This window comes from Oreochromis aureus, linkage group 17 (assembly GCF_013358895.1).
Source record: "Oreochromis aureus strain Israel breed Guangdong linkage group 17, ZZ_aureus, whole genome shotgun sequence".
In the NCBI taxonomy this organism is placed as follows: Eukaryota; Metazoa; Chordata; class Actinopteri; order Cichliformes; family Cichlidae; genus Oreochromis; species Oreochromis aureus.
Genome location: NC_052958.1, coordinates 12168283 through 12221084, shown reverse-complemented (window position 1 = coordinate 12221084; position 52802 = coordinate 12168283). Strand labels below are relative to the sequence as shown.

At 40.8% G+C, this 52802-nt stretch overlaps 2 protein-coding genes and 1 non-coding gene across 4 annotated transcripts; 1 reads left to right on the top strand and 2 right to left on the bottom strand.

The window, feature by feature from the left end:
* Positions 1-5898: 5898 nt before the first annotated feature.
* Positions 5899-8683, bottom strand: tnni1d (troponin I, skeletal, slow d). Of its 2 annotated transcripts, none has more exons than XM_031726538.2 (8): positions 8571-8683; positions 8020-8032; positions 7812-7853; positions 7395-7436; positions 7026-7157; positions 6849-6938; positions 6390-6572; positions 5899-6279 (listed from the first exon to the last, which is right to left on the bottom strand). In XM_031726538.2, the coding sequence occupies exons 3-8, from the start codon at positions 7830-7832 to the stop codon at positions 6178-6180; spliced, it is 570 nt and encodes a 189-aa protein (XP_031582398.1). In that variant the 5' UTR covers positions 7833-7853; positions 8020-8032; positions 8571-8683; the 3' UTR covers positions 5899-6177. The 2 variants fall into 2 exon arrangements, with proteins under 2 accessions (XP_031582398.1, XP_031582399.1); XM_031726539.2 differs by having other exon boundaries at positions 8020-8029; positions 8571-8633.
* A 7429-nt stretch (positions 8684-16112) lies between these two features.
* On the top strand, positions 16113-37933 carry st8sia1 (ST8 alpha-N-acetyl-neuraminide alpha-2,8-sialyltransferase 1). Its single transcript, XM_031726534.2, has 5 exons — positions 16113-16935; positions 17725-17869; positions 24961-25070; positions 28290-28382; positions 32000-37933. The coding sequence occupies exons 1-5, from the start codon at positions 16757-16759 to the stop codon at positions 32478-32480; spliced, it is 1008 nt and encodes a 335-aa protein (XP_031582394.1). The 5' UTR covers positions 16113-16756; the 3' UTR covers positions 32481-37933.
* Positions 18356-18427, bottom strand: trnag-ucc. The gene has a single exon. It is a non-coding gene; the product is annotated as a tRNA-Gly (tRNA).
* Positions 37934-52802: the final 14869 nt, after the last annotated feature.

The window sequence follows — 52802 nt, the reverse complement described above, 5'->3', positions numbered from 1 at the left end:
AGATTCAGTTTAGTCAGCAGTTTTATTTAGTCCCAGAGCTGTCAGAGGTTTCTAAAATATGGAGCAACTTATTTTAATACCCACAGAGACCTTGAGGTTTTGGACAACAATAGCTTACACAATGTTTGGTACTGTTGCAAGAAAAAAAAGACAGTTTGAGCTGCCCTTTTCCAGCATTTTTCATCCAAAAATATCTATTAATAATTTGAGACAGGCTGTTCACACGGTTGCTCCAAGGAGACCTGAGGCAATGCAGAGTCAGCCTGTGAAGTTTCTCCCTGTGTGTCACAGGGATTTGAATCCAGCAGCAAATGTCAGGTTTCCCAGAGATTTCCATTCATTTTAAAATGTCTCAAATAAAGTTGACACTTTATTACATAAAATTAAATAAAACTCAATTAAACCAATATATGTTGTCAGAATTGTCTCCTTAAGTTAAATAGTAGATACTCCAATTTTAGTTGTAGGCCTTTCGAAAGCTTCCACCTGATTAAAAGAAGAGGAATCTATATTGGCTGCACGTTGTTGACTCCTTGCCAGCTTTGGTGTCCAAAACCAATACCCATCAGCCCCTTCTCCCTCCCTATTGGCTCACAGGAGATCGATAGTGAGAAGGCAGCAAGGCCGCAGGCACGGATTGTAGATTAACCTAAACCATTACAAGTGACAGGAGGAAAAGTGAGCATGTGCTGGATGTACAATGGCTGCTTATATTTAGTGGAGATAATATGTTCTGAAGGTCTTTCGTAATAAGTCCCTGAAAACATATCGCGTTGTGTGGCACCGTAAATCTGTGCTGGGAACAGATAAGGATTTTTTTTTCTTTAAAAATGTATAAAGAAAGCAATTCCAAGAGTCCATTAAAAGGTGTATTAATTCTGCATGTCGCAGAAGAGAAAAAGTGTGCAGCTGCTTCAGATATTGACTCACTTTCCTCTGTGATTTTTTTTTTTTCTCGTTGTGCGGTGAATATATAACAGGAACGTAGACAGACCAAAGCACACCAAGGGTGTGGTGGTCGAGGCATGGCCTGCTGTGAACAACAGCTGAAGGTGATGAAACAGCCCTGAAACAGCTTTATGGAAGATGAAATAAATACATAACACACTCAGATGTGACAAAAGGCTTCTCACTCGTCTCTCTAATGTCTCCCATTTGACACCTCATGAAATATCTAAGCATTCATAAAAACATTTAAAGAAAATAATGTGGACTAACTTTAACTTTTCTTCTATATATTAAAAGGAAAGCATGTTAAACTGCCCAACTTTACAGCAGACATATACATGTTTACAGCCTGGTTCATAACTAGTTTTTTGGTCTATAGACAATTTTACTTATTCGTGAAGGGTGAATTTATGAAACACACCTGTAAACTTTACTAAGCTTTGAATTTACTGGCAGTTGCCTTCCCAAGCATAGCTCAATGATAGGCATTACCTCGGCTAACAGTGCTCTTAGTGCCTTTGGTAGCATTTTTAATCCAACTGGCTGAAATATAACATGGCTTTTCATATGGTTATTTCTAAAAACAAAACTAAATATGGTCACTTCCGAGTCAAAAAACAATGGAAATGACCATAAAGCTCAAACTGAGGCCTGCAAATCCTTAAACTAATAGACTAAAAGCTATATCTATCTTTTATACACAGTCTGTAAATTGTTCTCATCAGTGCAGTGCTTTAACCTCTTTTGTTTGTTCACAGTTAAGTACCCATACATGTTTTATTTATTTATGTGACTCTAGAATACTTAAATATATAAAGACTTTGACTCAGTGACCACAAGATGGCCAGGTCCTACATCCTTAATACTTTTTTTGACTGAGGGAAACACGGTGCATTTTGCGCATGTATGTGTGTATATTTTTATGTCCATTTACACCCTTGAATCCACAGGTTTAATTCTATATTAAAGCTACTTTTCTGTGTCATTACCTCCAAATATAGACTATCGTTTAGAAAAGAAACAGGATTTGCCTCAAGCTGCTTATTTGACACACCACCCCAGGAAGCTATGAATATATACAGCTTCTAGTTAGTGCAGCAGAAGACCAGAAGCTAAAGAAATGGGCTTTGCATAAAAGGAAAGTTGCTAGTTTGCACCCTGAAAGTAATAGGACAAAGTTGAAATGGTAATTTACCTGAATAAAAATTTATTTAAAACACTTTTTTGCTCTGCTATGAGTAAATGTTGCAACCCTACATTCAGTGACTGACTGATAACTTGGTATGCATTATGTTTACACTTTGGGGCCACTTAAGGCACAAAACACAAGGCAACCTTATGAGAAAGGCAAAATGATAACCTTGAGATAAATACAGTAAAAACAAATATAACCAAAAAAGGCGGGTGTTCCCTGATTTAAGGCTGTATTAGACAAACAATTACCTGGCGATACGTCACACTGTGAGAGAGGTTTTAAGACCTGCCTTTTAAAAGTTTCACTAACAAAATTGGCCTGGAACAAAAGGAAAGGACAGAGTTGACCTACATCTATCAATCCATCAATCCCTATCCTGTCTTAAAGACCTCATAGTATTATCACAGCCCACTTCTCTCTCAGGCTGCTGGTTTGTGATTCCTATGGTATTTAAAATTCATATATGCAGTGCAGCCTATGATTTGCTATCATTGTGCAGTCTACTTACGTAAAGCTTGATGCTGTGCCCAAGTTTATTAAATCCAAGTTGCACAGTTTGGTTTGGAAGAAGTGAAATCTCACAGCCTGTAGGCATTTCTACTCCTCCGAAGGTTTTGTGTTCCTCATAAAACTTTCCAGATCATTGTCTTTCCTCATTAGTTTAACTGTTACCCAGCTAACCATCCGGCTTCACACCAGGTGGATAGTGCACTTTATTGAGTTATTAAGTGCAACTTTATAACTCACTTCCATGCTTCCCATTTCCAAAGCATCTGCACATTTTTACAGTCTTTCAACCACAGTTCAGTGTAAGCTACCGCTGTTTTATTAAAACCTGCCTGTCTGTGACCATCCTCCCCGTTGTCTGGATTGTTTGTCTGATTCTTTCTGTCCCAGAGTTCCAGACTGTCGCCTTGCTTATTGATCACAGTGCCTTCAATTCTGCCTGCTCTCACTGACTTTTTGCATTTTGTTCTTCTTTCCTGTTATTGAGTAGTTGCAACAAGGTACTGGCTGATAATATCATTTCATGATGTTTTATCTTTAGTACAAAGTGCTTTTCCGTGGCCTGTGGGCTGAATGTGCCATACCGCTGAAAGAAACTTAGACAAGACTTCATACAAAGAACTGAGCCTGAGAGTCTCTGTCATAGGGCAGTGTGTCTAATCATCAGACCACCCTCTGTTACTGTCAACCCACCCCCGGTCCCTGCAGCAATAAATGCACCGCTTGTGCTTTATGTTGAAGATTAATGGCATCAATCATACTTCCTCATCAGGCCACACACATACACATTGCAGACACTGTAATCAGCACTGGCATTTTTTATGTTTTATTTTTTTGCAGATCAACGCTCATTTTTTCTTTTCCTTTGGGTTATTCTGTGAGTGAAATGAACTGGCAATGCTTAGAGCCACAAGAGTAATTATTTATTGTCAGGCTCTGCTACTTCCATCTTAGAACTTACGAACTGTCTTTTACTCTGTAGAAGAACATGTGAAATAGTGGGAAGTTTCTTTAAGTTAGGGTAGTTTCTTTGACGTAATCCAGAATCACAGAGATCTGAGCCATGGCCAGGACCCCAAAGACATGGAATGAGACTAGACTAGTCATGATTAGTCTAAGCTTATACCTGGTGTTTTGGAGGAAGGAAGGATCAGGGTTTACGTAGTCATCATCATGGGCTCATCCGATTAGAATGAGATTAAGCAGTCATCAGTCATTTGCAGGTTTTGTCCTTTTATTGGATAATGGGTAAAGGAAAGACACACATGGACTGCTATCTCTAAAAAGGACATACAGTATGATTTAAGTAACTCAAAATAATACATGAACTCAGGAGACTCAATCAGAAACTGCCGCCCCATGTGGGAGTGAAGAAAGAGTGAGGGGTAGGTGAGTGCAGTCCTTATATAACGAGTGACAGGTGAGTGCAATTAAGAGCAAGCACCACACCCAATCAAAGGTGAGGAAAAGAAACATGGTGCATCTGGTGAAGTGAATGTGCTGAAAGGTGAGCCTTTACAACACCTGGCACGACCCATCAGTAACACTTTGGGAAGCGGTCCCCAACCCCCGGGCCGCGGAGCGTTACCAGTCAGTGAGTCATTTGGTACGCGAGAGTTAAGGCTCGGTTTTCAGGGTTTCAGGGTTTTTATCGGTTCTTATCGTTATTTTTTTAAATTATAATTATTGTTTTTAACTTGTCATTAACTCGGTTTCCCTGGGGCTTTTCCCGTCTGTTATGAATGAATCTTCTTTTTTTGGTACCGGTACTGGTTTTATTTTGTTGTATTTATCCGCGACACCTTAAAGGCCGGTTCGTGAAAATATTGTCGGACATAAACCGGTCCGTGGCGCAAAAAAGGTTGGGGACCGCTGCTTTAGAATAAAATTAATATCATCTATAGGTGACATCAATTGTATACTGATTATATTAGTGATAATAGTACTTTTTAAACTTTCTGCATTGTATTCATTAACTGTATTAAGCCTTTAATGTGCATAATATTCACCAATGGTTTGTAAGCCTTATTAACAATAATCTGGATTTTTGAATGAGAATATGTTAAAGTAGTTTCAAGTAAATTTTCAAATCAGTTAATACTTTTCCCAGCAGTGGATTTATTAATGCAGTTGTGAGCTGCCACCAAGTGGCGCTGATAGTGAAGTGCAAGCGGCGCAAACGTGCTGACATGAGCCATGACTAATGCTTGGATGATTTCAAAAGTGCTCAGAAAGCTTTCTGACCTTTACACTTAACAGTCATCATTTTGTGGTGCTGACAGGTTGGCTGTTAGATCATATCTGGAACATTTGTGGTATATGAAAATAGGCACTATCTGTTCCTTTACATATACAGAGAATTTAAGCATGTTTGTTTTGTTTTTAAAAAAAAAAAAAATATTATAAGATTGGTTTAAAGGTAGAAACCATTATAAAAGAGCTCTTTAACAACATAAAGTGTGATTTATTTATTTTTTTATCAGCTGTCCTTTACATGCAACACTGATACGCTGCATGCAGTCCTGTCAGCTTTATTTAAAACACACACAGATGTTCCTAGTCCATAAAAGTATAAAACACACTCACCACTTCCAGAAGTCATGCCTGGAAGTGGTGAGTGTGCCTTGCTGTCATGCCTCAGATAACAATGTCTGGCTTTCAGCAACCAGACAACCCAGTCAAACAAAGAAGCAGTGCATGAATGCATGAAATGTCTAGGATGACAGTGTTAGTGGTCTGTGCTATCCAGCTAGATTTCTGCTTTCTGAAGCTTTGATTTATAGAAGATGACATCATGGCTGAATATACTCTGTCAAAGTCTAAGGTGGAACATGTGCTGGAAAGCCCTGTTAAACTTAAATTTTATTTTATTTTATTTTCAAATGATCAAATGCTACTATATGTTGCAACTTTATCTCTTTTGCAAGCACAATTATTTCCAATTTGGAAAAACTATTTTAAAAAAGGAGCCTTTTTTAAATTTTTTATTTCATTTGCTTTGAGTTTACTTTAAATACAATCTTTTGCTTTCACACAAGCTCTATTTAAAACACTGAAACAGATACACAGAATGCAAGTACCACCTGTTGTTCCCCCTCCCTTCACTTTTCATCTTTCTTTTTTAATCTATCAACAGCCAAGCTGCTTGCCGTCCTTTGACGTGCCACACATAATCCTTCTGGTGCCAATAAAATGAAACATGATAAAGTCAAGTACAGATATGGAACATCACAGATGGAAACAATATGTGTTCATTTAAATCCTCTTTAATTGTCTTAAGGTGACATAACAAAACAAAATATTCTTTGGTAACAAAAGAAAACATGGGGTTCTACACTTTTATTTTACACTTTAAGTGCCTTGAGTCGTTACACTGAATGGCTATCAAGTAAAATGCAGCACAGATGGGATTTATACTTGCTTTTACCTCAAACTAAACTCCAGCAGCTTTCAGGTCAATTTGTCTCCCGTTAGGTTTTCCACTTTATGTCTAGACAGCTTAACTTTTCCTGCTTTTAGAGGTGATCTCACTGTGCTCCGCCGCCTGTGTCGAACATCTTCTTACGGCCCTCCATACCTGACATGGCCTCCACATTCTTACGCCAGTCGCCTACTTCATTGGTAAGCACCTGAGAATGAAAAGAACCAGGAAAAAATAAATAAAAATCAGAAAAAATGTTTTGATACTGAGAAACACAAGAGATTAGGAGCTAAGATGTGAGAGTGGTGATTCTGGTACCTTGTCCTGTTTCACATCCTCTTTCTTCACAGACTTGAGGTTGGCTCTGAGGTCCATTGAACCTTTGTGTTTGGAGCCCAGGAGGGCTCTCATCATCTCGTCTGCTGACACCCTCACTTTTCGCAGAGCAGGCTTTTTGAACTTGCCCCCAAGGTCCTGTACCTTCAGCTTCAGCTCATGGATCTAAAGCATTATGACGCAAAATGTATGAAAAAAACAGAAACAGGAAAAAAAGCTCACTTTGTCTCCTTATTCTTTAGTTTGTACATAGCGTAAAAGTGCTGCAATGATATTTCAGGAATATCTTTCTGTTATATTGGCCGGCCTGTTCTGGTTTGACCTAAATATACAGTTAATAGAGAATTTAGCTCCCGATTTCAATGCAGACATTTGTTCAAATTATCGTTATTTTTCTGATACAAAGGATATGCAGAGGTCTGGAGGATAAAAGAGACTTACATCTTTGTTATGCTTGTTCACTTTGGATTCACAGTCATATCTCTCCTCATCCACAATATCAATTTTTGTATGAAGCTGCTTGCACAGTTCCTAAAAGATCAGATGTTGATAACATATTATTATTATTATATTTTCTGCTTTACAAAAGCTGGTCTTTTGTGGCTTTAGAGAGCTTACTTGTAGTTCTTTCAGGGACATTCCAGACAGTTGCAATGGAGGCAACTTTTCTCCTAAATAGCGTACTTTCTCCTCCTCCCTCTCTTGCCTCTCCTTCTCCAAATCCTCACAGGCTCTCGTGAGGAGCAGCATCTGATTGGACACAAATGGGTATCAATCGCAGGACGAGGAAATTTTAGTCTGACCGTGACAAAAATGATAATTTATGATGGTGTTCATAAACAGTATCTATTATGTTATATGGCAGTGAGTCAGGTGTGCACCAGGATCGTCATATTGTTCCTATATAAAATAGTATGAAATTAATATCAAGTTTTGTTGTCATGGGGATATATAGCAAACAAAAAAAGGTATGTAAAGGCAACTCACTTTGAGGGAGAGCTTGCGAGAAGCCGAAATCTTCGACTTCGGCTGTGGAGAAAGCCAAAGCACAATCAGCTCAGTGATTCTAAATCAAATATTGATTATTTAGGTCTGTAAGGTGATATTTACAGTGTCCAGTACAGTAAGTAAAAGGCTGACAAAGTAAACTGTATCTTTCAACTGAAATCAAACATTGCACATTGCATGGAAAGACCTGCGAGTGTCAAACTTGACTCCACTTATTGCAGTCACACGTAAAAAGATAACGCTTTATTATTAGGATGAAGTCAAGGGGAAAGCTCTCAGGGATGCAGATAACAATTCTGACAGATAACCACTGCCACATCTTTGCCATGTGTGCAAGGACAATGTGTCCCCTGTCCAAGCATGGAGGATTAACACTGTGGAATATAGCTGGCTCACCTTTTCCCCTCTGGGATTCATCGCTCTGGATCTGTCGTGCTCCTGAAACAGCAAGCAGGAACACGAGGACGATGATCTTAAAGGCTATGGCAGGTTTACATGAGTGCATTATCTATTCTTATCCTTTTAGGAGACGAGCACAACTTTCCCTTAAAAAACAGTTTCACAAATATGAACCATACAGCAGGCATAAAAGGAATTTTCTTACCTCACTTCAACTTCTTGAGCAGAAACAGACACATGAAAGAAAAGAAAGTTTGTATAAGTGACGTTTTGGTGTAATATGTCATGCCATTAAACGACACTGAAAATTGACCATGTATAACAACCAGAGAAAATTACTCCATCATGTTCATCGTCATCCCAAATATTTATTTTTTCATTCTGTATGTTTTACAGTTTAACTAATGACAGCTCAGCAGATTTGTTAAGCGAATACATCAGCTACAACATTTGTTCTGACAAAAAAAGCGAAGCCAGACAGCAGCAGTTGCACACAGATTTTTAAGATCAGCTCTTTGTTAGGTTGACAGCATTTATGTACAAGTATGTACAAATTATCGTATTGTACAGCTTTAACCAAAACAACACTGGCTAAGCACTGTCTTATTGTCTACAACATCTATTTTTTTTTATATTTTCTTTTTTAATCTTGTAAGAAATTTAAAATTACATTAGTACCTTCTTATTAGTCGCTCTGGCAATAATCTGAGAAACCTTAACTAGGTAAAACACACAAAATAGCATCTGTTCTTTTACCTGTAAATGTGCGTCTGTGGAGGTGAAGAGAGTCAAACAGCAGCTGCTGAAGACAATGGGCAGCTTTTTATGTGGGGTCGATGGCGAGTGGACAGCAGATATAACGTCTGGTCCCAAGAATGTGCTGGCAAGAGACCAAGCATTAAATATCACCTCCCCTGACACTGACAACACAAGGAAAGTGTAATAATAAATCCGTAGCATTGCCTTAATGGTATTGTCTACAGATCAGCATTTGAAATGTTATCATTTTTCCCAGTTGGAATGATTGGAAAAATACACAAGCTGATATATTAGTAACAAATATTGACATTATTGTATGTTCTCATAAAAAAGACATTGGAAAGCTTGCCAATATCTTCTATGTCGGTAAAGCCAGTAGCTATATAACCTAAGCAATTACATCAATTCATTATAGCTAAAGAGATTCTCTCAGTAATAAATATGCTGTTTATGAGAAACCTAAAGCCTTTACTGGGGCTAGCCAATGCAGACAATCATACTCTAAGAATAGATCAGGCCTCTTCGCCATTGTACTCTGCTTTTAACCGAGTTAGCAGTGTCAACACATGCGGTAAGGTTTACTGCAAGTACAGTGAAAAAACAGAGTTTAATTCATTTTTTTTCCTTTTTACAGACGGTTGCAAAGAATCTGGGGTTTTCTCATCCAGGGTCTTTACATGACTAAACGGTTTACAGAGTCCAGAGAAACCTCTGTGCGTATGACTGTATGAACTCAGGAACACTTCTAAAAGCTTTGTAGAAAGCAAAAATCACTGCAACCACAAATGGTCACTTGAGTCATCTGGATTCAATCTGGGTCCTTCGCACATCTGTCAAGACCTTGTTAATGCTGGGATATATATACAGCTTTCAAAGCAACATGCTGTTCTTTAAAATTTCCAGGAAATGGAAACAGGAAGTCGAGAAAGACAGGAAATATCTGCTGTGTGACAAGGCATGTAACAGCCATTCATTTCCTGGGGTGAAATGGGCATCTCAGTGTAGAAAAGTATGAGTTTCAAAATATTTGTGGTTTCATTTTAGGGTCATTTTTCAGTGACATTTAAAAAAATGACAAATTCTCTCTGTGAGAATCTACCAAAACAGTCAAAGAAATACCAACAGAGCACACTCTTTAAATAAACTACATTAAAAAGCTGGGCAGTTGCTCAAAGCTGAAGAAGGCGGATATACAAAGATTTCAAAACACCAACATCTACTGTCAACAATTCTTTGGCACGACTTTACAAAGACTCCAGAGTATGAGTGCTAATCTTGACCTGAGCGCTGACTCTTCTTGCAAATCACTTTACCCCTGAGCATCAAGTTTCTAATCTTTCCAGTGGCTTATACTGGAATAAAACTGATGCAAGCGCTAAGGTGTTTTTGGTAAACTGAGCATTAGCTACAAAGGGCATCTTCATATAGAGCCACATGTAACATGGAACAGTCAGTGCTCCTTTGCTCTCTTGAGGGTTTCTCATAGATTAGAAATCATTGTAAAAATTAGTGAGAATATCTGTCAGCTAAAAGATGAGTCTGTCAGACATGGTTCCTTCTGACCCCACTTGACTTCACTGTAACGCCATTATAGACAGACCACATAATGCCATTCAAGTTTAGCATCACGGATGAGTTTTGCATCCTGTGGCTTTAAGAGCAGTTCATTCAGCAGCTCTTAAGTTCAAGATAGAGTATTAAATATTCATTGCTAGAAATGTGGAAATTGCTTGCCAGTATTATTGTTCAGTTTGTTACATCTCAAACTTATTTGTCTTGGCAGTTTTTAAATTAAATGAATGTATATCTTGTGTCAGCTTTTATTTGAATCATTTTACTCCAATAATTTCCATTCAATTCATAGACAACATAACTCTAAGAGCTTGGGGGGTTTTTTTGTGCCAATAAATATTCTTATGGCATACACTACCAACTTACCTGTCATATTAGCAGTACACTGCTTTCAGCGGTGAGCAAGCTAAAGAGACAATACCTCAGTGCGTAACGAGTGTCAGTAAAAGGAGGAAGATGAGGGGGACAACAAATGTTCTGTCATATTTTTTTTTTTCCAGTGATCCTCAGCAGGTGGGAGTGCTATTTCTGATGCAACCCAACTCCCTCCTGTCTTTGCACAGACACATGGGCACCCAAAAAGAAAAACTAGGCAGGCCTTGGTATCGGGGAACTGCTTGTAATGCACTTTCTACTGGTGCTGCTTTCACAAATAGGTCAGTTACTTTTGGGCTTAAAGAAAAGAGAAAAAAAAGAAAATTAGTTTTTTGAATTTAAAGAAGATATTTAAAGTTATATTTTGTATTTGTTGTATTTGTCATATGTTCCATAGTCCACCTGAACCCATGGTTATGACATAACAAGTTAAGTTATTGTGTGTATTGTGTATCAAATGTACTACAGTTTAGGAAAAACAAAATGAAAGTCTTGAAACTCAACTTTGAGTTATTTTAATAATCATGTATTAAACCTGAGCATCAGAATGAAGGAATACCATTTAAGTGACTTTGACCGTGGCATGGTTATTGGCACCAGATGGTCTGGTCTGACTATTTCAGAAACTGCTGATTTCCCCCACATGACCGTCTCTAGGGTTTCCAGAGAGTGCTTCAAACACAGGAACATAAAAAAACAGGAAATGACCAGCAGTCCACTAGAGAAAACTGCTTTCTTAATATCAGATGTCAGAAGACAATGCTCAGACTTTTCAAGCCAAAATGACAGTAACTCAAATAACCGCTTGTTACAACTAAGGCATGCAGAAGAGCTTATCTGAAGGCACAGACACTCCAAACCTTGAAGCAGATGGGCTACAGCAATAGAAAAACCACACTGCGTCAGTTAGGAACACAAAACTGAGGGCACAGTTTACACAGTTTACATTGACCCCACCAAAACTGGTTAATAGAAGATTGGAAAAAATGTTTCCTTTTCTCTGTAACATTTAAGTCTGTGGGGTCAGAATTTGACACAAACTGCATGCCAGTATGAATCCACCCTGCCCTTGATCAATTGTTCAGACTGGAGGTGGCATGTAATCATCCAGGGACTCTGGGTGTGTTCGTATCAAATGAGCATTATTTGAATGCCCCAGCCCTCCTGAGTATTTTTGCTGACCATGCCTCCACAGTCACCAGATCTCGATCCAAAAGAACGCCTTTGGGATGTAGTGGATCAGCAGACTCACATCACGGACGTGTACAGCTCACAAATCTGCAGCAGTTGTGTGATGCTATCACATCAATGTGGAGCAAAATCTCTGGTGAATGTTTCCAGCACCTTGTTAAATCCATTCCATGAAGAAATAAGGCAGCTTTGAAGATAAAAGGGGGTTCCAACTCAGTACTAGCAAGGTGTATCTAATAAACAGTGAGTATAGCTTTGGTCTAAAGACTTTCATCTCTTTTATCAAAATATATTGTCTGCCTTTGCTCTGCATAATATACTCCAGGGATACTTAGAAGGAACAGTGTGCAACCAAAACAAAGTTAACGTTTGGAACTGAAGAGTGTCAAACTCAATGATGCATCCTAATGCTTTTGGCTGTGGCTCAGGAAATAGTGCAGGTTTTCTAGTTATCGGAAGGGCTTCAAAATGCAAATCAAAGGCTCCCTGGGCATGGTAGCTGGAAACCATGCCCAGATACTCATTGTAAACACAATTACTAGCTGTTTTAATCAGATACTTTATGTTATATTGTACTTCTACTCCACTACGTTAATAGTCAACACTTACTTTTCAGATGGGGATTATAAAATCAAAACTATTGTTAATTCACATAATGAAAATCATTTTTACTTAAAAAAAAAAACAAAAAAACTCTCATCTGAAGCTACAGCAGTACAACTTGACTTTTTCACAATGAACTAATAAGACTTTTAATTAATTGATATTTCAAAGCAGAGCTTCTACCATAGCAATATCAACATAGCAATAGAAATAGTTACATTTTTTTTATTTTGTTTTTACATTTTTCCATCCTTCCACAGTGAATGCCCTTGCACACTTTTTGGGTCTTGCACAGACGTCCATAGTCCCACCTCTTGTTTTCCTTTCTTTTCAATGTACAGAGAACCGCTCACACGTGACTTCAGCCAAGTGACCAGACATGGCATCCTTTTCCCCCCTTCCCTTATATAGCTACACTCTGATAAGAAACATTTGAGAGGCTCTTTTTTCTTTCTCGTGTATTTTTAGTATCTTTTTTAAATATATAAGTGCCTTGTCTTGAGTTCCCTTATAAGTATGTCATAACTGTCAGGGTCAAAGAGGCATCCTGAGAGAAAGCAAAGCTGGAAGCAAAGTTAAAAAGTTTAAGTTACTGAAAATCTGGTATGCCTACGCCCATAAAGCAGTTACATAGCGAAGGTTTATACAGGAGGTTATACTGCAGCTGCAAGTACAGTCCAACTCAATAGAAAAATCCTGGGCACATGGCAAAAAATGGACTTTTTTGTTGAAAAGCAATTGTCTGAAGATGGTTAAGTCTGGATTAAAATGAGATCGCAAAGTGACTTTAGTGTGATGTTGGGGTGTGCTAATCTCAAAGCTGCAGCAGCGTCTCATGTGAAATCCTATTTCGCCTGTGCATGAGATGTCCGGCAGGGGGCGACAGCGATTCACATCAGCGAAGATGCTGGCTTTTACGCCTCAGTCAATGACAAGTCAGCGGTAATACAGACGTGACTCTGAAGCAGGATCTTTAAAATAAAGACTCTCACTCAGCAAAATTGGAGAAATATATTGAAATATGCTGTAAAAGAAAAGTCAAAAGATTAAAAAAAATATACAGGAAATATTAGAAACAGTCACTTGTCACAGTGAGAAATGTAAATTACTTAGCAGAAGCCTTTCAGTGCATATTACAGTAGCATGTGGATGCTGTGCCTTTTACTTTATGAAATCAATCACCAAGATAGTGCCTAATAATCAAAAAATGTTTCAAGGCAAGTCCAAAGAAGAAAGAGAAGCGCTGATGGCTAAACTTGGTACAGCTAACTTTGGAGTCGCACGCTCCGCTGAGGTTCCAGATCCTTGCGTTAAGAAGTCTTTTTTGGATTTAGATGTGTTTATCTGCTCTTTAAGCCAGAATGTTTAACATTCAGGTTGACAGTTAACATTTTAGTGTTAAAAGGACAGTACCTTCAGCTTCACCTTCTTATATGGGATTAGAATAGCATATTTTGCATGTAAAATAGATTAAGGCCAACAGTAAAATGTGCCGTTTTACTGGTATCATAACAGATATAAGATTACACAATATGCACTAAGGCATGTGTTTTATGGTATTGCTTTATCAACACATTTGCAATGGTTTGAATTTTTTCCCTCTTTTTTATTGACATTATGTGACTGTGTTATATGGTCTGGCAGAATGCACTGCACGCCTAGAAGCATTATAATCTTATAATAGTCCATGTGCTCCTCGGTTGCATGTTTGCACATAAAAACATCAAAAGCCTTTGCTCAGCATGCTCTACAGTGCTGCATGCGTAAATTTACAGTAAATATTTAGTCAGGACTAAACCAAAGTTGACTTTTGCTTTCAGTAGCGGTTTTAGATACGGGCGACACGGGCGGTTGCCCGGGGCGGCATCGTGGTGGGGGGCGGCATCACGGGCATCGGCAAAAAAAAAAATAAAAAAATGCTCGTACTCATGCTGCCCCGACATCATGCCAGCGCATATTAGGGATGGCATAGGCACCGATCGGTTTTCTATCGCCCATTTGCTGGGAGTAAGGGCGCCCTCCGTTTGCGAGGTGCGCCTGCTGCTTGCGGCACAGGGAGGAGAGGGCGGGGCGGCGGGGGATTCTCTGGCTGGCTGGAGCAGCATCTAATAACCAACTCGCAAAATAAAACAAAATAAAAACAAACCAACAAACACGAAAACACCAGACATTATGATAAAGACTTATAATTTGCACCGATGTTTTTCTATATTTCCCTCGGGATGAATAAAGCATAATCAATCAATCAATCAATCAATACACGAAAACTGAGCGCGAGAGCCCTCGGTGCGCCTGCTCGCTGCTGAAGTCAAAGTAAACTTTATTGTCATCTCCGCTACATACAGTCCGGTATATAGAGAGACGAGACGACGAGGCTCCAGTTACAGCAGTGCAAGTAAACGAACAATAAATATTTAAGAGTAAGAAAATAAATATACACTTTAGGACTCGGGGTAAAGGGATCAATAACAATTTAAAATGTATATTTTATATTTTGTTGATTTAAAGTCTCACACAAACTTTTTAAAGTTTAAAAAAGAGAAAAGAAGAGGAGTGTAGCGACTTCCATAGTCGCTAGAGGCCGGGGATTGAGCCTGCCTATTTGCCTGACGCGCTGTCAACTTTAGGCAATAATGCGAGAGGTGGAATTGCTTGCTTGTTTATTAAAGTGCTTGAAAAGTTTACAGAGCAATGTGATCGGCTCATGATTCAAACTCTTAAAACATCACAGCTCTAATGCAACAAGGGGAAACTCGTTGGCTGCGGTCAACAAAAACTACAGCTACCCAGCCCTGCTCTCTGTCAAAATCAAACCAGTGAATGACAGACTGACAACGCCCTCTTAATGTCACCGCTAGCACCCACGTGACTCCTGTTACACATCACCATAGCAACCAAACAAACGAAAACCCAGTGATCATTAAAATTCAATATTTAATTATGGCTCCTACAAGGAGAAACGAGCAAAAGATACAGGTAAGGAGATGTGTCATTGGATAAAGGCAGGTCATGTATCCTAAAACTTTCAGAATACTTTCTTAATTATGTGGGTTACAGCTCCTCCAAGAAGAAATGGTAAAAATAGTTACAGTAACAGACTAAACTCCAAACAATATATACAATAATATAATATTAATATAATAGTAATTAGTCAGTGTCAATTGTTGATTTGTCCTGTTCTCATTGTATGACGAATTATGATGTCTGTTTAGTAGCCGTTTGCATACTATATTTCTCTGTCTTCATATGTGTGTGTGTGTGTGTGTGTGTGTGGGGGGGCGCCAGAGGAGTGTTCGCCCAGGGCGCCAAATAGGCTAGGACCGCCACTGTTTGCTTTGTATATTTGTAGATTGTAGAGAGGGAAACGTGGCACTCCAACAGATTTGAGCAAAAAGGAACTTCCAGCAAGGGGGGCAGGGGTGGGGGGACTGTTACAAAGGTTGCATTACAACGACAGAGGCCGTAAAAACATAAAAAAAATATTTTATGACTAACTTATATAACATCTGCGTTTTGGATTATCCCTAAATAAACATGACGAGCTGAAAGAGCTATTTATCCATGATTTTAGCTATATGTTGTGTTAGAGCAGACAGTTTAATAAAATAAATTAAATAAAATTCAAACCTAAATTGTGTTCAGGTCCTTCTCAGCTTGCTGGTGCAGGGGAGAAGTGGACAAGTGTGAGCCGTAAGGATCGGGTGTGCTTTTATTTTGAAAGCCGTTTTCCGTTGTCGCACGCGGTACTTTATTGGCCTTGATGCGCCTCCGAGTGCACAAGAAGCACTTTGTCTGAGGGAAAAGGGGTGAGGGAGGGGGAGGTGTCGACAGAAGAAAGACGGGGAGGTGGAGGGAAGCTGAGTCGGACTGGTTAACTTGCACCGCAGACCCCCACAGCAGGACAGCCCAGGATCTGGGAGATAACGCGCGGTGGTCGTGGTCGTGGTGGTCGTGGGGGTGGGGGTCGAGAAAGAGATCCAGGTGGAAAGGAGTGGGACATACAGAATCGGGATGCAGCAGGACGCGGGGTTTGGAGGGAACACGCGTGCCTCCTCACGAAGAACGCGCTGTAATGGAGATGGTGATGCACCAAGAGCAGAACAGCAGATTCCTGCAGAGCCACACACGATGCCCCACAGCCCCGCGACCCAGCGCCAGCCGTTGCAGGGATAGACGCTGTCGCTTCTCGCTGTTAAAACCTCGCCAAGAAAAAAACGGTTTTCCAAACCGATGCTCGAGCCAAACAACCGGATAACAGACTACCTTGCTCCTCCATACCCCCACCGCGTCTGCGGGATGAGACGGGGATTCGGCGCGGACGGAGAGACCTGCTTTGAAAAGACTGCGTTTCACACCACAGGCTTCGCTCTGCTGGTGGTTTTGAGAAAGAAATAAGAAAAAAAGGGGGGAGATATTGAGGGAAAATAAAATAAAAGGGAAAGATGTTTCTCCGATGCTACCGGGCCAAATTGTCGGCGTGGGCCGCTCTGTGCGTGCTGGTGCTTTGCTGGTTTTACGTTTTCCCCGTCTACAGACTGCCGAGCGATAAAGAAATAGTGGAGGAGGTGCTGAGGCAGGGGGAAGAATGGCAGAAGAACCAGACCGGCATCGATTTGTACAGGTTCGACTCAGAGCTGTGAATTTCCTTTAATAAGCTTCAAGCTGTGATTGGCAGTGTCGATCCCCCCAAAACCCCCACGTTGGATTTAAGTGTGTTTCAAGAGAAGATGAAATGATTAATAATAATTTTAAGGCTTATTGCTAAATGTAACTGGTTCCCAGGAAAAATGAGGCCTCTAATTTCAGTTTCAATCTCGTAATTAATACATGCTTTTAATATTTTGCTGCTTTAAGACCAACAATTATGACAAACAAAACCATAATTCTAAAGGGAGTAATTCTAGTGTATTACAGTAGTGTCTCAGACATAAAGATGACCACAGACAAAGCAAAAATAGAGCTCACAGCGTGTTAGTTACACAGTGGCAGTTTTATTTATATCTTATTCAACATTCTCAGAGGTAAAGCCGATTACAGGGTAATCAGTGAAAGTGACCCCTGAAGAGCAGGCCTGCTGTAGAATGTGATGCTCACTTGGAGCTGGGTTGTTTCTGTGGTTCTCTTTTAATGGAGCTCTTGAGACCTTTTTTATGTTAATGACTTGGGTTTGCTTGCTTCTTGGGAATTAACAGATGAGAGAAAAGGCAGTTTAAAATGAGCCTGATGTAATAATGTAATATAGTTAAAGTATCTAATTTAGTTTAGTTGTATGCACTAATCGTCATGACACAATGGTGCCTTCCTTTGGGAAGATAGCTACAGATGTATTATTACCTGTCATTGTCTAGTTATTACCAGAAAGTATTTCAAAAACAGTCACCAAAATTGATGCTTCCTCCTCTCTCCACAGGAAGCTGCTGTCAGAATGCTGCGATCCGAAGCGGATGTTTGCAGTGACCAAGGAGAACTCCCCTGTGGGCAAAGTCCTGTGGTACGATGGCGAGTTTTACTACTCGCACACCGTCAACAACAACACGTACTCTCTCTTTGTACAGGTATACTGATAAGTAACACTTTTATGTTTCTCAGAAAATACTGCTGTCTGAGTTGCTGTGACGGTCTGTTCACATAGGAGTCCTTCCTCTTGGTTTTATTGTGGGGTTTTCATTTTCCCACATCTAGAGACCCATGTTTTTAAGACCGGCAGCTGTGTCTTGATGAGAATTGATTTCTGTCCTACCCGGTGCATTACAGATGTGTTGTGGTGACTGGTTTAGTGTGAAATCTAGCTGATCCTTAATGGAGGAGGGGAGTGGGCAGGGGGGAAGATGGACATCCTCTTAAAGGCGAGAGGATTACAGGTCTACAGCTCTTAGTGTGGACAGGAGTCAATATGAAGATCAAATCAAATCACTTTTATTGTCACGTCACATGTGCAGGTACACTGGTACAGTACATGCGAGTGAAATTCTTGTGTGTGAGCTTCACAAGCAACAGAGTTGTGCAAAAATACAATAACGTAAAACAAGCAAAAAGGAGACTGCGTTGGCCGGGAATCGAACCCGGGTCAACTGCTTGGAAGGCCGCTATGCTAGCCACTATACCACCAACGCCTATGTGATAAGATTAGTGGTTTGGGGCAACTTGAAAGCTGAAAAAGATAACACAAAATATTTCTGTTTTTTAGTTATTCTTCGCTGCAATTTCCTTTTTACATTTTTTTTTCAACATTAAAAAGACTCCTACTCTGTGCGTTTATACCACTCAACTAGATAAGTCCTGTTGTGGTTTTCATTCTCCACTTAAGTCTAAGACAGTGTTGTTGCAACACTACTTAAAACTGGAAAGGGGCGTGGCTCCAAGGAACTATAGGTGTAGGTGCTGTTGCTGTGTTTACCGTATTGAGTTCTTCCTCTGAGGCTTTAGATCTGGAGTCACATATCCTGCTTGGTACATGTGGTGAATATTTTACCCTAATTTGCAGGCATGAGCTGTGCATGTTCTTTCATGAAGGACAGGGGGAGGTGAGTGTGAATAAATAAAAGAAATGAGATTATAATGTAGGGACCAACCTAAATTTGCATTTAATATATTGGTTTAAACATAGACTTACTGTCACCGAACACTTTATTAGGTACAGTTTGTTAGTACTAGCTTGAACTGCCTTAATTACTTGTGGCATATATTCAACACGGTACAGGTAACATTCATCAGAGATTTTCATCCTTATTGACATGACAGCATCACACAGTTACTGCATATTTATGTGCTGCACATCTATGACGAGATTCATCCAGTCCTCCACATGCAGAGTGCTCTGATGCATTGAGATCTGGTGACTGTGGAGGCTATTTCAGGACAGTGAACTTATTGTTATGTTCAAGAAACCAGTTTGACATTTATTGAGCTTTGTGAGAAGGTTCATCCTGCTGAAAGCGGCAATTAGAAGATGGATACACTATGGTCATAAAGGAATGGACATGGCCAGCAACAATACTTGGGTAGGGTGTGGCCTTAAATGATCCTCAGTTGATACAAAGGGGACCTAGAGTGTGCCCATAAAACGTCCCTCACACCATTACATCACCACCACCAGCCTAGAGCTGGGCGATATAAGATTTTTTCATATCACGATATGTTTTTTTCATTTCAGGCGATAACGATATATATCACGATATAAGCCAAATAACTATATTTGTAAGATTTAAATGTGCCGTTGCTCACAAGTAAAATGTGAAATAATTAGCAGCTTGTTTTAATTAAAATATTTATTTCCCATAATAAGTTCAACAGGGCAGATGTACTTAAGGAACATGAGTCCCATCTCACTGCAGGGCAACCTGCTAGCGACAAATAAAGCTGATTCTGATTCTGATTCTGACTTCAGTTTCAGATAAATAAAGGCAAATATTGCAAACTACACAAAAGGCAGCCGCTAAAGCGTTTAAGTTTCAAAATAGAACAAACAAAACACACTACTAAATTGTCAATTCCACTTAGAAACAAAATATTAATTCTAAAAATAAATCTTAGGTCGTTTTACAGAAGAACAGACAAAATTGACTAACTTTTGTCAATATCAAATAAACTGAGAACTAAAAGGAAATTCTCAATCTCTCCTTGTTGTATAGCTTAGCTTTTCAAACAGTTTTAACAGTTACTTTAGTCTGACAAAAGCCGAATGACGAATCAGCGCTTTCAGTCAGAGATTGAGCATGCACCGCTTTATTGTATTTCAGACTTGCTTTCGGCACAATTTACAGTCGCGCTACTCTGTTTTTTGTCAGACTTGAAATAGCCGAAATACCTTCACACTCACGGAACTTCTGTGGCCCTTCTGTTCGACAAGCTCTCCAGCATTGGAACCATCATCTGTTTTTTCTTCGGTAACCTTCGCTCACGCCTCGGTTGATTTTTCTCTAGTCGGCAAACTCATTTCCTTCATTACCCGTGCTGCACGGCTGCAAAAACAAATACACATGTGCGCCTTGGCGCTTGTGCTGTACGTAACAAGTCACGTGACGTGACACTGCGGCTGTGATTGGTTCGGCTCTGCGCTACTTAATTTGGATTGGCTGTTCTTTTTTTTTTTTAAGAGGACAAGAGAGATGAGGCCTATCGCAATAGTTTAATTTTTCTATCGAGAAAAAGTTATTTCACAATACATATCGTTATCGTTTTATCGCCCAGCTCTACACCAGCCTAAACTGATTTTGTTGCTACAAGCAGAATGAATTCATGCTTTCATGTTTATGCTTAATTCTGAGCCTGCCATAGTGTTGACATGTTTCACAGTCTGGTTTCAAATCTCAAAATAAAAATCACACTGATATTGAATCATGTCGGAAGTATTGTGATCGTATCATAGTGTTTCTGGGGATTCCTCTAGTACATCAGCAATTGTGAATTGCTCAAACCAGCCTTTCTGACACCAACAACCATGCCATGTTTAAAGTCACTTAAATCACCCTATTTCACCATTTAGTTTGACCAATGAGTTGCTGCCATGCGATTGTCTGATTAGATATTTGTGTTCAAAAGCAGTTGACTGTACTACATGCTGCAACAACGCGATTTCATTGCAGATAAATCACTTGCAAATGTAAAAGAAAATGTTGAGCTAAAGAGAGAGATATCATCTGCGCTTAGCAGTAAATCGCATACTTCACCTCTCCTATTTCCTGGTTAGCAGAATCTATGCGTTTTTGCTCCACATAATGCTCTAAAATCAGACTACATTGCTTTATCCAAATTAAATCTGGCACTGTGATTTCATTTGTGGAGATGAACCTGCAGCTGTTTTCACAACCAATTACAGGAAGGATTTCTTAAGCAACAGTGGCATAGAAAGACGGGATCCTGTTTCTCAAATATAGATATGCTGGTTTTCTTTTTTTTTAGATGATGGCAAAATAAATGTATGTGTTTTGGACAAATCAAGCAGTTTTCAAGACCTCACCTTTTGTTTTGGTGATCTGTCAACTATAATCCAAATCGTTGTTTTTGGGGTTTTTTTAAAAAAAATCTAATGGAACTATAGACCTTGGTTTTGAGATTTCTGAAACAGCTCTGTTTTCAATGAAGTATACTGGGAGCGTTGCTTTGTTTCTTACATTTAGAGCAGGGGTCTCAATCTCAGATGAGCTCGGGTCGTTTCATTGGAGGCCCACGGTAGTGCTCGAAGACTACAAAAAAGAAAAAACCACACAGTTCAGTCTCATAGGCCGTTGTGATGAGCTGTCCGGGATCCTGTAGATCTAGGTTCAGGATGTGTAGCTCCTGTGTCATGTCTACAAGGAATGCCAAATTCATTATCCATTTTGGATCATTGATCTTAGGAACATCCAGTCTTCCAGTTTCCATGAAACGCTTCACCATGAAACGCATCACTTCAGCTCTTAACTTAAAAAAATCTTTTTAACACGTTTCCCCTGCTGAGCCAACACACTTCATTAAAGTACAGTACATACAATCCCTTGATTTGTTCCCAAAATGCTCAGAATTGGCAGTGTTTTAAACCTCTGGATCTGGTGTAATTTACACATTTCAGGCGAACAGACATGGTATGTTTAAATGTCGAGCATTTGCTGCATGTCGATGTATAATGCAGTGCAGAACCACTGTTGGATCTCCATTTTCCTTCTCTAAGTTTCTCGGTACCAGTGCTAATGCCAGTGGTAATGCCCACCAATCTATTCCACTTCATACCAAGCCACTCAATAACAATACACAGCTGCTGAAATCTATCTTTAGCTTTGGTCTGGCCGTACAGGGGACACAAACTCAGCAACTTTTTTTCTCACCTCAAACTTGTTAACACTTTCGAGGAAAACTGCAGATCTGTTTGTTGCACATTGAGAGAGTCTGCTTACAGGCAGATTTGCATGGAGTAGTTGTTTATTAGATTTCCTGCAATGTATAATATGTATATTAAACCAGTTTTCCACTTAATGTACCTGTTAATCGACATGTGTGGCAGACAGTGCTCAGAACATTGTAAACAGTGGAGCTGAACATTATTTCCATAACAAAACAGTGTGATAAGGTAACACGGTGGTTTTTGTGATTTTAAGTGAACTGACTCTATAAAGTGACTGTTTTGCCCAACTCTAAGTGTGTTTTTATGACTAAATAATGTGATTAGGTCTTTATATTCTATGTGTCATCTTTTCATTTCCCTGCTCCTCTCTAGAGCTGTGTCCTTGTGTCTACTGCATATTGTTATGGGCACCGGTTCACTTCCTTAAACCTATATTGTGGCTAGTTATGGTTCCCAGTAAAAAGATAACTGATAGTTAGGTGGGATGTACTGTGCTCAAATTCAAACACACAAGCACTCCCTTCTTCTCAACTCCCATTGCTGTGATTGCAGGTCTGAACGCAGACAAGCAGCCACGCTGCACCAAGCTGGCAGCAGCTCCAGTATCTGGGCATGTGCCAGGGAATGTGCCAATTAGGGCTTTGACAGTTAATTGCTGGTTAGTTCAGTGACTGAAACAGAGCATATATACATACAGCCCAGTGAACTGAGCAGTAGAGTCCTATAATCTTTTTTTTTTTAACGTTTACTTAGTGATGTCTTTCCTTTTCTCTAGACCTTTGACAGTGTATGCAGCACAACTGACTGAGTGAAAAATCTTACATGCACTCTGACGATCAGCTTTATTATTATAACACCAAAAAATAGAACAGAAGTCCAACACTAACTCCTTAAACATGTTTTCTCTTTTATATAATGGTAAATTTGTGTTTTCAGTCAGTTGGATAAATCAGGTCAACTTAACAAGCTGAACTAAAAATCTGTCCACGTATTAGTAAAAGATTTGGTTTAATGTAAGTAGCAAGGTGCTGTTGCTAAATAAGTGTCTTCCTTTAAAGCTCTACAGCTGTAGCTTTTTTTTTCTGGTTTCCTTCCTGTTCTTGATTTGCTGCTAAAGGTCTAAAAGAGACTCTAAGGGCAAAGAGTATGTGTTTGCGTCTCTATGTGTGTGTGTGTGTGTGTGTGTGTGTGTGTGTGTGTGTGTGTGTGTGTGTGTGTGTGTCTCAAGCGGGTGCACTCTGAGGGGAATAATGAGAACAATTGTTTCCACTGTCTCACTTAATCCATTCCCTTGAGTTAAATGCAGTCAATGCACAAAGAGAGGACATTTCTTTTGGGTGGTGTTTTAGTGTCTTCTGCAGCAGCTTTAATGAAATCTTTAACAAGTTTTCAGCTGTGGTGATGCTAAGATAATGATTCACTGCAAGAAAATTGATTACTGGTAGTGACATTTTTGTTGTCACTTCCTTGTTGGTTGTTTATTTCAAATGGACTACAGTAAAGTGGAAAACGGAAGATTTGAAATTTGAAATTTTGGGGGGAAAGCATGGACACCATGTCCTCTAGATTAAAAAGGAGAGGGACTGTGAGGTTTATTGTCAGCGCTCACCTAAAAAGTCTGCATCTCTGTTGATATGGAGATGCTTTAGTGGAAATGGTTCCATGTAAAAGGCACCAGCAATGTTGAAAGGTATAGACAGGTTAGAGCAGTGCTCTCCATCAATTTGGAATATTGGTGATGTGATCCTTGTCTGCATGCCAAGATACTGAATCATAATTTGCTCTCTGATGCATTTATCAGAAAGTAGGAATATTTGTGTCTTCACAGTCTGTGTGTTAAAAAGCACTTAGACGTCGACAGAAGTGCTTATGTGAATGGCTGAATGAGTAATTGAGGCATGCTGTGTAAAGCAGCGGTCCCAAACCCCCAGGCCGTTTAAACCGGGCCGCAAGAGTTGAGGTTCGGGTGCGAAATTCATGGTTTATCGGTGTTTAGCGTCATTTTTTTTATTGTTTTTATCGTTAACTCAGTTTCCCTGGGTCTTTTTCCGTGTGTTATGAATAAATCTTCTTTTTTTTTGGTTTTATTTTGTTTTTGTTGTATCTATCTGCGACACCTTAAAGGCCGGTCCGTGAAAATATTGTCGGACATAAACCGGTCCGTGGGGCAAAAAAGGTTGGGGACCACCGGTGTAAGGCATTTTGAGTCCTCCAGCAGAGTAGAAAATCAGTATGTGAGAACCAGTCTATTCACCATTTACCATGCTGTACCCATCTGTTTCACGGTTCAATGTGCTGTACATATAGAGATCCTTTTCGGCATACTGTAGTTGTAACAAGTGATTATTGAGTTACTGTCGCTGTCCTATCAGCTCAAAATCTGGCAATTCTCCTTGGATCTCTGGCATCAACAAGGCATTTTCCCTAGAAAACTGCTGTGATGGCAGTGGTTGTGTGGAAAAATCTCCATAGATCAGCACTTTCTGAAATTCTCTGGCACCAACAACCATGCCAAGTTTAAAGTCCCTTAAATCATCTCCTTATCCGTATTATGTTATACATAACAAGGATATGTCATATGCCAGAAACTGTGTATGATCCATAATCTCTATTACCTCAGCCTGCCTCAACTCTTCTTATCACTTTGCTGGTTTTGTCGGTCAGCACCCGGGGGCTATAAAGGCACATTAGCATTAGGCTTGGGGTGTTACAAGGTGACTTGTGTTTTGGCCTCAGAAAAATTAACATTTGTATTTGTGCGTCATGTGTTTAGGAGATAGTGGCTGGTGTGTATGCTAACAAAGCTTAATGTTGTCTCCTGTGCAGGAAAACCCTTTGCAGCTTCCGCTGAAGAAGTGTGCGGTGGTGGGCAATGGCGGCATTCTCAGGCACAGCAAGTGTGGCAGGGATATCGACCAGGCCGACTTTGTTATGAGGTAAGAAACAAAAGCCGCTTCAGCGATGCTCCAAATTTGAATCAGTAGTGCCCCAGAGAGCAGCTAGATACCATCAGTGATTATAAGAGCTGGTGTCGATTTCAACCAAGAAGGAAGAACAGATATAGAAAAATGGGCCACAGTGAGGATGAGAAAGAAAAGAGGTTAAGCAGAAAAAAAAACCCATCTGATGGGGTATTTCAGATATTTAGCTTCTGTTATATTATACTAGGAGTAAAGACTTGAGACTGAGGAGGAGACCGGGGGAGGAAAGGTCACATTTTCATCAGTTATAAGGGCAGTAGAAGTTCAAGTTGAAGAACTAATGTACCATCAACAGTCAACAGACCTCGTGCATGCAGAAAAATGCATGACATATGTATTTCAACTAAAGGATGACCTTTGAGAGCGCCAGGAAATAGTGAATACTTCTGGATAAACACTTGATACAAGCTGGATTTGCACAAACATCTTTTAATTCATGGTCACTGACGTACTCTGGCTAGGTATGTGTCAGTCTTAACACAAAGCACAGCAGATTGTCCTACTTGGGAAAACACAACAGAGCATTTCTTTGCTTTTAGCGACAGTGAAGTGAAACTGTTTCTGTCTTGTTATGTTTAAATTAGGTTATCTGTATAATGTTGAGTGTGTATTTTTTGTCTGTGTGCTTAGTGGTTATCTTTTGAGTCACCTCCTAAATTTACTTTGACTGTTGGCCCTATTCCAGGAAGAAGGTTTAGGTAACAGCGGTATGTCTGTTAAACATGAAATAAGGGAAGCTTTGAGTTTTCTATTCCAGAAAGGGCGTTAACTTAAAGATACAGTAAGCATTTTTGTGGTTATTTAAAAGAAAAAAAAATACTCATAAATATTAATTGATCCGTGTGCAATTACATCTTCCAACAAATCATTTATGCATTTGCATAAACTTAGATTTCCGTCCATTAAAAATACATAGGAGCGTCCCCCGATTTGTGGAAGCCACCATGTTGCCCCACCATCTTGATTGCTGTGGTGATCACTGTTCCACCTAATTGCATTTTATTTCTGTCTAGAAACCGGCCACATACATAGTACATCTTATAAATTACTCTTAACTTAAAAATCACAAATAACTTTTTCAAACTATACATGACCGTTTAACATTTGCACATATCATCATCTCTTTGTCATTATGCCTCTTCCTGCTCCACCTCTGCACTTTCTTTCTTTATCATTTCCACCTCATCTTGTGCTTCCTATCCGCAAGTCCTGTCAGTTACCAGAGTAACAGACATTTTCTTCCATAAACTCCCTTTCTCTCTGACTAAATTTCTTTTCTCATTAAGTTGCTGTCACAGTGCATAATACTAGAGTGAATAAGTAGAGTCAATTAACTTAATTTACCATATTTTCCACAGTATAAGTCGTACTTAAAATCTTTAAATTTTCTCAAAAGTCAACAGTGCGCCTTATAATCTGGTGCGCCTTATGTATGAATTCTGGTTGTGCTTACTGGCCTCAAACAAATTTTATGTGGTACACGGCGCTCAAAAATCTGTCAAAAATGTTTTAGTACGACTTTGGTAAGCTACAAAGCCGCACTGCTTGATGGATTGTCGGAGCATTATGGCTACCGTAGTCAGGAGCCCCGCGGAGTAATCTGTGTCCAAAACTCCGTCTGCTTCAGGTCCCAAAGTCAAACGAACACTGCGGCATCACTGAGAGTTAAAAACTGTCTAAATTTTTTCATCTTTAATAAAATGATCAGCGTTGCTGCTTTACCAGGTGTAACAAGTTTAACATTCAGGCATCCATGAAAACAGAATTTATTAAATTTAACAGAGTTAGAAGTTAGCAGGAAGTTAGCTCGCTAGTTTCCACCTAAACATGCTATCACTTCCAACATAAATGAAGACAGAAAACTAAACAACAGTGATGTTTGTAGGGTTACTGAAGTTGGACTAGCTGGTATATGATTATGTGCTACGTGATTGTTAGCGACACAGCTATGTTAGCATAATGCTAACTTTTTTCCACTCAATAAAAATTAAAGGGAGAGTTCCCGGAAAAATGTTGATATACTTTAGCAATCATTGTTTAACTTATCTGTATAAAGCTTAGGGCAGATAACACTCTGATCAACAATCTGTCATTTGTCATCTTGGCTAATATTCACGTTGATTTAAAAAAGATAGGCTGTCACAGTTGGGATCTTGGAGGTGAATATGTGAAATAAATCGAGTTGAATTGAGTTCAAGAATCTAAAACAGAACTGAATGTGCAAGTGTTAAATTCAACCTCTAGACACCCTGTGTTCTGAACATTTCTTGGTGACAGTTGGTCACAGATTGAGATGCAGTCGTTAAATTATGTAAACGTATAGTGTCTGACATTCAAATTCTGAACGTCGGCATATTTTCTACTGAAAATAACCTAAATCAGTCTCAGATAACAAAGTGACTCTGAGAGGCTCCTTAACAGATCAGGATAGATCAGCCAACTGGATCGGATGGATCCAAAAACGTTAAGGATGACAGATTAAGACTGGTCATGATCCAGTTAATCTCCGTTCATTCCCTGCTCATTCCATCCGGATCCAATAATATTATAAATTGATAAACTGGATAACAATTTATTTGTATCCTGTAATAAACAAAAATAATAAAATCATCTCTAATAAATGAGGTTGTTAGAGCCCCAAATTTTTTGTCTGAATTTAATTAAAAAAAATTGAGTTTAGACCCACCACAAATCTGTGGTTATCTGGGTAACTGATATCACAGCTCCCTCAGTAAACTGTAAACTTTCTCTCAGCTTCAATTTTCAGCTTCCAGTCAATTAATTAGATTTAAATGTCTAATGTAAAAATTTAATTCCATCTTCATCTAGCCTAGTAAAAACTGAAGTTAGGTAATAGGTGACCACAGAAAGTATAGTATCTGTGATCATGAGCAGATCAAGCAATTTGAAATGACTTCTTTTTCCCTTCCTGTTTATTAAAAAAAATCTCATAGCCTACAGTGACCACATTGTTATTCCTCGGTCCACTGGATTAAAATGGATGCTCTGCTCTTTATTTACCTGTTGCTATGGTGAATCCCAGTATTGCAGCTCCATTAATGATAGCTTTCTTTCTCTACTCACGCATGCACTTAACTTGGGCTAAACATGTTCTGAGCTGATCAGCCTTTGTCCAACTGAAAACTCAGACTCGTGCTTGTTCTGTTCATTTAGGTGTAACCTTCCACCGATCTCAAAGGAATATGCGGAGGATGTGGGCGCGAAGACACATCTGGTTACAGCCAACCCAAGCATCATAGAGAAAAGGTAAACAAGTTGGAGACTGCACCCCTGTCACAAACACTAAGCAAATGCACATTTGTCACTTGACCAGAAATACTCAAAGTCAAAGTCAGTTGTATTGTCAAAGACCATATGTACAGTCATTGTACATATGATTGCAATTGAAATTGCAATGCTCCCATGGCCCTCAGTATACACTAAAAATATAAAAATAAATAAAGGAAAAAAATAAAATAAAATAAGTCTTATGTATAACACAATACAATACCATACAATTATTTAAACAGCAGAGGGAAGAGGTGAATGGAGGTCTGGAGATCATGTGTGTGAGAGCAGGGAGTGAATTCAGCATCATGACAGCCTGTTGGACGAAGCTGTCTTTCAGTCTGCTTGTTCTGGCCCGGAGGCTCTTCAATCTCCTTCCTGATGGCAGCAAACTGAAGAAGCTGTTGAACGGATGAGTGGAGTCACCTGTAATGCAGAGGGCTTTCCAGATGAAAGAAGGGAGGGAGGGAAGAGAACTACCCACGATCCTCTCTGCTGCTCTCACTACCCGTTGTAACTTTTTTCGGCAGGAGCCATACCACATAGTGATGCAGCTGGTGAGGATGCTCTCGATGGTGTCTCTGTAGAAGATGCTCATAATAGGGGTTGAGGCTCTTGCTCTCCTCAGTTTTCAGAGGAAGTAGAGTTGCTGTTGGGCTTTGCTGACCAGTGATGCAGTGTTTTTTGACCAGGAGAGATCTTCTGAGAGAGAGATGTCCACACCCAGGAACTTGGTGCTGCTTTACCTTCTCCACAGCAGCACCATTGATGGTTAGTGGGGTGTGCAGGGTGTGAGTTCTCCTGAAGTCTATGATGATCTCCTTAGCCTTCTCCACATTGTTGTTGTTGTTGCTGCACCACTCGGCCAGATGGTTAACTTCACTCCTGTAGTAGGTCTCATTGTTGTTGCTGATGATGATGCTACCACAGTTGTGTCGTCTGCAAACTTGATGAAAAGGTTGAAGCTGTGGGATGGTGTGCAGTCGTGAGTCAGCAGAGTGAAGAGCAGGGGGCTCAACACACATCCTTGGGGAGCCCCTGTATTCAGTGTTCTTGTGCTGAAGGTGTTGCTGCCGACCCGCATTGTCTGCTGTCTTCCTGTCAGGAAATCCAGCAGCCAGTTACACAGCGAGGTGCTGATTCCCAGCAGATCCAGTTTGTGTAGCTGGGGAATGATCGTGTTGAATGTTGAACTGAAGTCTATGAACAGCATTCTAACATATTAGTCTCTGGTGTCCAGATGTGTGAGGGCTGAGTGAAGGGCAGTTGAAATTGCATCATCGGTTGAGCAGTTTGACTGGTATGCAAACTGAAATGGAACCAGGTTGGGGGGAAGAGATGTCTTGATTTGATGCATGACTAACCTTTCAAAGCACTTCATAAAGATGGAGGTGAGTGCGACTGGACAGTAGTCATTAAAGCAGGAGGGAAAGGACTTCTTCGGTACACGAATGATGGTGGAGCCTTTGAGGCATGTGGGAACGACAGCCTGGCTTAGTGGATTGAAGACATCTGTGAGTTCCGCAGCACAGTCCCTCAGTGCTCTTCCCAGGATGTTGTCAGGGCCTGGGGCTTTGCCTGTGTTGATCCTGGCAAGGGATCTCCACACACTATCTGGGGATAGTGTGTGTTGATCCTGGCAAGGGATCTCCACACACTATCTGGGGATAGTGTCATCACCTGATTGTTAGGGGTGGGTGGAGTCTTGTGTGTGGGGGTGTAGTTCTGTGTCTCAAAGTGAGAGAAGAATTTGTTTAGCTCATCCGGTAATGTGGTGGAACCGACAGCAGTCTGCGGAGTGGGCTTGTAGTCTGTGATGGTCTGTATCCCTTGCCATAACCTCCGAGTGTCTCTGCTGTCGCTGAAGCTTTGTGAAATCCTCCTGGAGTACTGCTTTTTCGCCTCTCTGATGCCACGTGACAGGTTTGCCCTTGCTGTTCTTAGGCTCAGCTCATCCCCAGCTCTGTAGGCTGCATTTCTCACCCTCAGGAGCCTGTAGACCTCACCTGTGAGTCATGGTTTCTGATTGGCCCGGACAGTGATGGTCCTGGTCTCTATGACATAATCGATGGAATTTGAGATGTAGCCAGTGTGGGGTGGGGGAGGGCTTTGTAATTTCCTGGGTGGTGAAAACATTGTCCAAAATGTTGTTTCCTCGTGTGGGAAATTCATTGTGTTTGTGCAGTTTGGTAAGCACAGTCTTTGGGTCTGCATGATTGAAATCACCCGCTAGGACAAGAAAAGCATCTGGGTGGGCCGTCTGCTGCTCACTGACATGCTGATACAGCTCATTCAGTGCCTCAATCCTATTGTTGTTATTGGAGCAGGGAGGGATATAGACAGCAACAAACAGTATGGCTGAAAATTCCCTCGGTAGGTAGAACGGTCTGCACCTGATGATCATAAGCTCCAGCAGAGGCGAACAGTGTTAGCAAGCCACAACAGCATCACGGCACCAGGCATCGTTGATGTAAACAGAGAGTCCACTTCCACGGGTCTTACCTCCTTCGGCGAGAGCTCTGTCTGCTCGAAAGCATGTTAGCCGGTCGAGTTGAATGGCGCTGTCGGGAATGTTATAGCCAAGTTTCCACAAAGACGAAGACACAACACTCTCACTGACTTCAAGGTGGACCGAAGTAAGCATGCATGATCCAGCCTGTTGTCCAGGGAACGCGCGTTGGACAGTACGATAGTGGGAATAGCGGGTTTGTGTGGATTAGCCGCTAGCCTGCTCCGGATGCCTCTGCGCGTACCCCTCTTTTGTCTCCTCTCGCACCGCCTGAGACGTTTCCACTGTAGGCGAGATCTTGTGGCAGGGGTCGCTGATGGTAGATGCCTTCGAACCACACTGAGTTCCTCAGTGTGGTTCTGTGATTAAAAAGTTAGTGGATTTGCTTCTCTTGATTTTGAGAAGGAGCTCACGACTGTATGTGTGTTGTGAAAAACAAGAAAAAGAACAAAACAAAGACAGGAACACTGTTTTATCAGGACAGGGAGCAGCGGCTGCTTCCTGTGTCCGCTGCGTGTGTCCGCGCCGCCATCTCGGATCATCACACAGATTGTAGATGGACCCAGGCACACACAGATGGAAAAGACTAATGGATTGAGTTGTGCAATGAATGTGAAGGCATGAGATATGCAATGTTTAAACATGGGTTTTGCAAAAGACACAAATTGCAGCTGTAATATGCATAAGACAAGAACAACTCTGCCCAGAGCTATTAAATAATAAGTAGAATATTTGCTGAAGCAACACTAGGCATTGTATCAGGGTTTAAAGAAACATAAAATACATCAAAATAAATAATAACTTAAAAAAAATAGCAGTAGTAGTACAAAGCCTTTTTTTTCTTTGTCACATTGTCTGTTTACTCGTATTTAAAAGCTGAATTTCCCCTGAAATTGCTGACAAGTGGTCACAAGTGTTAGTCCAGTAGGCCATTGTATAGCAAGTTCATTTCCTTTAACAACGGGTAGAAAGAGAAAGCAACTGAAGAAAGCAATCTTTAGTTTGCAGAGAAGTCACCAGGTTAGCGATCACTCTAAAGTATACAGTTATACAGTTATCTTTTTATCACTCTTTCTCTCTTACTCAGATTTCAGAGCCTCCTGTGGTCAAGAAAAGATTTTGTGGATAGTATGAAGGTCTATGGCTCGAGCTACATCTACATGCCTGCGTTTTCCATGAGGCCTGGCACAGACCCATCACTGCGGGCATATTACACACTGGCAGATTCTTCCTCCAACCTCACCATGCTTTTTGCCAACCCTGAATTCCTACGCACAGTGGGTAAATTTTGGAAATCCCACGGTGTGCACGCCAGGCGCCTATCCACAGGGCTCTTCCTGGTGAGCTTAGCCCTAGGACTGTGTGAGGAAGTCACAACCTACGGCTTCTGGCCGTTTTCCGTCGACCTGGATCAGCGACCGGTCAGCCACCATTACTACGACAACATCCTGCCCTATAAATGGTTCCATGCTATGCCCGAGGAGTTTGTTCAGCTTTGGCATCTGCACAAAAGCGGAACGCTTCGTGTGAGGGTGGGACGTTGCGCCCCTCAGGAAGGAAGAAGTTAGAGCGCCTTGAAAAGTGAAGCGATCGCACACAGCTCGAATTTATTGGTCATGAAGAACCTTTAGTTTATGAAAGTGCCGGAAGTTTACATGAAGAAATAAATTAGTGCTCGTATTCCTGATGAAGAACCTTGGCACTCCATCTGTCTCCCTACGCATTCCTGCTGTAAACCCCCAATCCCCACCCCCACCCTGGCCCAGCTGATCCCTAATTACTATGAGAATGTCCTCCACCCATATGAACCACACTAGGGAAAAAGGAACACAGTGACACATGCAGGCACGCACTCACACAGCATAACATATTTACACATTCCTGAAACTAGCCATATCTACCTGTGTTTCTGAAATTGTGTGTGTGTGCATGGTTGAGTGTCCGTATGGAAAGCATCATCTGGGACTAATACATGTGAAAGTATGGGAGTGGATGGTTGGGGGATGGATTTTGTGCACTGACTGTGTGTAACTGACAGAAGGGGCAGCTGGAGCACATTCCCCTCTGGGACTTTGTTAATCAAGAATAAAAGAAGTGGAGGGCGGAAGGGGGGACAAAAAAAGACTGAAAGACTAGAGATAATGGTAGTACCTAGTAAGTTGAACAGAAGCTAAATTTAATAGAGGAAGGGAAAAAAGGAAACTTTGAAGTTGAGTCATTAAAAGCCGTCGGCCAAGATTTTAAATAGTCTAAAAATTTTACGTTTGAACCTGGACCTCTCTTCCACTGAAGATGACCAAATTCAGTTTCCGAGGGTTTCGAAGTCCATCATTAAAACGTCTTAGCTTCACTTGCTGTCATCTGCATTTTATCCTCGTCAAGCTACATCTTTTATTGATGAATTTAAATGTAAATTTTTTCTAAGGATGTCCGCTTTATCTAATAACGAAAACTCAATTGAGTGCTGAGGTGAATAAGATGACTCTTGATACATATTCATAGTTCAGAGTACACTGGATTAAGACAGGTGCTCTGCTGTTTATGTCCCTGTTGCCAGGATAGATCATGGTATCATTAGCTTGATCAAGGACGGCTTGTTTTTTTCCACCACTCACGTACATGTCTGACTCAGGGTGAACATGCTCCGAGTTGACTAAACTAAGTGTTATCATCCTTTCTAGAGCCAAGAACTCAGTTTCCAATCTTTTATTTAATCAGTTAGACTCAGAGTTTGATGAACCTGTCTTCTAGAACAGGACCAAGGGGAACATGGGAAAAAAATAGAAGTCACACAAACACATACACATGAGGGGGTGAAAAAAGAAGAGTGAACGTTGTGTTTATTGAAAGATTTTTCTCTGCTTTCCTTCAAACAAGCACTTGATTGGCATTCTGGGGTGCCAAATAGAGCTTTAGTTCAAAGTAAAAGCCATTAGAAATGTTGTCTTAAGTACGATATTCCCTAGAATGTTTAGCCAAGATGCATTTTAACCTGGTGTTCAAATGGTTTTCTTTGCCAAATGGGATTATTCAGGACTATGACAATTCTTTTTTTTAAGGTTCATTGTCAAGGGGAAAACATCTATAAGCAAAAATGAACATTTGCTAAGTAGACAAAATGAACACACACACATAAGTACCTCACCTTTTATTTGACTCTAATCATCAATGACTGAATCTTTGGTACATTTCAACTGCTAGCAGAACTCGTAGACCAAAAGAAGAAAAAGAAAAATGCGCAGCCAGTGCATTTCTTCAGAGGGGCTGCTTGAAGTCGTCTCTTGGTAACTGCACTATACTTGTCAAGTGCCAGCAGTGGTCTCTTTGATACATGATGTTGAATTGAGTGAGGGAGTGACAGAAAGAGATAAATCCTGTCACTAAGTTACATTTCAATCAGTGTTGTTTTCTTTTTATCATTACCTGAACTTATAAGGTAAGTTTTGTGATTTATTCATGCCATTATTGTCATTTTGCATTGTAGCACAGGAATAACTGAGCCTGTTAGAACAGTTTTTTTTTTCTTTTTGTTTGCACAAGGGAAAAGAAACCTGCTGACACACAAGCCAGCACGGCATATGTTTGTGTGGACTTGCAGCCCTTGCGGATTGAAAGTGGTGGACTTGTTTTGAAAGAGCCGTTTCTTAAAAATGCTGTAAATGCTATTTGAGAGTGATAAATGTGATCATGACATGCTGTTATTTAGCAACAAAGGATGACTACCTGGAAAGTGCATGGAGTGTACCACAATACTATATTCCTCTGAGTCAAAGTTGAACTATGTTCATAGGTTTGTGCTTTATGTTCTTGTCCACTCTGATACACTGAACAAGGTCCAGTGCCTTTATGCTCTACTAAGGCGAAAATAATAATTTCACCAAGGGATATTTCTAATGCTAATCATGATTATCTTGATTTTCTTGGCTAAACTTGGATCAGTTGGACGATATGTGGTATGTAATAATGGCTGATGATATGTAAATGTAACTTAAAATGAGTTGTACACATAGCTGGACCAAGTTATAATTTGAAAAAAAAAATATGTTCAGTCAAAATACATCTGTGGCTCTATAAGACTTTGAATTTGGCTACAATTAGCACTGGTCTAGGTAGGCGATTTATTACTTTCTTGTACTTTCTATTGGGATGTTTCATATTTGCACCTTTATTTCATGTTGTTTCCTGTCCAGTGTAGTGAATGAATGATATGTGACATAATTTGAACTTTCGGAAAGCATGACGATCTTTGAACACGTATGTGCGTTTGGTACCCAGAATTTCTATGCTGTGATGCAAGTTTTCATTTGATACTATGAGTGATTTGAGCAAGTGAAAAGACTGTAAGCAAAGCTGCACTTGTCTGTGAAAGGGAAGTGAATGCTAATATGTGTCCATTAGCGAAATTGCAGGTCTCAGTTAGCTATCCCTGTACTGAAAAACCTATTTCACTAAACTGAGGGGACTCTATCACTAAGAAATCTATGAGAAATTTAATTTAAAACAATTTTCTTGTTTTCTGTGGAGTAAATACTTATCTACAGCAAAGTGTAACTAGTAGCTTAGTATACAGCTACATATCCCTGACAAAATCACAACTTGTCCCATTTAACTACCCAAGATAAAACTAAACTGTGCAATTTCTGAAGTAGCAACAATACTAGATTTGGTCTGTTGCTTGCTGCAGAAAGTTGGGGATAAAAACAATATAGGGAGAAAAAGCATGATACTTGCATCCTAAAAAGTTTTTTTTAATGAAATAGGTTTCCAATTTTAAAATGTGGCACGATGAATTTGACAAACTCCTAATTATCAGTGTTATTAATTTTATAAAAGAATTAAGGGCTTTTGTTTTGAAAATTACACATATTAAAACATATTAGTCTACTGTTAAGATACAGCAGGCTTTTATTTTGAAAATCCAACACCCACTTGGCCTCTCTGTTAATCATTGTCAGGGTCTGATGCTGATCAGTATGTGTAAGAGGAAGACAAGAGCAACTTTACATTGTGATTGGAAACTTAATTAGAGCTAGAAGTACTTTTGGGTTTCCCATACATAAATCAACCAGTCGGATCATGTTCATCAATCAACATGTTAGCTGTCAAGTTGCTTACACTTGTGTCAGTGACACAGCACTTAAAGGTACCATGGTGATTGTATTCTGTGTAACTGAAAAAATCTGTTAAATTTTGCTTAACACTACTCACAAGGCACGGCTAGTGGTCAGAATAACAGCTAATATTAATATTTATATGTAATGTTCTTTTACTTTAACCAACCCAAAAAGTGACTTTACAGATCTGTGTTTGGGTTTTGGTTTTTGGTTTTTTACCCCTAGTATTAAAAATTTTATCGCTTCTGGGTTTCTTCAAAAATTGCAACAAATTATGAAATAATTTACTCTTAAACTATTCCTAGAAAAACTAATTGCAAGTAATTGCCTCACCACAGAGGAAGTCACTTTGGTGTGAAAATGGTGTTTCTGCAACAAACAATGTAAGGGAGATAACCATTGAGGAAAAAGTTTAAAAAAGTAATCTAATAAAAAAAATAGTGCTTTGTAACAGTTAGACCAAAGAGCCAATTAAATCACTTCACAGATCCACGCAGGTAGACTTGAAAGAACCAATTTAACTTTTTTTAACTGTTTTTACTAACCCAAGCTAAGTAGCACTAGCTGTAAATGTATCTTAGATTAGCTTAACTTACTGTAGCTCAGAAATAACAACTAAAGTAAATAAACTAAATCCACTAATAGTCAACTCACACTCAAATTTAAACTTTGGTCATCTGTGTATTAAAAAAAAAATCAAAAACAAATTAAAGAGACCATTTTTATAGCCCTAGCCTATGGGCTTTGTAGCATTTGGACAAAGGCTGCTTGCCTGTTTTTGCTAAGCTAAGGTAACTTGCTGCTGATTGTACCTTTAGGACACAAATGATATATATATTTCCTAAAATGTCAAACAAAAGACCGCATTCTCTGAGGTTTTTGAAAAAAGTGCAATTAAAATGGAGCGTCACAGCATAAATACAAAAGCAGTATTGTTAGCATATTCTTTCCTGTCTCCGTCCAGCATTTCCCATCAAGCGCCAGTATGTGTGGCTGCAGTGCACACTGTTAACACCCTTGTCATAGAAAGGTTACATGCTTTATCTGCAGTGTTTTTAAATTAGACACCTCTGTGTGACGACAAAGTGAAACCTATGATTAACTCTTAGTTCTGTAATACAGTTCCACGCCGTCATGATAATGATATCTTCTGCTAGGAAAACAGTGTTTTGTTGTCATAGTGAAGGTTTAGTACTGCAAATCAGGACTCAGAGCAGTTCCAGTCTTCACATTCGTGTGTAAGAGGAATAGTAAGGTGGGTCAACTAGCACACTAAATAAACCAGTTGTGATCTGATCAATCTAATCAACAGTTTCGCTAAGAAACTGCACAAGTTAATGACACTGTATAGGAGTTTTTGTTTTGCTATCTGCATCCTTAGTTCAAATAGGAAGACATTTTTATGCAACCTCTGAGGGTATTCAAAGCAAATCTTTAAAATTCCAAGACACTAGTCAAAGATCATTGAAATGGAAATAATCATGTGTAAATACAGTTTGCCTTCCCACACCCCTGTGTTTGGATTGAGATGTGTCCATAAAGTACAGCTTTTCTACACATTTAAATATTCAATGTTATGCAAAGCTTTTTTTGTTTTGTTTTAATTACCGTGTACATGTGTCTTATCTGCCTTGACTGAGTGAATTTGATATAAAAAGATGAAGAAAGCCAAACTTCTTGAAGGCGTTGCATTTTGCTTCACTCTGGCTTGCTCCTTGTCCGCTCATTGAAGTTATGACATGTTCCTGCCTCAGCATGGTAAAACAAATCAGGACTGCTGTTGGACTAGAACCAGTTTTATCTGCCACCTGGAATAAACTGTGAAAGATAAATAAGAGGAAAAAAAAAACAATGAATCCAACGTATCAATAAACAAGGTGAATAAAGGAATCAGATAAAAGAAGGAATATGCATTTTTTGTGTGGTTTTCTTTAAGAATATGAGTGTTGAAATGGTGCTGATGGTGTTGTTCTATAGCTGAACACTAAGAAGGGCAAATCTTTTCCTTTTTGAGTACTCAGTATGCACCTAACGTGTTTCATGTAAACTTCCCAGGCTGCTCATACTCATATCTAAGGCTTTTCATCTTACAGTTGCACAGGAATTTAGTTGCTTATATAATTTCTTTAGTTGTTATAAATATATCAGTGGCATCAGTGACACCTTCTGCTTGCTGCAGCCTACACTCTGCATGGCTTATTTTTTCAGGCCATTAATTTTTTTAAAAATGTGTCAGGAAAAGCTGCACAGCTGTCTCTCAGGCCCCTGCCCCCTGCTGGACCATTCAGCCTCATATGTGCTGTATTAATGTTCAAGGCCCTTTGTCTGATAAAAATAGAGAGGTAATATGATAACACCTATTAAGAATGATGAAGATTTATTTAGGGAGGTTAGAGGGAATGTAATCTGAAGTAATGTGGCTTTATTTTTAACAAATACTATGACAACAAAGAAAGGCATAAAACAAACAAAGAAAGGCATAAAACAAACATAAGAAAAACCATAATCATAATTTAACGCTCAAAAAGGAGTAGAAGGAAGGCAACTGCCCCCTTTCTGCTACATATATATATATAAATGTATTGTAGCGGGCCAGGGCTGTTCGGGGTTTTGTTCTGACAGTTATGTTCTGTTGCCATGGTTACAGGTGACGCTCTGTCGGCAACTGTGTGTTTCCGGGTGAGAGAGCGCCATTTTTGGGTTGTTGTTGTTGCCGCGCCGAGCGTTGGTGTTAGCTGGTGTGTGTTCTGGGGTTGAATGCTAATAAACGGCTGTGCTCCCAAGAAACCTCTGTCTCCTCCTTGTCTGAGCTCGCCACTACATATATATAAAAAAAAAAAAAAAACACCCAGCACGCCCCTGCGGGCGGTTTATCCTTCAAGCTCGGGTCCTCTACCAGAGGCCTGGGAGCTTGAGGGTCCTGCGCAGTATCTTAGCTGTTCCCAGGACTGCGCTCTTCTGGACAGAGATCTCCGATGTTGTTCCCGGGATCTGCTGGAGCCACTCGCCTAGCTTGGGAGTCACCGCACCTAGTGCTCCGATTACCACGGGGACCACCGTCAACCTTCACCCTCCACATCCTCTCGAGCTCTTCTCTGAGCCCTTGGTATTTCTCCAGCTTCTCGTGTTCCTTCTTCCTGATATTGCTGTACACTATGCCGGCCACTTGGTTATGGTGCTCCATGTATGCCTTGCCTGCTAGCATCTTGCACCCTGCTGTTATGTGCTGGATTGTCTCTGGGGCATCTTTACACAGCCTGCACCTGGGGTCTTGCCTGGTGTGATAGACCCCAGCCTCTATGGATCTTGTACTCAGAGCTTGTTCTTGTGCTGCCATGATTAGTGCCTCTGTGCTGTCTTTCAGTCCAGCTTTGTCCAGCCACTGGTAGGATTTCTGGATATCAGCCACCTCCTCTATCTGCCGGTGGTACATACCATGCAGGGGCCTGTCCTTCCATGATGGTTCCTCGCCTTCCTCCTCTTTCTTGGGTTTCTGCTGCCTGAGGTATTCACTGAGCACGCTGTCAGTTGGGGCCATCTTCGTGATGTATTCGTGGATGTTTCTTGTCTCATCCTGGACTGTGGTGCTGACACTCACCAGTCCCCGGCCCCTTCCTTCCGCTTAGCATACAGCCTCAGGGTGCTGGACTTGGGGTGAAACCCTCCATGCATGGTAAGGAGCTTTCTTGTCTTTATGTCAGTGGCTTCTATCTCCTCCTTTGGCCAGCCTATTACCCCAGCAGGGTACCTGATCACGGGCAGGGCGTAGGTGTTGATGGCCCGGATCTTGTTCTTACCGTTCAGCTGACTCCTCAGGACTTGCCTGACCCTCTGCAGGTACTTGGTGGTTGCAGCTTTCCTAGCGCCCTCTTCATGGTTCCCATTCGCTTGCGGGATCCCCAGGTACTTGTAACTGTCCTCTATGTCTGCAATGTTGCCTTCTGGTAGTTCAATCCCCTCAGTTCTGACTACCTTCCCTCTTTTTGTTACCATCCGACTACACTTCTCCAGTCCGAACGACATTCCAATGTCATTGCTGTATAGCCTGGTAGTGTGTATCAGTGAATCGATGTCTCGTTCACTCTTGGCATACAGCTTGATGTCATCCATGTACAGGAGGTGGCTGACAACCGCTCCGTTTCGTAGTCGGTATCCGTAGCCATAATGATCTCACTGAGGGGGTTCAGGCCTATGCAGAACAGCAGTGGGGACAGAGCATCTCCTTGGTAGATCCCGCACTTGATGGTGACTTGTGCTATGGGCTTGGAGTTGGCCTCTAGTGTTGTACGCCACATCCCCATTGAGTTCCTGATGAAGGCTCTTAGGGTCCTGTTGATCTTGTACAATTCTAGGCATTCCAGTATCCAGCTGTGGGGCATTGAGTCATAGGCCTTCTTGTAATCAATCCAGGCAGTGCACAGGTTGGTCAGTCTGGTCTTGCAGTCTCGGCTGACCGTTCTGTACCAGTAGCTGGTGTTTTGCGCCTCTCTAGCAGCTGGTTCATTTGTGCTGCCAGACGCTCGTGGAGTGCAGTCAGCTTCTTCAGCCAGTAGGCGTGAACCATGTCGGGCCCTGGTGCTGTCCAACTCTTCATACTGGAGACCCTTTCTTGGTCCCACTGTGATGGTTACTGGACCCTGTTCAGGGAGGTCGCTATGGTCTGCCCTCAGATCCATTGCCGTTATGGGTTGCGTCCTTCTCCCATATGCTCTTCCAGTATTGCTCCGTCTCCAGCCTTGGTGGTGCTGTTCTGTTATTGTTCCCTTTGCTGGTTCTGTGAAGAACAGCTGGTTTATTCTCCTGCCTTCTCTCTCTCTGGTGTACCTCCTCAAGCGGGTGGCCAAGAGTCAGTTTCCAAGGCCTCAGGTATGGACAGCTTGCTGTATTTCTTATGCACCTTCTTTGTCGCACCTTTCTGCAACTCCGTTAGTTGGCTAACCTCCCTCCGTGCTACTTTGATCTTGCCCTCCTTCTCCACCTTCTGAGGGTACTTCACGTAATCTTGGTAACCGGCTACGGGGGATCCAGGTTTCAAGCTTGGCCATGATCCTATCCTTCAGGTCAGTTCCTCTGGCACTCAACGATCCTTCTCTTATCGCACTTGGGGCTATGTACCCAATCTCGGGTGGGGGTGATGATATCTCCCCCCTGACCTGGCGTCCTGACTCCTCCTTGCCGTAGCATTTATGTTGTACCTCGTCAATCTCTAGCTGTGAGAGCAGTCCCTTCTTTCGAATGTTGGAACACTGAGCTACTAGTTGTTTCGTCGTCATTGTGGATGTTGGGTATCGAAGAATCCATAGGTCCCTCATCCTATTCATGTAACCCCTTCCGCCAGGGTTACTTGCGTAGTAGCATTCCAACAACGCCCTGTTTTCGTCTCTTGCCCACCGATGCCGTCTTGTTCCAGTAGCCCACTTGTCATCAGGGTGCCCTGGTTCCTCAACACCTGACGCGGACCTTGTTGATCCGGGCGACGGGCGACGTCCGAGCCGGCATGCCTTCATATTTATCTGTCTCGCTCATGTCTGCGGTAGGCTCGCTTAGCATAGGGGGTCTAGCCTTAGGACCCTTACTGGATACAGACGCCCCAGACGCCCCAGGCAGGAATCGAACTTGCGATCTTCTGCTCCAAAGGCGTGTAGTTTAACCACTACGCTATGCATCAAGTAAAAATTTAGTTATATGCAATAGTCTTCGACTAGAACAAATTTGTTTAATATAAACCTACTTTCTGCATATTCCAGCATCCATCCATCCATCCATCCATCCATCCATCCATTCGCTTCCGCTTATCCTTTTCAGGGTCGCGGGGGGCGCTGGAGCCTATCCCAGCTGTCATAGGGCGAGAGGCGGGGTACGCCCTGGACAGGTCGCCAGTCTGTCACAGGGCTAACACACAGGGACGGACAACCATTCGCACTCACATTCACTCCCACATTTACACCTAGTGGCAATTTGGATTATCCAATTAACCTATCCCCACAAGCTGCATGTCTTTGGACGGTGGGAGAAAGCCGGAGTACCCGGAGAGAACCCACGCAAACACGGGGAGAACATGCAAACTCCACACAGAAAGACCCCGGCCTGATGGTGGAATTGAACTCAGGACCTTCTTGCTGTGCGGCAACAGTGCTAACCACCGTGCCACCGTGCTGCCCATATTCCAGCATATAAAATTATTTTGTTTTATATTCCAGCATATAAAACAAAATAATTTTTGTGTTTACGCTCACTCTTTCAAATAGATGCAATGAAAACACAGCAAAAGATATAGATTTGCCCGGTGCCACAGCGGTCATGTCAGTGGGGGGGATCCAGGGGCTTCTCTATGAATTTCACATTCCTGTGGCAGCGTACTAGGTGCTTGCTCCAAATTGAAGTTTAATTTTTCACTGTAGAAAGTTTTCCTCCCACGCAGAGTGCACAGCTGACATGTTTTTGTCACTTTTTACGGAATCAAACTCAAAATAATGTCAGTACTTCAAAGCTTTAAACGTCATGCTCTCTCCCGGACTCCATATTATCCATTGTTGTTCTACACCATTTTAAATCTGTCTGTTCCTGCCATGGATGTCGCACTCTCGTACGTCATTGTCATGAGCCATTCTCACAAACAAAATCACGGTTTAGTAACACAGTGAGGCAGCGTGCTTATGAGAAAGTAACAGTAATTACTTTTTTGCAATAGTAATCCTTCACTTTACTCGTTACTTGAAAAAAGTAATCAGATTATGAATTACTGCCCATCTCTGATTACAAGTATGCAAGATAACTGTTAAAACCTTCATGTTTGCAGTTAGGGCAAGGAGTCATATTACAAAGTACAACTGAAAGTTCAGTATTGCATTCCTTGCTAAGGATGTTGCATTTATGTATATTAAGGTCATTTGATAATAAGCATAGTGTCTTTATTGCTATTTATTTCTCTTCTCACTTTATTGATTAGGTCCAGTTAGTCTCCTGAGTTTGTAAATGCAAATGTCTTGAAATATGCATGACTGTATGGGGGTGACTGCAACTCAGGAGGTAGAGGAGTAGATGTAGTGACATCTACTTAGCCTTCAGTCTGCATGTCTATATCCTTGGGCAAGATACTACCCCAAGTTGCTCTCCAATGCATCCATCAGAGTATGAATGTGTGTGAATGTTAGATAAAAAGCACATTAGAATGTTAGAAAAAGCATAGAAAAAAGTGCTTGTGTGAAGATCCAGTCCATTTAACATTATACAGGGTGGGCCATTTATATGGATATATGGTTGGTGATATTAAAGTCCTGTTTGTGGCAGATTAGAATATGTGAGGGGGCAAACTCCTCAAGATGGGTGGTGTAGAGATTAGAAAGATATTTTGCTGCTATTTTTTGCTGCTATTTTTTATAATCATCATTACCATTGCACTAATAATTAATATTGATATTGCATTCAGATGTTCAAACATACTGGTATCATATTAGCCTTATTACAGGACCAGTGAGAACCACTTTAAACTGTTGAGTTGAATTTAGAATCTTAAATGTTTGTATGCAGATTACATTACTTATAAAAGAAAGGCCTAACTCTGAGTATAGTTTATGCTAAAGTCCTGACAGGAAATTACATGCTTTTGCAGACCGTGTTTTTTGCAAAAGTGAAACTAAAGCAGAATCTAAGTGTAAGTTACTTTGAGGAGCTGTTTGAATGATGCTATGTTAATAACCAGGTTATTCATTATTATCTTTTATTCATTTATATCTTTTGTTAGGTTTTAAGTAGTGGCATTTGATTGAAACATTTGTTTAATACATATACATAAGTCAAGATTATTACATGAGGATGCCTCGGTCTGGTTGCATAAGCGAAGACGTGAAATACGGGGCAACTGAGGTTAACCTGAACACACACATACACACACATACACACACACATACATACACATACAGTTAGTAGGTTCATTTGTAGGTGAAAGTTTAAGCATGTTTTGCTATGACTGTATTTCTGTGTACGTGACGGTACGTGACTCCTTAATTTTGAATCTTAACAGTGGTGACCATGGTGACCATTTAGAAGTCTGCCATCTTGGATACAACTTTTGTTTTTTCAATAGGAAGAAGGCCATGTGACACATCAAACTTATTGGTAATGTCACAAGAAAAACAATGGTGTGCTTGGTTTCAACGTAACTTTATTCTTTCATGAGTTATTTACAAGTTTCTGACCACTTATAAAATGTGTTCAATGTGCTGCCCATTGTGTTGGATTGTCAATGCAACCCTCTTCTCCCACTCTTCACACACTGATAGCAACAGCGCACGAGAAATGCCAGCACAGGCATTCAGTATCCGTAGTTTCAGGTGCTGCACATCTCGTATCTTCACACCATAGACAATTCCCTTCAGATGACCCCAAAGATAAAAGTTTAAGGGGGTCAGATCGGGAGACCTTGGGGGGCCATTCAACTGGCCCACGACGACCAATCCACTTTCCAGGAAACTGTTCATCTAGGAATGCTCGGACCTGGCACCCATAATGTGGTGGTGCACCATTTTTCTGGAAAAACTCGGGGAGCGTGCCAGCTTCAGTGCATAAAGAGGGAAATACATCATCATGTAGCAATTTCAAATATCCAGTGGTCTTGAGGTTTCCATTGATGAAGAATGGACCCACTATCGTTGTACCCATATACCACACCAAACCATCACTGTTGTTGTTCCAACAGTCTTGGAGGGATCCATCCAATGTGGGTTAGTGTCAGACCAATAGCGGTGGTTTTGTTTGTTAACTTCACCATTCACATAAAAGTTTGCCTCATCACTGAACAAAATCTTCTGCGTGAACTGAGGGTCCTGTTCCAATTTTTGTTTTGCCCATTCTGCAAATTCTGTGCACCGATCTGGGTCATCCTCGTTGAGATGCTGCAGTAGCTGGAGTTTGTAAGGGTGCCATTTGTGAGTAGCTAATATCCGCCAAAGGGATGTTCGACTAATGCCTCTCTCCAGTGACATGCGGCGAGTGCTACGCTGTGGGCTCTTGCTGAATGAAGCTAGGACAGCCACTGATGTTTCTTCATTAGTGACAGTTTTCTTGCGTCCACAGTTTGGCAAATCCAACACTGAACCAGTTTCACGAAACTTAGCAAGCAGTTTGCTAACTGTAGCATGGGAGATGGGTGGTCTCGTAGGGTGTCTTGCATTGAAATCTGCTGCAATGACCCGGTTACTGCGTTCACCAGATATCAACACAATTTCGATCCTCTCCTCACGTGTTAACCTCTTCGACATGTCAATGGCTGTGAACAAAGAGAAACTTGTAAATAACTCGTGAAAGAATAAAGTTACATTGAAACCAAGCACACCATTGTTTTTTTTGTGACATTACCAATAAGTTTGATGTGTCACATGGCCCTCTTCCTATTGAAAAAACAAAAGTTGTATCCAAGATGGCCGACTTCTAAATGGCCACCATGGTCACCACCCATCTTGAGGAGTTTGCCCCCTCATATATACTAATGTGCCACAAACAGGACTTTAATATCACCAACCATTCCCATTTTATTATGGTGTATCCATATAAATGGCCCACCCTGTAGAGTCATGCCACTTTAATTCCTTCCAGTGTGAAGAAAGCTTTTAAAGCTTTTAAATGCATGTGAAGAAAAAAATAATAGGAAAAGCTATGAAAGAAAATACATTTCTGCTCTGTGTATGTTTAATTTTTTATGTTAATACAGGGCAGTATGCACACTCATATGCACATATGCACACTCATGCACAGTGCCCTTGCCTGAGCTCCGTCCTTCTAAATGCACGAGGGAGAAGAAGAATGGGACAAGCCCAGTGAGGGGCCTTCTGGACATGCAAGTGCAAACACATTTCCACCACGGGTCCCTGATGTCAGGTCCGATTACATCCAGCATAAGGTCCTTCGGGCAATTAGGGCACATGGCTCCATTCCAGTAAGATTGTCACCCTTATTCTTTGTCAATATGTCTATATGTCCACACAATGGGTGGCTCTTGCTAACATTATGGACCAAAAATAAATAAGTTGACATTACAGGCCAAAAAAACCCCTAAAGAAATAAGGAACACATGTGGAAGTAGAGCAAAGTAAAGGAATATTTTAGATAGATTGAAAGTTGATGGTTTTAGATTTAATGACCTCTCTTCATTTCATTGACATTCATTTGAAAAGCAAAGAACGAAAATATCATCTGTGTAGTTAATGCACTACTCATATATATATTTCAGGGTTAGTTTAGTAGAACAGCGTTCAGAGCTTCATCATTCATTTAACTGAGGAACAAAATGCAAATACTGACATCCCTCCACACACAGAGACACACACAAAATACACAAATGGGATGTGGTTGAATTTTTCCCCTTTTCTGTGTTTATTTAATGAATGCCTTCGAATCTCCGAAACATTTTTTGTGAAATAAAATTGTTTTTCTTCTTACAAAAGCAACCAATACTAACGAGACAAAGAAAAGATCTCAACTGTGTCATCTATCCGTCTCTTCCTGGTGGCATGCCATTTACCCCTCCAACTAATCAATAATGGATCATATAGCCAAGTTTACGGGGGAAATAGAGGGGGTTTCAGAAAGCCTCTGGGATGCTTTCCAAGACACAGAGCATAATTTGGAGATGGCCCATGTGGTTTATGTGAATGGACTACAGGAAAATTTGTCACGGTTCTGGGTCAGTGTTGACCCAGCATTTTGAGTTTCTTATAGTTTGGATTATTTTCTGATGTTCTGGTGCTTTGTTGATCATTATTATTATTATTATTATTATTATTATCATTATAGATCTGTTTCAGTTATTCTTGGTGAGGGATTAGTTCTTGGGGTTTGGGTTCTCATGTTTATTGCAGTTTCTGTTCAGTGTCTAGTCTGTCTCTCAGTGTCGTGTCTGCATCTTTGTTTAGTGGTTTCTTGTTTCCTGTTTTAAGGGAAAGTCTTTGTCTTATGTTAGTGTGTGCAGCTTTGCTCCCCCTGTCTCGCTAGCCCTGATCTCTCCCAGCTGTGTCTCCCTCCTGTTGCCCATTCCCTGATTACCACTCTGTGTATTTAAGCCCTGTGTTTCTCTGTGTCAGTGTCGTGTCGTACCCTCAACTAGCTGTGTGTTCCGCTTCCGTGTTTCTAGTGTTTAGTCACCTGCTCCAGTTTAGTGTTTCTTTTCTAGTGTTTCAGTCCTGAGTTCCTCTGTTCCAACTTTTGTTTGTCTTTTGGTGAGTTTAGTTAGTACGAGGTTTTTCCCAGCAATAAAGCTGTGCTTTAAGTTTCACTCCCGTGTCTGAGTTCTGCATTTTGGGTCCACTACTCCTGCTTGCTTGCCTGCCTGCCACAGGCACGCACCATGACAAAATTAGATTTATGGGCTGCAGGACAACTTGAGCCACATTGGTAATAAGCTGATTAAGCAGACTGTAATTCTGGGGCCATAATTCAAACCCAGAAGGTCTAATAAGGGTGTAGTGCATTTAGCAAATGCACAAATAAAATAATTAAGGCTTCTCTAAATAATTTTTAGGGTAATATTAAAAAAAGAATGCAAATGTAAGTCTGGTTTCCGGCCGTTTTAAACATGTTTCTCTAGTTTCACAGCTGACCTCAGTAACTACTTTTAACAGTAACTTTTATTAACTGTTATGGTTTCTTAAAGAAAAAATAATTAGATTTGGGCAATGTTGACTTAAGCAGTATATAGTTTGGGATCTTAAGTAAATATTCAAAGAACTTATTCCTACATATCTCAAACAATGTAAAGTGACAGTGGATAAGCTCACTGCCTTGCATTTAAGGAGTATTATAATGGTTGACCAGGTTAGCAAAAACAGAAATTATACTGTACTACATCACATTTAATTTTTCCTCATAACCTAGCAACAAGCATCAACATGGTAAAGGCACTAATTACTATACTAGACTTAGACTTAGAGCTTTTTATTGTCATTGTGCAGTTTCTTGCACAGTGAAACTGGGTCGCTGGACCACAAAGGTGCAAAAGTAAGAAGAGAAAACGATATACAATGAGGGGAAAAAAATAAAAAGCAATATATATGTATACACATATGTGAGTGAAACTATATACATGGTGTATGTGTAAGAAACATTGAAACAGAAACAATGTGGGTCTGTATACAAGGGCAGTTATAAAATATAATAAATAAATAAATAAGGGTGGAGGGGCTATGGTCATTTAGGGTGGAGATGGTAATTCCACTGAGACCAAAATATTGCACATACCAAAGATACTGCACATGAGCCAAAAAAAATATTGCACAGAACATGGAAAGACTAAGTATTGCACATAGATGATCAATAGCAGTGTCAGAGTGGGTGTGTTGGAGAAGTCTGATCACACTCTTAGCTTGCATTAAGAGTTCTGACAGCCCACGGGAAGAAGCTGTTATTTAGTCAGCTGTTCTTATGCGTCCTTCGAACTACTACTATAACTATGTTGAAAGAAAACATCAGTAAAGTAAGTAGTGACAGAAGCAAGACGGGTCTATCCCATTCAGCTTCTTTCACTGTGTAGAAATGTGTGATAGTTGTAAGATCTAATCCGAAGGTTATCCAGTGGTATCTGCATCAATTCAAAGGACATTTATAAACAAAAGACAGCGTAAATGTTTATGGTGTCATTTTGTGTCTCCCTATTACTCTTTTTATTTTTAAATTAAAAAGTGTTATCTAACGTTACTTTAAATTCAGCCCGTTCTCACTCCCGAGGCGTAATAATGACGATTTGTCAAGTCCTCAGGAATGCGAAAGGTGACCTTCCGCTTTTATGCTACGCGCCGGGTTATAGATGGAATCCAATAGAATGATGTTCCTACGATAATACACGTTCCAGCCATGTATTCCAGCCCTAACCCTAACCATAACCTTATCCCTAACCTTAACCAGCACTTTAATGACGCTATATAGTGTTTTCCAAAGCATTTAAGTAAAACGAAAGTATCTCCAAAAGTTGAATCTGTTCATCTGGACGTAGCGTTTTGTGGGAGAAACGTTTCGTCACTCATCCAAGTGACTTCTTCAGTCTCAGCTGACTGCAGGTTTCCCCAAACCTTATAAACAGTACATTTGCATAATGACTGAAACCAGCCCACTGAAGGAACAAGGCTGTGAGGTCAGTTCCTTAATCATAATTATGCAAATTCCCATGACCATTGATCAACAATCACTGACCAAAACCCACTGATCAAAGAACACTGATCAATGGCCATGAGTACCATTCACAGAGAGTTGGGGAATGGCTGCAATCACAGCATTGTAAGATGGCGAAAGATGTACCCTTAGGCCCCTCCTCGATTCAGAGATGGTCTTTCCTTTTCACGTAAATGGCCTCCTTGACTCCGCCCTCAAACCAGCGTTCCTCCCTGTCCAGGATGTGTACATCCTCATCGTTGAAAGAGTGTCCACTGGCCTGTAGGTGTAAATAGACTGCAGAGTCCTGGCCTGATGAGGTTGCTCTTCTGTGTTGTGCCATCCGCTTCGCTAGAGGTTGTTTGGTTTCCCCGATGTATAAATCCTGGCAATCCTCCTGGCACTTAACAGCGTACAGTAGTTACTCTGTTTGTGTCGGTGGACCCGATCCTTGGGGTGGACCAGTTTTTGGCGCAGCGTATTTTGGGGTTTAAAAGCCACAGAGACCCGGTGTTTAGAAAAAATGCGTCTCAACTGTTCCGATACTCCTGACACATATGGGATCACTACAGGTTTTCGCTTGGGCAGCGGTTGTCCTTCTCTCCTGGATCGGCTGGAGCTTTGTTTAGGTGTCTTTCCAGCTTTGACAAAAGTCCAGCTGGGATAACCACATTTACTCAGGGCCTTCTTGATGTGCTGTTCTTCTGCCTCCCTGGCCGCTGTGTCAGTGGGGATGGTGTTCGCTCTGTGTTGTAGCGTCCTGATGACACCCAGTTTGTGCTCCAGTGGATGATGAGAGTCAAACCTTAGATACTGATCCGTATGCTTAGGTTTACGGTACACGTCAGCTTTTAGATGTCCCCCATTACTGATGGAAATCTCACACTCTAAGAAGGCTAACCTGCCACTTTTCATATCCTCCCTGGTGAATTTGATGTGTTGGTCCACCGAGTTAATGTGATCCGTGAAATGTAGTACGTCCTGAGATTTGATTTTCACCCAGGTGTCATCCACATATCTGAACCAATGGCTTGGTGGTGTTCCAGGGTAGGATAGCAACGCCCTCTTTTCCACTTCTTCCATGTACAAATTGGCCACGATGGGTGAAACTGGGCAGCCCATGGCACACCCATGTTTCTGCCTGTAGAACTGACCCTTGTATGTGAAGTAGGTGGAATGAAGACACAGTTCCAAAAGCAAACACACTTGGTCGATGCTGAGAGTGGTCCTGTTGCTGAGGTTGGTGTCATCCTGTAATCTCTTACGGACTACCTCCAATGCTTCTGTGACTGGGATGCAAGTGAAGAGAGATGTAACGTCGTACGAGACCATGGTTTCATCTGCCTCCATAATGACATCTCTCACCTTCTCAACAAAAAGTGTACGCTGTTAAGTGTCAGGAGGATTGCCAGGATTTATACATCGGGGAAACCAAACAACCTCTAGCGAAGCGGATGGCACAACACAGAAGAGCAACCTCATCAGGCCAGGACTCTGCAGTCTATTTACACCTACAGGCCAGTGGACACTCTTTCAACGATGAGGACGTACACATCCTGGACAGGGAAGAACGCTGGTTTGAGCGCGGAAAGGAGGTCATTTACGTGAAAAGGGAAAGACCATCTCTGAATCGAGGAGGGGGCCTAAGGGTACATCTTTCGCCATCTTACAATGCTGTGATTGCAGCCATTCCCCAACTCTCTGTGAATGGTACTCATGGCCATTGATCAGTGTTCTTTGATCAGTGGGTTTTGGTCAGTGATTGTTGATCAATGGTCATGGGAATTTGCATAATTATGATTAAGGAACTGACCTCACAGCCCATTGTTCCTTCAGTGGGCTGGTTTCAGTCATTATGCAAATGTACTGTTTATAAGGTTTGGGGAAACCTGCAGTCAGCTGAGACTGAAGAAGTCACTTGGATGAGTGACGAAACGTTTCTCCCACAAAACGCTACGTCCAGATGAACAGATTCAACTTTTGGAGATTTACTTTCCTGGATGATTGAGAATGCATCAAGACGTAAAACGAAAGTACATCGTAGATTCATTCTAAACGGTTCTCATGTTTCCTCATTTTTCCGATCGACAATTTGTCACCTAACATAACATTGTACGCTTTGGGAGTGAGAACATATTGTTAAATTAGGCAGCTCAAATTTTATTTTCTTTCATCTACAGTCCTGTGCCCTTTGATGTTTTACTGTCATCTTTACTTGTTAAATTCAGTATCCTAGATCGTAGCCTGAGAGCATGGCCAATAGCTGCAACAATGGAGATGGTCATCTTATTCCTTGCAGGACCCAGCTTCTCTCCACCTTCTCCAGATCATTAGCCATTTCAAGTGGTAATGTCAGGCTCTCTAAAAGTTTTGGTTTTTCGTCTTACCTCTGGTCTCATTTGGCCCTCCAGTATGTTGTCGCTCTTACTGCTACTATACCCGGTAATTAACCAAATAGGTTTGGACTTAATTGGACTGCAGTTCTGAAATTTGCTTACTTGCCTGCCATTCAGACATGAAATTTCCATGCAGTAAATAAACTTTCTGAATTGTTCCTTTGTTGGAGTCTGCATTGAAAAAGTGCTCTTAAAAGCATTTTAGCCATTAGAAGGAAGATGCCAAAATGCAATCCTTGATATATAACGCCATCCATATTTCTATTAGCAGTACTAATTAATAAGTAAGAGAATTAAGAGAATGGATGCTTTGGAAACTTGTGTCATAACTTTCAAAGCATCTTGCAGGAAAGCAGCCTTAATCAGTCAAGAGGGTCCAATCCAGTCAAACCGACGTTGTGTGTCAGAAATAAACAAAATTAAGCTTCTGATTCTCAGCTTTTTTTTTTTTTTTAAAGTGCTTTAAAGAAAAAGAGCGCTTTTCCAGTGAATGAGATTTGAAGTTGAGCGGTTTGCCTTCACGTAGTTAACACATGGTTAAAATCCGTAGTTTCTATTTGAAGAAATTGACTTCAAATAGATTGGTGACACTTTATCTAACTCAATTTGTACAAACCTACACTCCTAAAAGAGCACTGAGGTCAACAAACCAACTCTTGAATATTCTTAGATCCAGGCTCAAAAGCAGAGGTAATAGATCAGGGTTGTTGTTTTTTTTATTATAAAAACAGTCTAATTTGTTTTGTTTTTTCTTTGTGTGTGTGTGTGTGTGTGTGTGTGTGTGTGTGTGTGTGTGTGTGTGTGTGTGTGTGTGTGTGTGTGTGTGTGTGTGTGTGTGTGTGTGTATATATATTTATTGGTGATTTATTGGCTGTTGTGTATACCGTGTATTGTACAGTCTGTACAGTACGTTAAATGCACAATGGAAATAAACTGACCTAACCTGACAGAAAATCCCAAGCTAAGACAATGAGTGTTTGTGGATACATGTTAGAGCCTTTAAAAAACCCAGTTTCTTCTTGTTGACACACACACACCTCTCGTTCATACACAAACAGCAATTTTAGCCAGAAATAGGTCATTTTCAGGGAAAAAATGGAATGGTTTTGCTGCAATTGCTGCAAGCTAAAGTATATTATCAAAGTAAATTACACTGTTTAGACTACAAGCCTTTTCTCTGCACTTGGCATGTGTTTGCAGACCACTTGATGAAATTTTGCTTCAATCCACTGAAACCACATAA

Bases quoted from the DNA above. Each gene is read 5' to 3' on its own strand.
- st8sia1 (XM_031726534.2), top strand. From the start codon at position 16,757: ATGTTTCTCCGATGCTACCGGGCCAAATTGTCGGCGTGGGCCGCTCTG. The intron at 16,936-17,724 runs GTTCGACTCAGA...CTCTCTCCACAG, and splicing joins ACCGGCATCGATTTGTACAG to GAAGCTGCTGTCAGAATGCT. The intron at 17,870-24,960 runs GTATACTGATAA...TCTCCTGTGCAG, and splicing joins CGTACTCTCTCTTTGTACAG to GAAAACCCTTTGCAGCTTCC.
- tnni1d (XM_031726538.2), bottom strand. From the start codon at position 7,832: ATGAATCCCAGAGGGGAAAAG. The intron at 7,158-7,394 runs GTGAGTTGCCTT...GTGTCCAATCAG, and splicing joins CTCGCAAGCTCTCCCTCAAA to ATGCTGCTCCTCACGAGAGC. The intron at 6,939-7,025 runs GTAAGCTCTCTA...CTGATCTTTTAG, and splicing joins TGTCCCTGAAAGAACTACAA to GAACTGTGCAAGCAGCTTCA.